Source organism: Chroicocephalus ridibundus, chromosome 1 (genome assembly GCF_963924245.1).
Source record: "Chroicocephalus ridibundus chromosome 1, bChrRid1.1, whole genome shotgun sequence".
NCBI classification, from domain to species: domain Eukaryota; kingdom Metazoa; phylum Chordata; class Aves; order Charadriiformes; family Laridae; genus Chroicocephalus; species Chroicocephalus ridibundus.
The window spans coordinates 11,347,963-11,418,401 of record NC_086284.1 but is presented as its reverse complement, the minus strand read 5'-3'; the positions used below and the strand labels follow the sequence as shown (position 1 = coordinate 11,418,401).

Here is a 70,439-nt window from a genome sequence, read left to right as displayed (position 1 = left end):
AACAACTCCATGGGGCCAAGCACCAGCAGCCCCCCAGGCTCAGGCAGGAGCACCCCCATGGATGCGGAAGGGAGGAGGGACAGGGCGCAGAGCCCCGTGAATGTGCTTCCGCCGCCCAGCAGCCCCCCAGCCAAGGCCACGGACGACAAGTTGCTCTACTTGGAGCTCTTGGACACTGTCAAGACCTTGGAGGAGGAGAGGCAGCAGCGCGGCGAGGTCGTGGACAGGGAGTGTGACCAGGCGTCCCCAGGGCTGTGCCCACGAGGATGGTGCCTGTGTCAGTGCTGCACCCGGCTCTGGCACCGCCTGAAGGACTGCTGGAGACGCTGCTGCCGGCCGCGCCGTGTCTGCTTCAGCAGTTTCCCCTAATGGGTGGGAAGTGTGGGGCCGGGAACCCCCTGGGGTGCCCCTCTTCTGAAACAATAAAAAAGTCAGTATTTTCTCTATCCCTGGTGCTGTGGTTCATCCACCCTTCCCGCAGCTGGGGGTGTTACCCCCTCAGTGCCCAACCCCAGTGCGACAGGCTGGCACCCACAAAACTCGGGGGGAGGTGGTGGCTGATACACCCCGACGGGTGTGTTGGCACCTGCCCCCTGTCCCAGTTGAAGTGGCTGCAGGTCCCCCTGGACAGAGGGAGATGGCCAGGAGAAGGACCCAGAGGGAGACAGCCGGGACAGGGACCCCGGCGCAGCTGGGGATGCTGAGGATCGGGCCCTGCTCCTGGCTTAAGGATGCGGAGGAGAAGTGATCCCCCCGTCAGGTGCTGCCCGTGGGTCCTGCTGGGGTCCAGGGTGCAGAGGGGTCTCTTCTCTCTCCTCCTCTGCAGGACGAGTGCGGAGGCATTGAGCAGGGACAGGGTGCAGAACCCTGTGTACATGAAGCGTTCACCCCAGAGCGCCCCACCCCACCCCACCGCCCCCCAGCCATGGCCTCGGACCAAGGGGAGCTGGTCGTGGGGCTCCTCGGCTCTTTCGAGTCCACCCAGGAGATGGCCAGGCGGTGCTATGAGATGCTGAAGGTGCTGCAGGCCCGTTGGCAAGGGGCACCGGGAGCCTGTGATCGGAACCTCCCCGGGGAGCCCTTCCATCCCCTGGGCAGGATGGAGGCGCAGCAGCAGCTGGGGGCCACAGTGAAGCCCCAGCACCTGGGAGCGGAGCGGCCGTGGGTGGAGCTCCACAGACCCCGATGGCTGCGGGTGTTTAGAGCATCGAGGGGTTGAGTCGTAGTCGGGTTTTCTGCTGCGTTCAGGCTGTTTCAGCCACTTACCAGCCCGATCTCCAGCCGAAACAGGGCTGGTTTTTGGTTTTGGTGCTGAGCTCTCGCTGACGGCCTCACGCAAGAGCATTAACTTGGGTTTGGCTGAGCATCTGCCTGCACCCAAGTGTGGTTCGCTCACACAGCAGGGCTGCACCCCTCACTGTCCCCTACCCGCGCAACAACCTGCACCCGCCCCTGAACGTGGCGGCTTCCCCTTGTGCGGCTCCAACGGCAGCTTCCCCTTCAAATTCCCCCACTCCAACCCGGCGAGAGCCCTGCAGCTGCTGCGGGACCCTGCCAGCCACCCGCGGCACCCAAGTGCTGCCCCACACCCGCCATGGGTGCTATGGTGGACCCCAGCACTGACCTGCCCTGCCCTGGATGGGCAGCAGCCCCAGAGCTCCACGAACCCCGCGCTCTGTCACCAAAGGCGTCGAGGGCCAGACCCCTCCGTCCCTCCTGGGCACCATCCTGGCCCCAGCCAGCACCCGGAGGGGACGGGGTGGGGGCTGCCCCACTCCCCTGTGACCCTCACCAGGGCTGCCGGACACTGGAGTGGCGTCTCGGGGGGCTGCAGCAGACCCGGCCCCTGGCCAGGCAGGGTGGCAGGCACCGGTGGGGACACAGGAGGAGCGGAAGGTGTCCATGTGACCAGAGGAGGCCCCGGAGATGCTGGGAGGGCTGGAGGCCCTCTGCTGTGAGGACAGGCTGGGAGAGTTGGGGGGTTCAGCCTGGAGAAGAGAAGGCTCCACGGAGACCTTGGAGCCCCTTCCAGTCCCTCAAGGGGCTCCAGGAAAGCTGGGGAGGGACTCTGGATGAGGGAGGGGAGCCATGAGACGAGGGGGAAGGGGTTTCCACTGCAAGAGGGGAGATTGAGCTGAGATCTCGGGCAGAAATTCTTGGCTGTGAGGGCGGTGAGCCCCTGGCCCAGGTTGCCCAGAGAAGCTGTGGCTGCCCCATCCCTGGAGGGGTTCAAGGCCAGGTTGGACGGGGCTTGGAGCAAGCTGGGCTGGTGGGAGGTGTCCCTGCCCAGGGCAGGGGGTGGCACTGGGTGGCCTTTAGAGGTCGCTTCCCGCCCAAACCATGCCCTGAACGGGTGGGGCCCTTCTCCTTTTCTCCTCCTTCTCCCTCCCTTCTTGTTATGGTTTGAGAAACCCACCACAATTTCTTGTCCTTTAGAGAACTACTCTCTCACCTGATGACCCCTCCCCACCAGGGAAGAGGAATTGGGGAAAAACAAGGAAACAGGAGGGTTGCAATAGAAATCGATTTACTAGGATAAAACTAAAGAATTAACATTAATAATGCTAAAGAAGCAATGTCAATCCCGATATCAATATAAAATATCCAAGGACTACACCCAGCCCATTCCATCAGCAGGAAGCCGTGCACTCCCAGCAGGGGACAGCCAATGGGGGACACTGCGAGCGCTGCGGCTATGGGAGGAAGGGAAGGGCTCAGGGCTCCGAGACTTCGGCAAGGAGTTCTCTGGACCACCGCCATCAAGGGAGAGTCGAACTACACAGCAGACTTTATAATTTATATTGAACGTGATGTTCATGCTATGAAATAGTCCTGTTGGCAGCTTGGGGAAAGTGCCCTCCTTCTCTTGCTCTGCCTCATCCCCTGCTGAGTGTCACCAAGGGGGGCTCTGACTGCCCCACGATGTCACAAAGCGGGCACGTAAACCCCTGCGACACTATACAAGGGGGACGCGGTCCCCACTGGAGCCGTCAGCGGATGCTGGGCACCGCAGTCTGGCATTGTCTGGGCAGACTGCAGCCTCGGCCTCTGACACCCCAGCAGTCTTGCGGGTCCCGTCACTGGGGACCCAGGAGGACACTGGGGAGCCGCATCGCGGTTCTGTGCTGGTGACTGGGAGCACCGCAGCCACACCGGAGTCGGTGCCATGGGGCGCTCTGACGCCGTGTCTCCCCTGGGCCCTCTCCTCCTGATTGTGATGGGGCTCAGCGTGTTCTCAGCTGTGCTGCAGAGCAAGCGGCTTCAGGTAGGTGACTGTTGCACCACACTGTGCTGCGGCGTGGGGTGGCGAGGGATGGCGTGGGGTGGTGTGGGGTGCTGTGGGGGGCTGTGGTGTGGGAGTGGGAGGTGCTCCCATCTCACCCAGCTCCTGGGGACCTTGCAGAAGTGGTGGAAGAAGAAGAGTAAGGAGAAGCGTCAGACAAGCAAGACAGGAGCCCGGCCAGAGAAGCAGAGCGGTGAGTGGCCCCAGCACTGAGCACCCTGCAAACGGCCGACACCCCACGGCAGCCCTGAGCCGGGGCTGTGCCGGGGGCGGCGGCCGCTCACTCTGTCTCCTCCCGCTGCAGCTTCTCGGGCAGTGGATGGAGGAGTGGAGAAATCCCATTCGAAGCAGGAGAAGCGGTGAGTGTGGGGGAGACCCCAGATGCTGCCCCAGACCCTCACCCCGTGCCCTGCCCCTGCCTGCGCTGGGCAGCCCTGCCCACCAGCCAAGGAGGGGTGCTGCCCGCGGGTCCCGCTGGGCTCCGGGGTGCAGCGGGGTCTCTTTCTCCTCCTCTGCAGGGCGAGTGCGGAGGCCTTGAACAGGAAGCCCCTCTCCCCATGGGCCCCACTGGCCACCATGAACCCAATGACAGACAGAGGCTGCTCTTCCTTCAGCTCCCTCTACTCCTTCCCAGAGCCCTGGCCTGGTGCAATGGCGGAGCTGGCAGCACTCGACCGCTCAGGACCCCGCTGTACCCCCAGGGCTGTCAAGGGGAGGGTGGAGGGTGGAGGAGCCAGGGCCAGCCCTCTGCCAGGAGTCCCCACAGGAAATGCCTACAAGGACCAAGCAAGAGCCGGTCCCCAGGGAAAGCAGGGACAGGGCGCAGAGCCCTGTGCACACACAGCCTTCACCCTGCAGCCCCCAAGCCATGGCCACGGACCAAGGGGAGCTGATCATGGGGCTCCTCCACCCTTTTGAGTCCACCCAGGAGATGGCCAGGCAGTGCTGTGAGATGCTGAAGGTGCTGCAGGCCCGTTGGCAAGGGGCAGCGGGAGCCTGTGACCAGAAATTCCCCGGGGAGCCCTTCCATCCCCTGGGCAGGATGGCGGCGCAGGAGCAGCTGGGGGCCACAGTGAAGCCCCAGCACCTGGGAGTGGAGTGGCCGTGAGTGGATGCAAACACGGATAAGGCTGAGGATGGGGACATGGAGAAGGAGAAGGACACGGGACCAGACACAAGTGTGAAGGAGAAGGAAAGGAGCAGCCCTGTGGAGCTCGGCAGGGGGAGCCTGGCAGAAGTGTAGAGAAACAGCAACGTGGGGCCAGGCGAGAACAACTCCATGGGGCCAAGCACCAGCAGCCCCCCAGGCTCAGGCAGGAGCACCCCCATGGATGCAGAAGGGAGGAGGGACAGGGCGCAGAGCCCCATGAATGTTCTTCCGCCGCCCAGCAGCCCCCTAGCCAAGACCACGGACGAGAGGGAGCTCTTCTTGGAGCTCTTGGACACTGTCAAGACCTTGGAGGAGGAGAGGCAGCAGCATGGCAAGCCTGTGAATAGGGAGTGTGACCAGGCGTCCCCAGGGCTGTGCCCGCTAGGACGGTGCCTGTGTCACTGCTGCACCCGGCTCTGGCACTGCCTGAAGGACTGGTGGAGACGCTGCTGCCGGCCGCGCCGTGTCTGCTTCAGAAATTTCCCCCAATGGCTGGGAAGTGTGGGGCCAGGAACCCCCTGGGGTGCCCCTCTTCTGAACCAATAAAAAAGTCAGTATTTTCTCTATCCCTGTGACTGTCAGCAGATCAGTTTTGTCCCTTGACAGGAGCAGAGAATCAGTTTTGGGTAACGACAACAGTAGATGCTACAGTAATGCCCACTCTCCCGTGGACATGGGGGGGCCCTTGAGCATTACACCCCACCCAGAGAGATAGACAACTTCTATTACCGTTAGAAGATGTCGTACCCTCAGCTCATGCCATGATCTTATTTGACATATTGGAAATTATCCCCGGTACGAGAGTAGATCCAAAGACAATTTCTAGAAAGCTTTGCAGATCCCGCCTGTTCCTTGGAAGCTCTGCAGCGCAACAGAACCTAAAGAGCGCTGTCAGCAACCATCAGGCCGTGTGCTTCCCTCAGGCGTGCAAAGACCTGATGCTCATTGACACGGGTCAAGGCTGTCGCACACCTTTGGTGGCACATCCTTCGTGATACCAAAGGACTGTGACATGGGCACCAGTTAATTTACATCCGCTCTAGATGTTTGTGTATTGCCAAAAGGGAGCAGAACCACGAGTGCAGGCTGACGCAGGCTACAGCTCTGCAAGCAAACAGGCCGCACGGACTCCTCTCCTCATAAGCACATTTCCCTGCAAAAGGGTGGGGTTCAGAAACATCGGAAAGGATAAGAAAGTTCCCAGTTACTAAACGCCTAAAAAAACCCCAACAAAACAACCAAAACCAGCCCAATGAGTGAAAAAGAATCACGGTACAAGCACAGGCCACATCCTTTAACTTTTTGGCCTTCGGTCTAGCTAAACAGTGAAATGGTCTCCGCTGCTGAAGTTCAAGTGCCCAGTCTGGGCAGGGCTGGGAGTGCTCAGCCTGGAGAAGAGGCGGCTCAGGGGGATCTCCTCCACGCACATCAATACCTGCAGGGAGGGTGCCAAGAGGACGGAGGCTGGAGCTGGTCATCACCACCGTGAGCAGTGGCAGCAGCTCGGGGCGCTGCTGAGTTCATGGGAGGTTTTGGGATGGTGTGAGACCCGTGAAGGGGTAATCCCAAGTCCTCCTGTCCCTTTGCTGAACATCTCCTTCTCTCCCTTTGGGGCGCACAGGCCTCAGACTTGTGCTCCCACACTTTTCTGTGGGCCCAGAAGGCAAATGTGTGGAGCCTCTGAAAGCATTTTGCCTGGAAGGGATCGACTCAAAGGTGTGTCTTCTCAGGGATGCCCGCACCTCCCCTTCTATCCCTTGCTGACCCTCCACCCCCTTCCCTTTCTGTCCGCAAGCCTTCCCTCTTGTGTCTGCTCTTCCCCAGGCTGCTCCTGCCTGCTCCTGTGTCCGCGTCCCTGTCCTTGTTCACGTCTGCATCTGCGTCCATGTCCCTGTCTGCCCCCAGCCCCAGTTGCTCCCTCCCAAGGCACTGGGGTGTCACGCTTTCGGCTGGGGTGGGGATGACTTCCTTGCGAGCAGGTGGTGTAGCGCTGTGTTTTGGATTTGGGATGAAAACAGTGTTGGTAGCGCACTGGTGGTTTTAGCTGTTGCTGAGCTCTCAAGGCCTTTTCTGCTCCTCACGCTGCCCGACCGACAGTGGCCTGGGGGGCACAGGGAGTTGGGAGGGGACAGAGCCAGGACAGCTGACCCCGACTGAGCAAAGGGACATTCCGTGCCATTTGACGTCACGCTCAGTATATAAAGCCGGGGAAAGAAGAAGGAAGGGCTGATGTTCAGAGTGATGGCGTTTGTCTTCCCAAGTCCCCCTCACGCTGCCGGAGCCCGGCTTTCCTGGAGACGGCTGAACCCCCGCCTGCAATGGGAAGCAGCCAACGGGTTCCTTGTTTGGCTTTGCTTGTGCGCGCGGCTTTTCTTTGCGTATTAAACTGCCTTTCTCTCACGCCACGACTTTCCTCCCTTTCCCACTTCCCATTCTGTGTGTCCAGAGAAGGGCAAGGGAGCTGCTGAGGGCTCTGGAGCACAGGCCACGGCGCCGGGCCCTCAGCCGCCCCACAGCCGGGCGCAGCCCCGCCCCAGGCCCCGGCCCCGGCCCCGACCCCGACCCGGCCCGGCCCGGCCCGGCCCACAGCGGCGGCCGATGGCGGCGCTCGGGGGTTCCCTCCCAGGAGGCGGCGGTGTTCCCCCCGCATATCCCTGCAACGTGATCAGGAACTAGTGCTGAAGGGCCGTCTGTGTCTTCTCGCGAATTCTCACTCGCCAAGGGACAGCTTCGGGGCAGGTACGTCCGCAAGGGAGCGGGGGTTGGTGGCGAAAAAAGGCAAAAAAGGGGCTATTCCGGAGCTGCCCGGGGCCGGGGAAAGGCCGGGAGGGCGCAGGCCGGCCGCGAGGGCCGGCAGCTGGCGGGGGGGCGCTGACGGGCCGGGCCGGGGCGAGCAGGAACGGCGCTCAATTTAAACGGGGTGTAACGGCCCCCACCGGTCGCTTCCCGAGGGACAGCTTCGGGGCAGGTACGTCCGCAAGGGAGCGGGGGTTGGTGGCGAAAAAAGGCAAAACAGGGGCTTTTCCGGAGCTGGGGAAAGGCCGGGAGAGCGCAGGCCGCCCAGCAGAGCCAGCAGCTCCCAGGGGGGCTGCTGACAAGATGGGGGACACAGCAGATTCCCCGCCCTCCCTCTGCCTAGCTGAAGAAGGTAACGAAGAGGACAGGGGGCTGTGGGAACATGTTCCTGCCCGGCGAAGCAGGCGTGTCTCCCCAGTAACTCCCTGGCCTTCCAGGTACCCTGAAAAACCAGGTACGAGGCTCTGCGAGGGGAACCTAATGCTGACGAGGAAGATAATGCAGTGTCCACAGAGGTGTTGCCAAGGTTAAGCCAAACCACACCTCGCATCAAAACGTCTTCAGTTAAGAAGAAAAGACGGGTCACTGTTGTAGGCGACTCCATCCTGAAGGGAGCGCAAGGCCCGATATGCAGACCAGACCCACTTCTCAGGGAAGGGGCCCGGGTTAAAGATACCAGAAGAAAACTTCTCTCCCTGGTAAGCCCCTCCGATTATTAACCGCTCCTCATTTTTCAGACAGGCAGAGATGATCTGTTACCGAGAATCCCAAGGGAGATCAAGAGAGACTTCTGGGCCTTGGGACGACTAGGAAAGGGCTCAGGAGCGCAAGTCGTGCTCTCCTCTGTCGTTGCAGGCACAGGGAAGGATGAGGAAAGCAACAGGAAGAGCCAGCAGATCAATACCTGGCTGCGAGCCTGGTGTCAGCGGCAGGACTTTGGGGTTTTTGATCACAGCATGGTTTGACAGGACAGCAGGCCTGTTGGAGACCGATGGGATACACCTGCCTCAAAAGGGGAAAAGGATCCTTGCACAGGAGTTGGCAGGGCTCCTCAAAGGGGCTTTCAAGTAGATTTGAAGGGGGAAAGGGATGAATCCGGCAGCAGAGACGCAAGGGTCGTTGATGGGTTAGAAGCTACGGCTGCGCCTGGGAATGGTCAGGTAGGAGTGAAGCCTTCTTCCAGCAAAAAGGTGTCAGGATCAGCAGGCCAGCTGAAGTGCTTCCACACTCATGCCTGCAGCATGGGCAAGAAAGAGGAGGAGCTGGAAGCCATTGTGCAGCAGGACAGCTATGACATAGTCGCCGTCACGGAAACGTGGTGGGCTGACTTGCACACCCTGCGGGAGCACAGCACTCGTTCCCTGTGCACCTTGAATATCCAGTGTCATATCCACGACCCTCATGGGCAAGTGGTCAGGGGAATGTCATGGGCCAACTTGGCCAAGAGAGCCCCAAAACTGCGCGTGAACCTCTTCTTTGAAAGAGTCACGAAGCACGATCACCTAGCCAGGATCCTGCTAGCGGAGATGCCAGTCAGCAGCATAAGAGTCTGCGGAGCTACAGTTTCAGAGACCCAGGCTGGAGAATGAGATGCACCCTCACCAACCTCCTCCCAGCCTCCTGGCGTGTTCTGCAGGTACGGGAACCCAGAGTGACATCTCACCGCGGTATCACAAAGCTAAGCAAAGTGATCCTCCAGGCCTTCTGCATAGCAGCGCTCAGCAGGAGGAATTCCTGACCACTTCAGTGTTATGGCCAGAGGGTCATTTTCATAAGCGAGCCACTGCGGTGTTCCACTCTAGCCTGGTTGAGGTCGTTGTCCTTGTCCAGTTGCGATGCCCGTTATGCCAGTCTTCACTGTCAGGCTGATGTCAGGTTGCCCTCATAAAAAGCTAAAACGCCCAAAATACTGGTGCTGGGATGTCAGCTGTGAGCAAAAAGAGCTTTTCAGGCAGGAAAACCTCAATTTTGTGAAAAAGCTTTAGGCTTGTTCTAGTAACTGACAACTTTCTTATCCTTTCTGATTTTTCTGAACCCCACCCTTTTGCAGGGCAATCTGCTCATGAGGAGAGGAGTCCGTGCGGCCTGTTTGCTTGCAGAGCTGTAGCCTGCGTCAGCCTGCACTCATGGTTCTGCTCCCTTTTGGCAAAACACAAACGTCTAGAGCAGATGTAAATTAAGTGGTGCCCATGTCAGAGCCCTTTGGTGTCACGGAGGATGTGTGTTCCTGGACCCACACTTCCCAGCCATTAGGGGAAATTGCTGAAGCAGACGCGGTGTGGCCGGCAGCAGTGTCTCCACCAGTCCTTCAGGCGGTGGCAGAGCCGGGTGCAGCAGTGACACAGGCACCGTCCTAGCGGGCACAGCCCTGGGGACGCCTGGTCACACTCCCTGTCCACGGGCTCGCTGTGGTGATGCCCCTCCTCCTCCAAGGTCTTGACAGTGTCCAAGAGCTCCAAGTAGAGCTCCCTCTCGTCTGTGGCCTTGGCTGGGGGGCTGCTGCATGTTCACGGGGCTCTGCGCCCTGTCCATCCTCCCTTCCACATCCATGGGGGTGCTCCTGCCTGAGCCTGGGGGGCTGCTGGTGCTTGGCCCCATGGAGTTGTTCTCGCCCGGCCCCATCTTGCTGTTTCTCTTCACTTCTACCAGGCTCCTCCTGCCGAGCTCCACGGGGCTGCTCCTTTCCTTCTCCTTCACACTTGTGTCTGGTCCCGTGTCCTTCTCCTTCTCCATGTCCCCATCCTCAGCCTTGTCCGTGTTTGCATCCACTCACGGCCACTCCACTCCCAGGTGCTGGGGCTTCACTGTGGCCCCCAGCTGCTCCTGCACCACCATCCTGCCCAGGGGATGGAAGGGCTCCCCGGGGAGGTTCCAATCACAGGCTCCCGCCCTTGCCAACGGGCCTGCAGCACCTTCAGCATCTCACAGCACTGCCTGGCCATCTCCTGGGTGGACTCAAAAGGGTGGAGGAGCTCCATGATCAGCTCCCCTTGGTCCGTGGCCATGGCTGGGGGGCTGCAGGGTGAAGGCTGCGTGTGCACAGGGCTCTGCGCCCTGTCCCTGCTTTCCCTGGGGACCGGCTCTTGCTTAGTCCTTGTTGGCAGTTCCACTGGGGACTCCTGGCAGAGGGCTGGCCCTGGCTCCTCCACCCTCCCCTTGACAGACCTGGGGGTACAGCAGGGTCTTGAGCGGTTGAGCGCTGCCAGGTCCACCATCACACCAGGCCAGGGCTCTGGGAAGGAGTAGAGGGAGCTGAAGGAAGAGGAGCCTCTGTCTGTCAGAGAGTCCATGGTGGCCAGCGGGGCCCATGGGGAGAGGGGCTTCCTGCTTGAGTCCTCCACACTCGCTCTGCAGAGGAGGAGAAAGAGACCCCGCTGCACCCCGGAGCCCAGCGGGACCCGCGGGCAGCACCCCTCCTTGGCCGGTGGGCAGGGCTGCCCAGCGCAGGCAGGGGCAGGGCACGGGGTGAGGGTCTGGGGCAGCATCTGGGGTCTCCCCCACACTCACCGCTTCTCCTGCTTGGGCCGGGATTTCCTAACTCCTCTATCCACTGGCTGAGAAGCTGCAGAGGGAGGAGACAGAGTGAGCGGCCAGCAGCTGCCAGCACAGCCCCGGCTCAGGGCTGCCGTGGGGTGTCGGCCGTTTGCAGGGTGCTCGATGCTGGGGCCACTCACCGCTCTGCTTCTCTGTCTGGGCTCTTGTCTTCCTTTTCCGACGCTTCTTCTTGTTCTTCTTCCACCACTTCTGCAAGGTCCCTAGGAGCTGGGTGAGACGGGATCACCTCCCAGTCCCACACCACAGCCCCCCACGGCACCCCACACCACCCCACGCCATCCCTCGCCACCCCACGCTGCAGCACAGTGTGGTGCAACAGTCACCTACCTGAAGCCGCTTGCTCTGCAGCACAGATGAGAATACGCTGAGCCCCATCACAATCAGGAGGAGAGGGCCTAGGGGAGACACGGCGTCGGAGCGCCCCATGGCACCGACTCCGGTGTGGCTGCGGTGCTCCGAGTCACCAGCACAGAACCGCGATGCGGCTCCCCAGTATCCTCCTAGGTCCCCAGTGACGGGACCCGCAAGACTGCTGGGGTGTCAGAGGCCGAGGCTGCAGTCTGCCCAGACAATGCCAGACTGCGGTGCCCAGCATCCGCTGACGGCTCCAGTGGGGACCGCGTCCCTCTTTTGTAGTGTGGCAGGGGGGCACATCCCCCTTTGTGACATCGTGGGGCAGTCAAAGCCCCCCTTGGTGACACTCAGCAGGGGATGAGGCAGATCAAGAGAAGGAGGGCACTTGCCCCAAGCTGCCAACAGGACTATGTCATAGCATGAACATCACGTTCAATATAAATTATAAGTCTGCTGTGTAGTTCGACTCTCCCGTGATGGCGGTGGTCCAGAGAACTCCTTGCCACAGTCTCGGAGCCCTGAGCCCTTCCCTTCCTCGTGAAGCTGCAGCGCTTGCAGTGCCCACCATTGGCTGTCCCCTGCTGGGAGTGCACGGCTTCCTGCTGATGGAATGGGCTGGGTGTAGTCCTTGGGTATTTTATATTGATATCGGGATCGACACTGCTTCTTTAGCATTATTAATGTTAATTCTTTAGTTTTATCCTATTAAATCGATTTCTATTGCAACCCTCTTGTTTCCTTGTTTTTCCCCAATTCCCCTTCCCGGGTGGGGAGGGGTCATCGGGTGAGAGAGTAATTGTCTAAAGGACAAGAAATTGTGGTGGGTTTCTCAAACCATAACAAGAAGGGAGGGAGAAGGAGGAGAAAAGGAGAAGGAGAAGGGCCCCACCCCTTCCGGGCATGGTTTGGGTAGGAACCGACCTTAAAGGCCACCCAGTGCCACCCCCTGCCCTGGGCAGGGACACCTCCCACCAGCCCAGCTTGCTCCAAGCCCTGTCCAACCTGGCCTTGATCCCCTCCAGGGATGGGGCAGCCACAGCTTCTCTGGGCAACCTGGGCCAGGGGCTCACCGCCCTCACAGCCAAGAATTTCTGCCCGAGATCTCAGCTCCATCTCCCCTCTTGCAGTGGAAACCCCTTCCCCCTCCTCCCATGGCTCCCCTCCCTCATCCAGAGTCCCTCCCCAGCTTTCCTGGAGCCCCCTGACGGACTGGAAGGGGCTGGAAGGTCTCCGCGGAGCCTTCTCTTCTCCAGGCTGAACTTTTATAGATATTATTCAGTATTCCTGCTAAAAAATGAGACCCTTGTCTGACCGTCTGGTTTCATTTCAGTCAGTATCTGGGAATGATTTCCCACAAAAGTGCTTTGACCATTCCTGGGGGATCAGCTTTCCTGGTAGGAAAAGCTTCTACTCCTCCTGAGGGTGGATCCATGATTACCAGCAGGTGCTTAACGCCTTCCACAGGAGGCATGTCAGCATAACCCATCTGCAGCCTTTGGAATGTGTTTCTTTCCCATCTACAAGAAGGGTCGGAAGGAGGATCTGGGAAACTACAGGCCTGTGAGCCTGACGTCGGTACCAGAGAAGATCGTGGAGAGGATCATCTTGAGTGAGCTCTCACGGCAAGTGCAGGGCAGCCACGGAATCAGGGCCAGCCAGCATGGGTTTAGGAAAGGGAGGTCCTGCTTAACCAACCTGATCTCTTTCTGTGACCATGTGAGCCGCCTGCTGGATGCGGGGAAGGCTGTGGACGTTGTCTCTCTGGACTTTGGTAAGGCCTTTGACACCGTCCCCCACAGCATTGTCCTGGAGAAGCTGGCGAATCATGGCATAGACAAGTGCACTCTTTGCTGGGTTAAAAACTGACTGGATGGCCGTGCCCAGAGAGTTGCGATTAGTGGGGTGAAATCCTCTTGGTGGCCGGTCACCAGTGGTGTCCCTCAGGGCTCAGTTTTGGGGCCAGTTTTGTTTAAAATCTTTATCAATGATCTGGATGAGGGGATTGAGTGCACCCTCGGTAGGTTTGCAGATGACACCAAACTAGGTGGGAGTGTTGATCTGCTTGAGGGAAGGAAGGCTCTACAGAGGGCCCTGGACAGGCTGGAGGGATGGGCCAAGGCCAATTGGATGAGGTTTAATAAGGCCAAGGGCCGGGTCCTGCATTTCGGTCACAACAACCCCAAGCAACGCTAGGGGCTTGGGGAAGAGTGGCTGGAAAGCTGCCCCGCAGAAAAGGACCTGGGGGTGCTGGTGGCCGGCCAGCTTAACATGAGCCAGCAGTGTGCCCAGGTGGCCAAGAAGGCCAACAGCATTCTGGCTTGTATGAGGAATAGCGTGGCCAGCAGGAGTAGGGAAGTGACCGTGCCTCTGTACTCGGCACTGGTGAGGCCTCACCTCGAGTGCTGTGTTCAGTTTTGGGCCCCTCTGTACAAGAGGGACCTTGAAGTGCTGGAGCGTGTCCAGAGGAGAGCTACCAGGCTGGTGAGGGGTCTGGAGACCAAGTCCTATGAGGAGAGGCTGAGGGAGCTGGGCATGTTTAGTTTGGAGAAGAGGAGGCTGAGGGGAGACCTCATTGCCCTCCACAAGTCCCTGAAAGGAGGCTGGAGAGAGGTGGGTGTTGGCCTCTTCTCCCAGGTGAATAATGACAGGACCAGAGGAAAGGGTCTGAAGCTGCGGCAGGGGAGGTTTAGATTAGATAGTAGGAAGAATTACTTCACTGAAAGAGTGGTCAGGCACTGGAATGACCTGCCCGGGGAGGTGGTTGAGTCACCATCCCTAGAGGTGTTTAAGAAACGCCTAGATTTGGCACTTCAGGGCATGCTCTAGTGACAGAGATTGTAGGGGGTTTTTGTGTGTGTGTATGGTTGGACTCGATGATCTCAAAGGTCCTTTCCAGCCATGAAGAGTCTCTGATTCTATGATTCCCAGTTAGGCTTACTTCCGCCTCCAGTACAGTCAACTCTTGGGATCCCCCTGTGACCCCAGAAATACAAATGGGTTCTGACCCTCTATAGCTTGACGGTATTAGAGCGCACTGTGCACCTGTGTCCGCTAGAGCCTTATACTCCTGAGGGTCTGATGTGCCAGGCCATCGAGCCCACACCGTCCAATAAACCCGGTTGTCCCTTTCTTCCACCTGGCCGGAGGCAGGGCCCCTCTAATACCAGTCATAGTATCCGTTACTCACTCACTTCTTGCAGAAATGACTTGGAAGTTCCTTCAAGAGGATCAGAAGCAAGATCAGGCCTTCTGCTCTGTCTGGGGAACTGCCCGCTGGAAAGTGGGGCGGCACTTTTCCTGGAGGGATCCCCTTTTGTGGTTGTCCTTCCTTGCAACTCCTGTACCCGTGTCCGCAGGATCCAAGTAGGTTGTCCATCCCACTTCCTCATGTCCTCCCCGTGGTCACGCAGGTAGAAGAACCACAGGGTGCCTCGTGGTGTGTACCTGAGATGCTGGCCCGTACAGGTGGGGAGTAGGACATATTCTCTTCAAGTTGCTGGACCTTTCGGGACAGTTTCTCCACAGCTGGGACAAGGCGGGAAGAGAGACTTTCTTCATATCGCTGGAGCCGGCCAGCCACCTCATCCACCGTTGGTCCCTCTTCGCCTTTCCATTCCGTTACTGCCAGTGAGTTGGCATATGACGACGGTGCGCTTCGTACAAACTTCCGCCACATGGGCCTTGTGCATTGCACCTCATCAGGGTCTGTGGGTAAGTCTGCATTGTCCGAGTCATAATAAATCATCTCCCGCACGGCTAATTCTCTCAGGTACTGGATACCTCTTTCCATGGTAGTCCACTTGCTTGGTTGACATACAACATCTTCACTGAAGGGGTACCTCTCCCTCACGCCTGACAGGAGTCGTTGCCAGAGGCTGAGGGCTTGGGTCTTCTTTCCAATTGCCTTGTCAATGCCGCCTTCCCTAGACAGGGATCCCAGCTGCCTGGCTTCCCTACCCTCTAATTCCAGGCTACTGGCCCCGTTATCCCAACACCGAAGCAGCCAGGTGACAATGTGCTCGCCTGAAAGTGGGCTAAAATCTTCTCGCATATCCCACGGCTCACTCAAGGATAGGGATCGGGTAATTATCTCTGGTTCTGCCCCTTCCTCCTCTTCTCATGATGGCCCTGGTTCATCATCATCTCTTACTAAGCGAACTGATTTCTTCGTGTACTTCTTCTGTATGGGGGCAACTGATACTGGCACGGGTTGGTTCCCTGGTTCAGCGGCAGTGTCTGCCACAGGGCTTGCAGTAGCCACAGTGTCTGCCACAGGGCTTGCAGTAGCCGCAGTGTCTGTCACGGAATCACGGAATCTTCAGAGTTGGAAGGGACCTCTAGAGATCATCTAGTCCAACTCCCCTGCTAGAGCAGGATTGCCTAAAGCACATCCCTCAGGGCTGCATCCAGGCGGGTCTTGAAAATCGCCAGAGAAGGGGACTCCACAACCTCCCTGGGCAGCCTGTTCCAGTGCTCTCTCACCCTCACCGTAAAGAAGTTTTTCCGTGTATTTGAACGGAACTTCCTATGTTCTAGCTTGTGCCCATTGCCCCTTGTCCTGTCACTGGGAACCATTGAAAAGAGCCTGGCTCCGTCCTCCTTAAACCCACCCTTTAGGTACTTGTAAACATTAATCAGGTCCCCCCTCAACCTTCTCTTCTCCAGGCTAAAGAGTGCCAGCTCTTTCAGCCTTTCCTCATAAGGGAGATGCTCCAGTCCCATAATCATCTTGGTTGCCCTACGCTGGACTCGCTCCGGTAGTTCCCTGTCCCTCTTGAACTGGGGAGCCCAAAACTGGACACAATACTCCAGTTGTGGCCTCCCCAGTGCAGAGTAGAGGGGGAGAATGACCTCCCTCGACCTACTGGCCACAGTCTTCAATATGCAGCCCAGGATGCCATTGGCCTTCTTGGCGACAAGGGCACACTGCTGGCTCATGGATAGTTTGCTGTCTACTAGGACCCCCAGGTCCTTCTCCTCAGAGCTGCTTCCCAGCATGTCCGCCCCTAACCTATACTGGTGCTGTCGGTCTGGTCTCCATCTCTTTCCCCTGAGGGTGCTGCATAACACTGAGCAGTGCCTGGTAGATAGTGGCCAGGGCCCCGCACAGTGCGGTGAGTTGTGCCTCTCTAGAAGAGCCCCGGTATTTCCCCTGCAGATATTCTACTCCTCTCTCAGGGTCCTGTAATTGTTCAGGGGTGAAGTCCCAGAGCATTGGAGGCGAGAAGTTCTCTAGGTACCTGCCCCTGTTCTCCCACATGCCATGCCACCCCTGCCTGTCCAGCCTCAGAGCTGGGGAGGGACTCTGGATGAGGGAGGGGAGCCATGGGACGAGGGGGAAGGGGTTTCCACTGCAAGAGGGGAGACTGAGCTGAGATCTTGGGCAGAAATTCTTGGCTGTGAGGGCGGTGAGCCCCTGGCCCAGGTTGCCCAGAGAAGCTGTGGCTGCCCCATCCCTGGAGGGGTTCAAGGCCAGGTTGGACGGGGCTTGGAGCAAGCTGGGCTGGTGGGAGGTGTCCCTGCCCAGGGCAGGGGGGTGGAATGAGATGATCTTTAAGGTCCCTTCCCACCCAAACCATTCTGTGATTCTATATCTATATGTCACCACCGAGACAACTGCTCGGGGGGCCGTGACCCCTCAACCCTGCAGCTGGGGCAGCCCCGGCCGAGTCAGGTTCCCGCTCTCAGGCTCCTCTTCCTTGGCGCTGGTGGATCTTCCACCCTGCAGGTCCATGAAGGGCCAAGGGGGGCTCAGGACGAGCCACCCTCATGGGGCACCGGTGGCCACCACTGTCCCTAGGGGCAGTGAGTCCACAGGGCCATCATGCAGCATTGCCCAGGACCAGCACACTCATGAGGAAGACCATGAGGAAGAAGACCCACATGAAGAAGCGGTCCATCACCTTGGCCACCTTCTTCCACTCGCCGGTCCGGCGCTGGGAGGCTTGGTGATGCCGGAAGCAGCCGGCGACATAGCCCACGTTCCTCAGCAGGCCATCGTGGTGGCACAGGCAGTGGTCCCGGGGACAGCCCCCTGCCTCGGCACCCACCTCTCTCTCCGTGGGGCTCTCCCCCGGCCCCCCAGCGTCCTCCCTGCCCGCCCGCCTGCCCAGCACCCGCTGGGGGCTCTTGCAGCTCTCGCCCACCTCGTAGACACAGCAGAGCCGGGCCATGTGGTGGAGGATGAGCCACCTGGCCCAGGGGGGCACGGGCCGGGGCCCCGGGCCACAGTGGTGGACGTTCATGATGAAGATGGTCAGCGCGGTGGAGGCCGTGATCATGGTCATGGTGGCGATGTAGTACTTCCCTGCGTGGGTAATGGGTGGTGACGCCGCGGCGGGGTGGGGAGAGACCCCTGCCCACCTCCCCGCATCGAAACCTCCCCTGGCATGGAATCCATCGGGTCCCCGGTGTGCAGCCGGTTGTGGAGGTCGATCTGGTTCCCGTTGTAGCTCCAGGAGCCGAAGGTGAGGCGGCACCGCTGCCCGTCGAAGGGCAAGTAGGAGACATCCACCTTGCAGGAGCTCTTGGTGATGGCGGGCGAGTCCCACGTGATGTGCCCGTCGGAGCGCAGCACCACGTTGGTCTCCACCGAGCCGCCAAAGCCGTCGTCGGCGCTGGGGGAGGGATCGCTGTGGGGCCAGGATGGCCCCGAGCCCCACGTGGGGCAAGGGTCTGCGGGGCCGGGGCCGAGCACTGGTCCCCAACCCCGTGTCCCCTCCCCATGTCACCCCCAGGAAGAGGGGGCTCGCTGCCCCTGGTCACCCCCGGGGTGGCACATCCCAGCTGCCAGGTGGGTGGCACACCAGGCTGATGCCAGCACCTCCTGCCGCCGCCTTCTCACCCAGTCGAGGTGACCATCTCCCCACATCCCCCACACCAGGACCCCCCTGCTCCCCGTTGGCAACACCCCCAGCCCCAGCCTCAGCCCCCCCAGCTCCGGGAGCAGCCGGGGGGTGGGGGAGGGCGAGCAGCACCCACTCGTTGTAGAGGATGATGATGGCCGGCCGCCAGACGTAGCTGCTGGGGATGCGGATGCTGTCGATGCCGCCGTAAGCGTCCTTGTCCCAGGCGAGGTGGGCGTCCAGCCAGGCCTGACGGACCCACAGGTAGGAGGTGAGGACCTGGTTCACCTTGTCCTGCCGAGGGCAGAGGGTGGGGGACGGGGACAGGGACAGACCTCGCTGCCCCCCTGTGGAATAAATACTACATTGGCTAAAAACACAAAAGTACAGCATTGTTCACACAGGAAGGAAAAGTAGAAAATCAAGAGGCTTCTGAGGGAGAAAACAGCTGCAGCTGGCATGAAGGATACAACACCTGTGGTTCCCTGATAAACTACATGAGGTACGGGACGGGATGCAATTATTCCGCGGCTTTACCTTAGGATGTATAGCGGATACGGGAATGGGATGATACCAGGAAACAGATAAGCTGCCAATTAGCTGCCCGCTCCATACTCGGAGCCAACATTTTGCCAAATTTTCATGAAATGCTGTCCTTTGTGTGAACTTTGCTCGTTAGAATGTCATTATAATACCAAAACACACCTCCACCCCGAAGGCTACCCGCCTCCAAGGTGCGACCGCTCCTTCTTGAGCCTGCGCCCTGAGCTTCTCGTAAACTAGACCTTTAACTGTGAAGCGAGAAAAGTTTACACCACTCATGGTAAAAGTATGTACGACTAAAGTCACTCAAACTCCACCTCGAAGATAATAAATACAAAAACAGCCCGAGAGAGGGGGGATACCCAGGGAAGACACCATCGCAAAGAATTCCATCACTGGCTTCTGGGAGCAGGCGACGGGCTGAGCCTCCCTTCCCCCCCATAGGGACACCTTTGGGTAAGACCTAGATTATACCGAGGGCTCCCTCGGGAAACTCAGAAATTTCTCTAGAGACTCTCTTTTCTACATGTATAGCCAGGCTGTATCGTTAGAACTTTGTCCCGCGTTTTGTAGATGTAACAATACTTTCATTTGCACGTGCTTTGCAGACAGTGTATTTATCACCGGCTGCCCTAAGAACCTATCTATCTGTTGCTTAAATAAACTGCACTTTTTGAAGTAGCTCGTCCTTTTGGTTTCTCACCGAACGCGACCAAAGTGGCCGTGCTAGTTCATGAGCACGACTAGACGGAAGGTGCAGTCCACTATTACTGTGCCCAAATCGTAACACTTTAATACCTATTAAACGCCATTGGGCTGATAGTGCTGAATTGGGCATCCCTCAGGATTTAAACCCGGCCACACCTGGCCTCCCACCTCGGTGAGGAGTGTTAGAACACAAGGGGGTTCCTTTTCTGCCAAAACCGCTTTGCCCCTTTTCACGCGACACCCCCGACCCGCCCCCTGGGCCCCAGCCTGGCGGCCTCTGCAAGGGTCCCGAGGGCTGGGCTGCCTTTGCGGGGTTGCGCTGGTCTGGGGGGGCTGGGCAGGGTTGAGCTGGACGCCAGCGGTCCCAGCTCATTTTGGGGAGGGCTGTGCTGCTTTGGGGGGGGTTGGAGAGAGCTGAGCCGGTTTCCAGTGATCCCAGCTCATCTGGGGGAGGACTGGCTCATGTTAAGCTGGCCGGCCACCAGCACCCCCGGGTCCTTTTCTGCGGGGCAGCTTTCCAGCCACTCTTCCCCAAGCCCCTGGCGTTGCTTGGGGTTGTTGTGACCGAAATGCAGGACCCGGCCCTTGGCCTTATTAAACCTCATCCAATTGGCCTTGGCCCATCCCTCCAGCCTGTCCAGGGCCCTCTGTAGAGCCTTCCTTCCCTCAAGCAGATAGACACTCCCTCCTAGCTTGGTGTCATCTGCAAACTCACTGAGGGTGCATTATTGTTACACATAATAACAGATGATCTGAGATAAAGATAGTAAACACAATAATAGACGTTGTCTCTCTCTTCGGGTGGGGTGTAATGCACAAGGGGCAAGGGCCCCCCCATCTCCACAGGAGAGTCGGCATTACTGTAGCACATACTGCTGTCATTACACAAAACTGATTCTCTGCTCCTGTCAAGGGACAAAACTGATCTGCTGACAGTCACAGGGATAGAGAAAATATTGACTTTTTTATTGGATCAGAAGTGGGGCACCCCAGGGGGTTCCCGGCCCCACACCTCCCAGCCATTAGGGGAAATTTCTGAAGCAGATGTAGCGCGGCCGGCAGCCGGCTCTCGCCATGGGCTGTCTGGCCATGGCAGTCTGGCCATGGGCTCGCCGCGCTGCTGCCTCTCCCCCCACGCCTTGAAAATGTGCAAGAGGTCAAGTAGACCTCTTGCGTGGTCCTTGTTGGCAGTTCCTGTGGGGGCTCCTCGCAGAGGGCTGGCCCTGGCTCCTGCACCCTCCCCTTCACAGCCCTGGGGGGATGGCGGGGTCCTGAGCAGTTGAGTGCTGCCAGTTCCGCCATCCCACCAGGACAGGCCTCCGGGAAGGGTAAAGGAAGCTGAGGAAGAGGAGCCTCTGTCTGTCATGGAGTCCATGGTGGCCAGCGGGGCCCGTGGGGAGAGGGGCTTCCGGCTCAAGGCCTCCGCACTCGCCCTGCAGAGGAGGAGAAAGAGACCCCGCTGCACCCCAGACCCCAGCGGGACCCGCAGGCAGCACCCCCCTTGGCTGGCCGTCAGGGCTGCCCAGCGCAGGCAGGGGCAGGGCATGGGGTGAGGGTCTGGGGAGCATCTGGGGTCTCCCCCACACTCACCGCTTCTCCTGCTTGGGCCAGGATTTCTCCACTTCTCCATCCACTGGCTGAGAAGCTGCAGAGGGAGGAGACAGAGTGAGCGGCCAGCAGCTGCCGGCACAGCCCCGGCTCAGGGCTGCCATGGGGTGTAGGCCGTTTGTAGGGTGGTCGGTGCTGGGGCCACCCACCGCTCTGCTTCTCCGGCTGGGCTCTTGTCTTGCTTGCCTGACGCTTCTTCTTCTCCTTCACTTCTGCAAGGTCCCCAGGAGCTGGGTGAGACGGGAGCCCCACCCAGTCCCACACCACAGCCACCCACACCACTCCACGCCATCCCTCGCCCCCCCATGCCACAGCACAGTGTGCCGCAACAGTCAAGTCACCTACCTGAAGCAGCTTCCTCCACAGCACAGATGAGAATACCCTGAGCCCCATCACAATCAGGAGGAGAGGGCCCAGGGGAGACAAGGCATCAGAGCGCCCATGGCACGGACTCCAGTGTGGCTGCAGTGCTCCAAGTCACCATCACAGAACCGCAATGTAGCTCCCCAGTGTCCTCCTGGGTCCTTGTTTTTCCCCCAGTTCCCCTTCCCGGTTGGGGAGGGGTCATCGGTTGAGAGAGTAGTTCTCTAAAGGACAAGAAATTGTGGTGGGTTTCTCAAACCATAAGGAGAAGGAGAAAAGGAGGGGGAGAAAAGGAGGGGGAGAAAAGGAGGGGGACAAAAGGAGGGGGACAAAAGGAGGGGGACAAAAGGAGGGGGACAAAAGGAGGGGGACAAAAGGAGGGGGACAAAAGGAGGGGGACAAAAGGAGGGGGACAAAAGGAGGGGGACAAAAGGAGGGGGACAAAAGGAGGGGGACAAAAGGAGGGGGACAAAAGGAGGGGGACAAAAGGAGGGGGACAAAAGGAGGGGGACAAAAGGAGGGGGACAAAAGGAGGGGGACAAAAGGAGGGGGACAAAAGGAGGGGGACAAAAGGAGGGGGACAAAAGGAGGGGGACAAAAGGAGGGGGACAAAAGGAGGGGGACAAAAGGAGGGGGACAAAAGGAGGGGGACAAAAGGAGGGGGACAAAAGGAGGGGGACAAAAGGAGGGGGACAAAAGGAGGGGGACAAAAGGAGGGGGACAAAAGGAGGGGGACAAAAGGAGGGGGACAAAAGGAGGGGGACAAAAGGAGGGGGAGAAGGGCCCCACCCCTTCAGGGAATGGTTTGGGTAGGAACGGACCTTAAAGGCCACCCAGTGCCACCCCCTGCCCTGGGCAGGGACACCTCCCACCAGCCCAGCTTGCTCCAAGCCCCGGCCAACCTGGCCTTGAACCCCTCCAGGGATGGGGCAGACACAGCTTCTCTGGGCAACCTGGGCCAGGGGCTCACCGCCCTCACAGCCAAGAATTTCTGCCCGAGATCTCAGCTCAGTCTCCCCTCTTGCAGTGGAAACCCCTTCCCCCTCGTCCCATGGCTCCCCTCCCTCATCCAGAGTCCCTCCACAGCTTTCCTGGAGCCCCTTGAGGGGCTGGAAGGGGCTCCAAGGTCTCCGCGGAGCCTTCTCTTCTCTTCTCCAGGCTGAACGTTTCATCGAATCACAGAATTTCAGAGTTGGAAGGGACCTCTAGAGATCATCTATCCAACTCCCCTGCTAAAGCAGCATTGCCCACAGCACATTACTCAAGACTGCAGCCAGGCACGTCTTGAAAGTCTCCAGAGAAGGAGACTCCACAACCTCCCTGGGCAGCCTCTTCCAGTGCGCTCTCACCCTCACCGTGAAGAAGTTTTTCCTCAGGTTTGATCGGAACTTCCTATGTTCCACCTTGTGCCCGTTACCCCTCGTCCTCTTACTGGCAGCCACTGAAAAGAGTCTGGCTCCATCCTCCTTCAGCCCACCCTTCAGATACTTGTAAACATTAAGAAGGTCTCCCCGCAGCCTTCTCTTCTCCAGGCTGAACAACCCCAACTCTCTGCTGCTCTGCCCTCTCCCTGACGCTCCGCAGCCTTTCTGCTCCCTCTCTGACCTCTGCCGCCAGGCCGAGCGCATCAGCCGCCTGCTCGCACCTCACGCACCCGGCATCCCTTCTACCCTCCGCTACCCGGGAGAGGTGAAGGCGCTCCCTGCAGACACAGCCCGGGGGGGCTGCAGGCGTCCAGGGGGGCTCTGTCTGCGTGGCCGCGTCTCCTCTGGAAAGTGCGCAACACGCGGGAGGCTGCGCCTTTCGGGCACAGGCCATGGCTGAGCTCCCCCGCCTCGCCCTGCCTCGGCGTCCCGCGCGAGCTCAACTCCCGCGCGAAATCCCGCGCGAGCTCAACTCTCGCGTGACCTCCCGCGCCCTGGCTGCTCGCCCCGCTCCCGCTCCCGCTCGCCGCCCTCCCCGGGGCCGCCTTTGACGGGGGTGGGGTCTGGCCGCGGCGGCTGCAGGCCCCGCCCCCGCCTCGCCCCCCGCCCTCGCGCCAGCTGCGGCCGAGCTGCGGGTGCCCGCGGGCGAGCTGCGCTTCCCCGCCGCTGCCCGGGCTTGTGCCGGCCTCAGCACAAGCCGCCTGGGTGATGCTGCCTCTGAGGGAGCCGGGAGAGACCTGGGAGCCGCCCCCCCCCGGCACTGCCTGGTGGCCCCCGCAGCCCCCGCCCTCTCTCCCCAGCTGTGGCTGAGCCCGTCCCCGCCGGACCGGGGCTGAGATGGGGCTGGGGACCCCCCTGCCGCTGCCGGGACCTGGCTGTGCCTGGGGGCCCTGCTGGGACCCCCCTGTGAGAAATAAGTTCTGGTCCGAGTGAAATAGGCTCAGGCAGAATCCTCTGGGAGGCACATTTTTATTCACGCTCTTGCAAGAGCGGGTGACCTAGCAAGTAGGCACACTTTCCGTTCTTGAAACACCACACCTTTTTATTTCCTAATCCCGGCCCAATTTTTCCCTCCCCTCTTTCCCGTTGGTTGGGTACTCCAGGGTTCACGGTCTGTGTGAGGCGCCTAAAATTCTTCCCGCATGTCCTGCCGCTGTTTGCTTCTCTTTATGCTACACCTAAAGAGATTATCTGACTAGTTTATTTCCTTCCTTTTTGGTAACAAAAAAATTGCTCAATGTCATTAGCCCTGGTTAAATGTATGACTACCCTTCCAGACGCTAATGCAGTAGGAATCAGTTTGTCCTTTTGTCTGTGTGATAAGAGATGTTCTACAAGCCTTTGCTGGAGCCTCTTTGTCTCAGTCATTCCCTTATCGTGTCACCTCTGATGGAAACGGCTTTTCTCCTCTGCAAAAGCAACACCTGCCTTTCTTACAATTTCCCCCTTTCCTTTCTCATAATCTTATTGTCTTTTGCATTCCCAGGGCATGGTTCCATATGAGGCCTCTGGAGCCGACAGCGTGATGTTACATTCTTCTTCTTCTCGACAGTTTTTATTGTCTTCTAGATGAAGCATTTTCCCAGGGTATGGGGGAGGGTCTACTTCCATTCGTTTCGTTAGGGCAGTTTCAATTAATCGTTGAACTAATCCTCGCACACAGGGAATGATACAGCGTCCGACAGCCGCTAACATTCCCGCTACCATTATAAGAGAAGTCAATATTGATACCACCATACCTTTCCGTTTCCCAAACCGGGAATCCAGCCAACTTGTCAGTGAGGTGTCTATTCCAGAGTTCTCAGCTAACTCATCAGCTAGACTGGTGAGCCCTCGAAGGGCTTTAGTTATAGCACCATCTGGAGCTGTATTGTTGGGGATGAAGGTGCAGCACCGGTTCCCTAACATTACACACACACCTCCCTTCTCTGCTAAGATCACGTCCGGGGCAATCCTATTTTCCCATGCCATCCGCTGGTTGCATCCAATCGTTCAGCTATTCCTTTCAATGCATCTCTGGTATAATTAATAAACCTCTGTTGGTTATAGTACATATAATTTATCCAATCTACATTTTTGCTTATAGTTATCCACCAGAAAAAGACAGACTCGAATCCTGCTCCTGTCTGATTCCTTGCTTTGTGTTCATCTGGGACTCCTCTAGGGACTCCAATGGGATCTATATATATCCGTTCATCAAAGGATACACCCACACTTCTTTTTACGCTACTGCCTGAGCTCAGGGTTCCTGTTCCTTTTTCAAATGCTAGGGTGAATGGTATTGCCAATTGTACCATTCCACATGTACCTTTCCAGTTAGCCGGCAACACAGATCGCAAGGTCTTCCCTCCACAATACCACCAGAGATCCACCCAAGGCACTCGTATCGCTGAGTAGTTTCCTTTTACATCCTTGGTCCCATTCAGAGTTTCAGTGCACAGGGTAAATCCCCCCCCAGGTTTGGTAGCATTCACACCCTGCCGTGAGAGGCACGCTGGATGGTTACCAATTGCTGTGGAAAATGCTGGTGGCACTTTAACATCTCTAGATTCCAAGGCAGGAAACAGTAAGGAAAGTGAATGACAAGCCTCGTTTCCCCAGGCCGTCCTTTCTTGGTATAATGCTATCATACACCACATCCCTAGGGAATCTTTCGTCCACCCTAAGGGAAAAGGGACAATCTGTGCTGTGGGCCTTCCTGAGGCACAAGCAGAGCAATTGCTTTGGTTCAAACTATTAACAGTATATTTTACCCATTCTACCCAAGCATTCGTCTCACCGTACCCTGTCTCAATCTCAAATGTTTGTCTAAGATCTGTAATCTCAGCAACCGTTACCAAAGCTGGGTCATTCAGTGGTTCCCACTGTTGTATTACTGGGAGTTTTAGTAGTCATAGCTGTCCCTTCTGCTTAACTGCTATTTTCCAGTAGGTCTATTCTAAATCTTCCCCTTGGCTCTCTTCCAGACACATCTGCTCCTATTCCATACCTCAGGTTAGCTGTATCGTCCCTCTGGGTTATAGTTATCAACCGAGGAGTCCATTCAAAAAGGCCACACTCTGGGGAAGGTGATCCTTTGTAAAAATGTATTTTCTTTTTGAGAGGGTAATAATAAGAAGACTTGAACCACTTGTCATCAATGGCCCACCCTCCAATTTGGGTGGTCCACCACGCTTCACTCCATCGGTCACAAGGTGCAGCCTCCTGATATCCCTCTGCGACCCTCCAAATTTCTGGGAACAGGTACCTGTTTTCACCACTCAACCGTCTTTGGGCCTCTAGCTTCCCACACTTCAGTACTTGACAGGCATCAAAGCGTACAGTCTGTGGGGTATCTCCTTTAGTGATATTTATGATAAGCCTAACCGGGTAATCTGGGTGTGCACTTCGTAGGTGATCTAGGTGTACACTCCAGCTTCCTAGGGGGAAGCTCAACACCGCCCCTATGACCAGTATCATCGCAAAACGCTTCTTAAAATTCATGGCATGCACAGATTTATGTCTCCCAACTGGATCATCCCGCCCCAACCCACGGCTTATTGTCTCTTTAGGGTTACTCGCAGTGGGCTGTCAGTAGAATGTACAGTCCACCGTTCTACCGGATCTGTTGGCGGGGGTTCAACTGCTCCTTTTTGCTGAGCGTAGTGAGCCCATCCTTTTTCTGCTGTCCTTACTGCGGTTTCAGTAGTGAGGAGGACTTGGAATGGTCCTTCCCACTCCGGTTGTAGCTTACTCTCCGTCCAGGATTTGACTAGTACCCAGTCCCCTGGTTTATACGGATGGACGACAAATTCCAACGGCGGAGTTTGAGCAAGAAATCCTTTATTTCTGAGGCGAGAGAAAGAAGACGACAACCCCAGTGTACGGTTCTTAAGAAACATATCTTTAGTTTCAAAAGTGGGCAAGTCTTCTCTGTTACCCATATAAGGTAGTCCAAAAAGCGTCTCACAGGGCGAGAGACCTGTATCTTTTCTAGAAGTCTGGATCCTCAACAATGCTATGGGTAAACATTTAGTCCGTGGTAATTTCGACAATTGTCTCTTACTGAATTGTCTCTTAATGGTCTGGTTCATCCTCAACTTTTCCTGATGACGGGGGATGCTAGGGGATATGAAATTCCCACACCGTCCCTAAACTTTCCAGAATTCCTTGAAGGATTTTAGATAAAATGACTGCCCCGATCTGAGTTTCTATTCTCCACTAACCCGTATCTGGGAATAATCTGTTCGAGTATTATCTTAATTACCCCTGCTGCAGTAGCTGACACCAAGGGGTAGGCTTCCACCCATCCAGTCAGACGGTCCACTAGGACTAAAAGATCTTTTCGCCTGCCTGTTGGTGGTAGTTCACTGAAGTCTACCTGTATACTTTGGAATGGTCTCAAGCCGGGCTCTCCTCCTCCCGAAGATTGCTTTCTCAAGGCTTTCTTGTTTACTTTCTTACAAATAGCACATCCCTCACAAATTTGTTTGGCTATTGTGTATATGCCAAAGCACCTGTACTTCCACAAAACTATTCGCACGTTGCATGCGTTCCCCAATGGCTTCCCTGTTGTAACACTGTCACTGTTTCTCTCATTGTTTGTTGACCATTTCCCTTCCGTCAGGCAGAATCCATTTACCACCTTTCTCCACTGCCCCTGCTTCTGTCATTGCTTCTCCTGCCCCAAGGCTGCCTCTTTTGCCACCTTGTCCGCTAATCTGTTTCCCCTTGCGGTGATTGAATTGTCTCTCTGGTGACCTTTAACATGTAAAGCTGCTATTTCACTTGGTATTAATATATTAGCTAACACCTGCTGTGTAAGTTCTTTGTGTAAAAGTTCTTTCCCTTTGCTGTTTATTAGTCCTCGTTCTTCCCAAATTTTACCAAAGGTATGCACTACCCCAAAGGCATAGCGAGAGTCTGTGTATATTGTTCCTTCTCCTTTCTCCAGTTAATTTAAGTGCCTGCTTTAAGGTATACATCTCACATATTTGAGCGGACCATGCACTAGGGAATTTTTCAGATGCTTTTACTTGTTGGTGTATTTGTCTGTCAGAGTCCCGGACTTTCACTGATTTACTATCAGAGTCCCACCACAGGACTTTCACTGAATCAGATTCACAAATAATCGAAATTAGTTGTTTTATTGAGAGCGACAGAACAGGCTTGAGATTGCCGTTGATAAATTCACTGACTACAATAGCGCTAATTACTTCAGGTTAACATTGCTAGCAAAAATAATGATAGTACAGCAACCCGGGGTAACATTCACCAGAGGGTGAAAGGCACAGCGCTTACCCAGAAAGGCGTCCCTGCCTGGGGCGGAGGGAGAGAACACAGCCCGTCGACTGGTCCGTCACGTATCAAGTTTCTTCTCTCCCAATGTAACAGTCATTTTCTCCATCCTTTTATCCCCAGACTTACAAGGTTTCCCTCCCCTAGGTGACGTGTAGTATGATTGGGGTGGAGAGACGAGTGCTGTAGTCATATATGTTTAGCATGATCTCTAAAAGCTTCATTAGCATATACAGGGGCGTCAACTTTAATATGCATTTCACAGGTAAGGAGGCAAAGGTCAATTGCCAGACATGGCAGCCTCTCAAGGAAACAAAGAGCTACACGAGGTCTCTGTTGTCTTGATTTTACTGTCTCTGCTGATGAAAAGCAGGGCTGTCCTGGCTCCCCAAGACTACCCCGTCATTTATGTAGCCTGTGATAGCCAGACAAGCCTTCACTCCCCTGGGTTGCACAAGAGAGAGCAAAGCCAGTCTTAATTGCTCTTTGAGCACAGACACTTCACCTCATTATCCACATTCCACAGTTGACTCACTCCATGCACCACCGCATAGCCATTACACCTCTTTCCTTCTATCCCTCTTGAAGGACCGTCTACGAACAAATGAAGACCCCCAGATAGGGGTTCCTCCCTTAAGTCAGATCGTGTCCTAGTCTGGTACTCAATTCCATCTATGCATTCGTGTGTAAGTTCTTCATCCTTTGCCTCTATTTTTTTCACAAAAAGCTCACTGGGTTAAGGCAAGGGCGGGTAGTTAAAATCAAATCATCCTTTTCAATTAAAATTCCTTCATACTTCAGTATTCTTGAATTGGTTAGCCGTTTTCCCGTGGTTTGGGCTAAAATGATTTTTACTTGGTGAGGGGTGCTAACTTCTATCATTCCCCTGGCCACCCTCAGGAGACCAGATCTAAGAGTTTAGATGAACAGGCCACTGGCTGCCGCTTATCCCCCCCCACTCTTGAGTTCCTAACGCAGCCCCTTTGTCTACAGTTACAAAGAGTTGAAAAGATTTCTTCAAAGAAGATAAGGCTAAAACTGGAGCTCTGATTAGGCTCTGTTTTCAATCTTACACTAAATCCTCCTCTTCTTCTGTCCAAACCAATACATTCGGATCTTCAGCTAACAGTTTGGAATATAGTCCTTTAGTCTTTTGAGCATACTCCTCTATCCACAGTCTACAGTACCCAGTCAGCCCCCAAAATTTTCTCAGTTCCCTCTTGGTCTTTGGCAGAGGTAAGTCTACTATTCCTTTGATCCTCTCAGGATTTATAGGATTTATTTTTTCGACTCCCTTCACTGACTACATGTCCCAAGTACTTCACTTCTGTTTCCACCTATTGCAATTTTTTTTATTTTTTTTTTTTGAGACCCTCAAACCTTACTGTCCCAAAAAGTTCAGTAACTCATTCGTGGCTTCTTTTACCCTGCCTTCTTCCTCCCCAGATACCAATAATCATCCACATACTGAAGCAGGGCTACTCCCGATGGAGGGCTGGATTGTTCAAGCACTTGTTCTAACACTCGCCAAGCGAATTAGGGGATGCTGTAAATCCCACAATGATAACACCCTACCGGTGAACCTCGAGCTGCTGGTAGGAGCGGTCGGGGCAGTCCTCGTCCCCTGTTATTCACCCCTCTCCCTCGCCCCCAAGTAACAGCCTAAGGGGTCCCACTTCGGGGATTCAATTTCTTTGTCGATTGAAACATCACCGACGGTCTTGTTATAGTTGAATTTAAAATAAATCGAGTCCAACTTAGATTCAATAAATATTTATTGAGGTAGGAAGGCAAAAGCAGCGCTGGGCGGCCGGGGAGTCGCAGCTCCACCAAAGGCTCGCAAATTCAAGCAAGCTGAGCAGCTCTTTTTATCTTCACGGAGGTCGGTTTCGACATCTTCGGTACGCCCCTCTGTAGCTTCTTGCTTGAGGTAGTTTAGATAAAATGTTGGTCACAGAATCAGCTTAAAACAATATATTCTGATAACATTGTGGTTAAGCTTTTTGTCAAACAGGAGTTCCCATGTTGATGTAGCAAGATAACGTGGACATGTCTCTTCTGGTTAAACAGGGAGTTCTCAAGACTGCCACAATGGGTTCGTTCCTCTTGCTTAACTTGTTCGATCAGCATATCACCTTTAGTTACTTATTACAATCCCCCCCTTCTTTTATTTATAAGCGATTTGCTGATCAAACCTAGACAATACCTCACAAGCTGCATCTAATTCAGGATTTTCGTTCGGTATAATTTTCATTTCCAGTTCTGATTGCTTCATCACCATTAGCTGCACTTTTTCTAACCTGCTTTCAACAAAGGTTACAAATTTATTAATGACACAGGGTCCAAAAGTCAGAGCCAATAGCAACATCATGAGGGGTCCCGCCAAAGTAGAAATTAAGGTAGTCAGCCATGGTGACTGATTAAACTAAGATTCATTTTCTAAAGTCATGGTAATCAATACCATTAATAGGATGCCAGCTTTCATTTCCCCACTGTTTAGTACCTCTCTGCCTTCCTCGTCTACTCCTTTGCAGAGAGCAACGGGATATCAAGATCTTCTCGGCAGCAGCAGATAGTCTTCAGGGGAATTTTACTGTTATCCTGTCAATAATTTCCAAGGTCTAAAGAGTTAGTTATCTCTCAAATCTATTTCCACCTATGTGGTTGTTGTGCCCGTTTCCAGGTGAATCTTATAGCACACTGTCTTAAAACTCTATACCAGTCTGTTTCATGTACTTCCCAAAGTTCAGGTACTGACAGTTCCCACCCACAAAATAATTTACGAATTTCCACTGGATCCTCTGGTCCCCTGGCACGTATCAAATCATTGCGACATTTCATACAGTAGGGTTGTCTCTTAAATGAAACACAGGACCAATCTCTATTACAATTTAGACATCGGCAAACAACCCAACATAAATGTCCGGAAGTAGGGTGTTTTAAGCAGGGTATTCCCCACAGATCTCCTATTCTGGGCGATTCGGGTATCTCCGTCTCTGTTTCGCAACAAAATGGAAAAACCTGGGGAGTTCCTGTTAGTTTGTATAATCCACACCCCCCCCCCGTTTGGTCCGGTATCCTTTCTTCACTCCAAGGTGCAAAATATACCTTTCGTAGAGTATTTCCTGGTGGTATTTGGAACCATCGATATAAACTATCTCTTACTTCCCTTCTGGAGTGGTTCATTTACCGGTCTCGCTTTTCCTTATCTTTATTCGAAGACCTCCTGGTTCCGACGTCACAGTCCACTTCTCTGGGAAGATAGGTCCCTTAATTCTACTAGCGTGAGTCCATCCTTTTTCTGCTGTCCGTACAGCTGTATCTGTGGTAAGTAAAACAACAAAGGGTCCTTCCCAACGGGGTGTTAGGGAGGTTTCTTTCCAGGTTTTGATTAGTACCTGGTCTCCGGGCTGGATTCGATGTATGGAAATGTCCAAGGGAGGTCTTTGTACTACCAAGCCCTTCTTTCTTAGTTCCTGTCTTCTTTTTGTAAGTTCTAAAATATATTGTGTTAAAAGTTTATCCTCGACTTTTGGGTGTTCCACTAATAACCCAAAGTCATAAGGCATTCCATACAACATTTCAAAGGGGGATATACCAGTATCTGTTCTTGGCTGAGTTCTAATGTAAAGCAAAGCCAATGGGAAACATTTAACCCAATTCATTTTTGTTTCCACCATAAGTTTGGTTAGGTGTTTCTTTATCTCCCCATTCATTCTTTCTACTTTCCCAGAATTCTGTGGGTGCCAGGGAGTATGGTATTCCCATTTTGTACCAAACAATTCAGTTGTCTCTTTAATTACTTTGGATGTGAAATGTGGACCTCGGTCTGAGTCAATTACCATAACAGTCCCATATCTTGGAATAATTTCTTCCAAGAGAATCTTAATAACTGTCTTTGCAGTAGCTCTTACCACTGGAAAGGCTTCTACAAAGTGCGTAAGGTGATCAACCAAGACCAATAAATACTGATATCTCCCCACCTTTGGCAATTCGGTAAAATCCACCTGTATTTTCTCAAAGGGTCTTTTAGCCAATTCACGACCTCCTTGAACCTTTTCCCTAAGTTGTCGTTTATTCACTTTGTGACAGGTGAAACATCCCTCTAAAATCCTTTTAGCTAGATCGTATATTCCGACACAGGCATAGTTTGTCTCAAACCGATCCACTAAAGCTTGAATTCCCCAATGAGTTTTATGGTGTAATTTATTCAGTATTCCCCGAGCTAATCCTTTTGGAAGAATTTCCCTGCCGTCTGGTAGCAGCCATTTATCACCATCTCTTTTTGCTCCAATTTGTTTTACCTTCTCCAATTCTTGGAGAGTGAAAGTTTTATCTAATTTTAGCCTTTCAGGTTCCTCTCTCAAGGTCTGAACCATTAATAATGCAGCCCATTTTGCCTCCGCGTCGGCTAGATTGTTTCCTCTTACAGTATGGGTTAGTCCCTTCTGATGTCCTTTTACATGGACTATGGCTATCTTTAGTGGACCTCTTAATGCCTTTAAAACTTCTAAGATTAGCTTTTCATGGACTAATCCTTTTCCCTGGGTGTTAATTAAGCCTCTCTCTTCCCAAATTTTTCCAAAAGTATGTACCACCCCAAAGGTATACTTTGAATCTGTATAAATAGTTCCAACTTTATTTTCTAAGAGCTTTAATGCCCTTAGCATAGCATATAACTCACACGCTTGTGCGGACCAGGCTTTACTTAATGGTCCCGATTCTTTTATCTTAAAAGTATACCCATCCACAATAGCATAACCTGATTTCCGTTGTCCTTCAACCACTCGTGAGGAGCCGTCCACAAATAATTTTTCTCCTTCGTCTAATTCATCGTTTTCTAAGTCCTCCCTTATTTTAGTCTGCAAATTTATTAGTTGGAGGCAGTCATGTGTCAAATCTTCTTTAGGTTCTCCGTATAAAAATTGGGCAGGATTCTGAATAGAAGTGGTTTCCATTTCTAGTCGAGGGGAGTTAATTAAAATTCCCTCATATTTTAGCAGTCGACTATCTGTAAGCCACTTATCAGCCCGTTGTTGCAATACTCCTCGAATGTTATGGGGGGTGTATACTTTTAGTTCACCTCCTAAGGTGACTTTTCCAACTTCTTCTTCTACTAATGCAGTGGCCACTATTGCTTGCAAGCAGGTGGGCCACCCGCGGCTTACAGGATCCAGTATTTTAGAATAATATCCTACAGGCTTTCTCTGCCCTGCCCATCCTTGGGTCAGAACCCCATAAGCTGTCCCATTATCTACATTGATAAAGAGTTGAAAGGGTTTACGGATATCGGGTAAACTGAGGACAGGTGCTTCTACCAGATCTCTTTTTATATTTTCCCAACGATTCTCATCTTCAGGGGACCATTTTACCAACCCGTTTTTAGTTAATTTTTCGTACAAGAATTTTACTTTACTGCTGTAATTTTCTATCCACTGTCGACAAAACCCTAACAATCCCAATAACTGTCTTATCTGTCTTTTATTAGTGGGCGCTGTTAGAGACAAAATTCCTTTTACTCTTTCGGGATCTAATTTCTTGTGTCCCTTTATGAGCCAATGCCCCAAATATTTTACCTCTTCTTCAGTAAACTGTAATTTGGACTTAGAAACCTTTAATCCCTTGAGGCCTAAAAAGTTCAATAATTTGATGCTTTCATTTCTGACTCCTTCTTGAGTTCTTCCAGCGATCAATAAATCATCCACGTATTGTATTAGAATTAGTCCCTGACTTAATTCATAAGATTCCAGTAACTGTTCCAGAGCTTGTCCAAACAAGTTCGGAGACTCTGTAAATCCCTGGGGCAAAACGGTCCACCGTAATTGTTGTTTTCTATGGGTCTTGGGGTTCTCCCACTCGAAAGCAAAATAGTCCCTACATTTTCCTTCTAAGGAACAAGCCCAAAAAGCATCTTTTAAATCTATAACACTATACCATTTATAATCTGGACTTAACTGATTAAGTATAGTGTGCGGGTTAGCCACCACAGGGAACCGGGTAATGGTTCGTTCATTTACGGCTCTCAGATCTTGTACTAAACGATAGGACCCATCCAGCTTCTTTACGGGCAATATGGGAGTATTGTGGGGAGACGTACAGGGTTCCAAAAGCCCTTGGGCCAAAAGTCTCTCAATTACTGGCTGCAACCCTTCTCTCCCCTCTCTAGAGATGGGATACTGTTTTATCCTAATTGGCTGGTCTGGGTCTCTTATGGAGACTGTGATCGGTTTGATATTTAATTTTCCCACCGACCCTGGGCTATACCAAGTTTCTGGATTAATCTTGGCTTCATCTTCTGCAGTTAATAAGCATAATCTTACTTTTAATTTCTCTTGCTCTACTTCCAAATTGATTCCTAATTCCACCATCAGGTCTCGTCCCAAGAGGTTATACTCAGCTTCTGGGACCAATAAAAATGTTCCCACTCCATATTTATTTGGGGCTTCTATTGTTACATTCCTTATCAGGGGCACCTTAAAAGGTTCCCCCTTTGCACCAATTACTTGGAGTTTATCCTTTGATTCAACACATCCAGATGGTAACTTTTGGACTGTTGATCTTTTGGCACCCGAGTCCACAAGGAACTCGAATACTTCATGCTGAGGACCCAATTTCAATTTTATCAAGGGCTCGGTAACCTTAGGGGTCCCCAGCAAATAGAGCCCCTGACCCCCCTAATCTTCCTTAAAAATCTCATCCTGCATTCTTTTCCGACAATTTCTCTGTAGATGTCCCTTCTTGCGACAATAAAAACATTCTATGTCCTGCGAACTAAATCTTCTTCTTCTCGGTTCTACTGGGCCCTCCCGGGGACTTTCTCCTCTCCTGCCCTGATTTTGTCCTTCCCTTACAGCTGCCATCAGGATTCTGGCTTGTTTCTTCTGATTTTCTTCTTCCCTTCTCACATACACCTTCTGAGCTTCTCGTAATAATTCATCTAACCCCCTTCCCTGCCAGTCTTCTACTTTCTCTAACTTTTCCCTTGTATCTGTCCAAGATTTTAGCTACAAATTGAGTTTTCATCAGGGCTTGACCCACTTGGCTATCGGGGTCTAACCCAGAATATAGCTGTAAACTTTTTCTCAATCTTTCCAGCCATTCGGTGGGGGTTTCATCTTTCTTTTGTTGTTCATTAAAGGCCTTATTAATATTTTGCCCTCTGGGTACAGAATCTCTAATCCCCTGAATTATCATATCCCGGAGATCAATCATGTTATTTCTATGTGCGGGGTCTTGATTGTCCCAATTAGGCCACTGTAAGGGCCATTTTACATCTCCGGCGGGACCATGCTGATGCCTCTGATCCCAATGCCTCATGCCTGCCGTTCTGATCATTCCTCGTTCTTCGTTTGTGAACAAGATCTTTAAAATAGACTCCATCTCGTCCCAAGTATAAATGTTAGGCCTGAGGAATTGATCAAAACGTTCTGCTACCCCTGATGGGTCCTCTAACAAGTGTCCCATTTCTTTCTTAAATTCCCTCACATCCCCGGAGCTGAGGGGTACAGATACAAATCCAACTCCGGGTTGTGGTCCCCCCATAGCAGTCTCCCTTAAGGGATACAACAAGTTTTCCTCCCTCCTTTCTCTAGTTTGACTTCTAGTTATTCTTCGATTAGGACCTTGCTCAGGACCTTGCGGAGGGGGGACATAGGGTGGGGGAGACGCTGGAGGTTCGTCTACATCCCACCTTTTCTTTCTATCATTTTTCTTTTCTTTTAATGGAAACAAATTAGCAGCCTGAGCCGTGCCCAGGATCCATAAAAAGGCGTATTCACTCTCCTCCTTATTAAATGATCGTTTGTTGTTAACATATATGTTTAATTGTTGGCATATCCAAACCTCTAAGGATCCATGAATTGGCCAATATAAATCTTTTCTTATCTGTTTTCTTCCCCATACCTCCATACAATAATAGACCAATTTCTCCTTGGACTTCCCTTTTCGAGAAGGGGAACTATCCCAATATCTAATCATTAGGCCTAACGGGCTATCTTGGGGTATATCGGGGAGCCCACCCCCACCCCGTATCTCCTGCATGGAACCAGAAGTCCTACTTTTCTTCTGTCCCATCTTCCGAAAGTGCCTTCTTTCACTCAAAATTCACTCACTTCCCTCCGTTCGTGGCCCACGCCCTCGCGGACAATGGGAACCGCACTATTAGGAGGTCCACACTCACTTTGTCCGGTGGGCTACTAAGCCCAGTGGACGTCTCAGTCACTCGCACCCGGGTACCCAATCCCCGACCGAACGGAACCGCAATATACTTACTCACTCCCGAGTCTTCGTCCGGATCTTCGTGCACAAAAATTACGGGGAACTGCAGTATCTCCTTTCTCTTTTCTTTTTGCTTTCCTATCTCAGTTCGGAAAATCCAGGTGAGCTAAGTCGGAATCTCCTCTGGGACCATCCGAAGATGGGGCGCCCTCCCAGAGTTGAATTCCGAGTCAGCTGTCTGGATCCGAGTCACGGCACCAAATTTGTTATAGTTGAATTTAAAATAAATCGAGTCCAACTTAGATTCAATAAATATTTATTGAGGTAGGAAGGCAAAAGCAGCGCTGGGCGGCCGGGGAGTCGCAGCTCCACCAAAGGCTCGCAAATTCAAGCAAGCTGAGCAGCTCTTTTTATCTTCACGGAGGTCGGTTTCGACATCTTCGGTACGCCCCTCTGTAGCTTCTTGCTTGAGGTAGTTTAGGTAAAATGTTGGTCACAGAATCAGCTTAAAACAATACATTCTGATAACATTGTGGTTAAGCTTTTTGTCAAACAGGAGTTCCCATGTTGATGTAGCAAGATAACGTGGACATGTCTCTTCTGGTTAAACAGGGAGTTCTCAAGACTGCCACAATGGGTTTGTTCCTCTTGCTTAACTTGTTCGATCAGCAAATCACCTTTAGTTACTTATTACAGTCTGGGCTGCGAACATATAAAATGGATTTGGGCGTTCCTGAATCTATTCATCTTGACCCAGCAAAAAGCATATTCACCTTCTTCGACTTCCTCATTAGTCCTTATTATTCACATACATGTTTAAAGTCTGACAGACCCAGTCTTCATCAGATCCAAATCTGGGCCAAAATACACTAGGAGGTCTTATGGGTTCTTTGGTCCAAACAAATTCAAATGCAAATGCAAACGTGTCCCACCTGGGACACCTCTGGGATCCTCTAAGACAGACACAGGAGCCCTAGGACACCCCTGAGACCCTTCCCAGGATGTCCACGGCCCCCCCGGCCGCCCCCGGCCCCTCCGGGATGCGGTCCGAACAAAACAAATCATTTTCTTTTTATCTTTATCCCTTGTACAAGAAGAATCATTCCGAAACCTCAGCATTCTCCCCTAAAGGACTGTCTGGGGGAATGTTCCCGGGGTCTTTCTTAGTATCCCCTTCTTCATCCCTAGGCCTAGAATCCTTATTTCCCATTCTGAACAGAGACTTTTCTTACACCCCTTCCTTTCGCTTCGTCCTTCTCCGGCTGCGCCCCTCGCGGGACTACAGAACCGCGGATCCCGACTCCACACTCGCTTCGTACCGCAGTACGTCTCAGTCACTCACACACAAGTCCCTTAGAATGTCCCGACCACCAAGGCAATACTTTAACGGTCCGATTTTTCTTACCTTGGTCCGTGCACGGAGTTGCCTGGTCGTACTCTCTGTGCCGACTGCACCTATCCCTTTTCCCCCTGTGGTTCACAGAGTCTGCTGCACAACTGGGTCTCGAGATCTTAGTCGATTCCTCCCGGAATCCCTGCCGACGATCCACGAGACCGTTGAAAACAACAGGACGCGTCTTCCCATCCTTCGGCAACACGGACTCCCAAAAAGATGACTTCTGCTCCCGGACGAGCCCCCAAATTGTGAGAAATAAGTTCTGGTCCGAATGAAATAGGCTCAGGCAGAATCCTCTGGGAGGCACATTTTTATTCACGCTCTTGCAAGAGCGGGTGACCTAGCAAGTAGGCACACTTTCCGTTCTTGAAACACCACACCTTTTTATTTCCTAATCCCGGCCCAATTTTTCCCTCCCCTCTTTCCCGTTGGTTGGGTACTCCAGGGTTCACGGTCTGTGTGAGGCGCCTAAAATTCTTCCCGCATGTCCTGCCGCTGTTTGCTTCTCTTTATGCTACACCTAAAGAGATTATCTGACTAGTTTATTTCCTTCCTTTTTGGTAACAAAAAAATTGCTCAATGTCATTAGCCCTGGTTAAATGTATGACTACCCTTCCAGACGCTAATGCAGTAGGAATCAGTTTGTCCTTTTGTCTGTGTGATAAGAGATGTTCTACAAGCCTTTGCTGGAGCCTCTTTGTCTCAGTCATTCCCTTATCGTGTCACCTCTGATGGAAACGGCTTTTCTCCTCTGCAAAAGCAACACCTGCCTTTCTTACACCCCTGAGCGGAGTCGGCGCAGGGCTGGGGTCTCGGTGGGACCCCCGTCCGCGCTGCCCTGCGCTTTCCATGCTGCCTGGCCCCTTTGCCTTCCTCCTCGGCCCCTGGGGCTGCCCTGGCCGGGCTCCCTCCTCGCCGCGGGGCTCCCCGCGGGGTCAGCGGCTCCTTCCCCTCGCCATGTGCCCCCAGCCGGGTCCCTGCACTCAGCCGGGGGCGGTGCTGCTGGCCCCCCGCGCTCCCCTCGCTACGGCCATCCCTGCTGCCAGCGTCTGTGCGCCATCCCAGCCAGCCCGAGGGCACTCCGTGTCCCCCGCACCTTGTTCCGGCTGCCCCAGCGCCTCCGGCTCTCATCCCCCAGTTCCCCCATCACCCACGGGTGTCCCCCCGGGTTTGGCCACCGTCCCCCTCCCCACCAGCTGATCAGTCCCCTCCACCGGTGACAAGATGGCATGAGCCCCGAGGCCTCCGACAGCCACTCTATGAGGTGTGGGGCAGGGATGGGGACGAGGGGCCCAGCCCCCCCAGCACAGGCTGTCGGGCAGGGTGAGCGCGGACCAGCCGCCGTCGCTGTCGCAGGAGAAGAGCCAGAGGTCACTCAGCCAGAGCTGATGGAGTCGTTATTTTATTGAGGACGGATCAGTAAATGCAGGGGGGTGAGATATTCCGTAAGGCCAGATGTATCGGCAGGAAATGCTCCGCTATTTACCGCACGCGGGGTTTGGGTGGGATACAAAGGTCATGACGTCGGTTTCCCGTATGTATCTTAAATGTCACAGGTATGCAAAGGTACGGTGTCTCTCAGCCTCGAGGGGTCCCCTTGTCTCCTGGCTTTATGTTATGCATGGCTACATCCAAGGGGGGTCTCTGTACTACTAAGCCCTTATTCCGCAGCTTTACTCTCCTAGCCATGAGTTGAATTATATAAGGTCTAATTTGTGAATTTTCAAGTTGGGGGTGGTCCTGCGGAATTTCTAAATCGTATGGCATCCCATATAACATTTCAAAGGGGGAAATTCCTACATCAGTTTGGGGCTGTGTTCTTATATTCAATAGTGCTAAGGGGAGGCACTTTACCCATGACATCTTAGTTTCTAACATCAATTTTGTGAGCTGTTTCTTTATTTCCCCATTTACTCTTTCTACCTTTCCCGAGCTTTGTGGATGCCAGGGAGTATGATATTCCCATTTTGTCCCCAAAGAGGAGAGAGCTTCCCTTGCTATTTTTGAAACAAAATGGGAGCCCCTATCAGAGTCTATTACCTCAATGGATCCATACCTAGGGATTATATTTTCCAGCAAAGTCTTCACTACGGTTTGAGCGGTGGCTCTAGCTGTCGGGAAAGCTTCCACAAAATGGGTTAGGTGGTCTATGATTACTAATAAGTATTTATGTCGTCCCACCTTTGGAAGTTCAGTGAAGTCTAGCTGGATTTTAGCAAATGGTCTGTGAGCCAGTTCCCTTCCCCCCAGGGCTTTTTCCCCGTAACTGATGTTTATTGACCCTTTTGCATGTCATACATTCGCTAACTATTCTCTTTGCTATATTGTATATACCAATGCACACATACTTTGTGGCAAACTGACCCACTAACGCCTGAGTTCCCCAATGGGTGTTCTCATGGAATTTTTGCATGATTTTCAAAGCCAGAGGTTTGGGGAGAACTTCCCGGCCATCCGGGAGTTTCCACTTTCCTTTTTCTGTCTCCCTGATTCCCATCTGAGTCAGCTTATCTTTTTCCTGCACTGTAAAACTCAGGATTGAGTGAATTTTTCCATGTAGATGGCAATGGCTATACTTGGGGTTGTCACACTCATCATAAATTAGACATCTGCAAGGGACTGCATCGATTCCAAAATCCTTCCAACACTCATAACATGGGAATTCGTCTGATTCCTTTCCACAAGTTATACAGTCCTCCCGAGTTCTTTTAGTCTGGATCACCATTAATGCCGCTCTTTTTGCTTCTTGATCAGCAAGATTGTTTCCTCTGACTAATGGGCTTAATCCTTTTTGGTGTCCTTTTAAATGTACTACGGCTATTCCCGCTGGTCCTCGTAATGCTTGTAAGACCTGGATTATTAATTCCTGGTGTATTAATCCTTTTCCTTGAGAATTTATTAAACCCCTTTCTTCCCAAATTTTTCCAAAAGTATGCACTACGCCAAAGGCATATTTTGAATCCGTATATGTGGTTCCAATTTTACCTTTTAAAAGTTGCAAGGCTCTTAATACAGCACATAGTTCACAAGCCTGTGCAGACCAACTAGGACTTAGAGGTCCTGATTCTATTACACTAAATGTTTTCCCATCAATGATTGCAAATCCTGATTTTCTCTTTCCTTCAACTACCCGGGATGATCCATCTACAAATAGCTTTTCTCCTTCTCCAAGTTCTTCCTCATCTAAATCTGGTCTGATTTTTGTTTGCTCCTCAATGTTGTAAAGACAATCATGACTTATTTTGTCACTCGGCTCCCCATACAAAAACTGTGCTGGATTCTGCACGCTTGTTACCTGGAGTTCCAGTTTGGGAGAGGAAATTAGGATGCCTTTATATTTTAGGAGCCGGGGCATCTGTTATCCATTTGTCAGCTTTTTGTTGCAAAATTCCCCTGATGTTGTGAGGTGAGAATACCCTCAATTCTCCTCCAAAGGTAATTTTATGGGCTTCCTCTACCAAAAGGGCTGCGGCTACTACCACTTGAAGGCAGGTAGGCCAACCCCTACTTACAGGGTCCAGGAGTTTAGATAAGTATCCCACAGGTTTCTTTCTTCCTGCCCATTCTTGTGCTAATACCCCAAATGCGGTCCCTTCATCAACATTGATAAATAGATAAAATGGTTTCTTTACATCTGGCAGGCTCAAGACTGGGGCATTTACTAAATCAGTTTTTAGTGTTTCTAATTGTTTATCATCATCCTCCGACCATTTCAATAATCCATCCTTAGTTAATTTGGTATAGAGGAACTTCACCTTTTTGCTATAGTTCTCAATCCATTGCCTGCAATAGCCAAAGAGACCTAATAATTGCCTAACCTGTCTTTTAGTTCTAGGAGCCGGTAATGACAATATGCCATTCACCCTTTCGGGGTCTAATTTCTTAGTTCCCTTGCTTAGTCTGTGTCCCAGATATTTTACTTCTTTCTCAACAAATTGTAGTTTTGATTTTGATACCTTCAATCCTTGTAAACTCAAAAAATTTAGTAACTTAATACTTTCCTGCCTCACTTTTTCTTCGCTATCACCAGCTAGGAGCAAATCATCCACATATTGGACCAGTGTGACTCCTTCACTTAACTCATACCCCTTCAGGATTTGTTCTAAGGCTTGTCCGAACAAGTTCGGAGATTCGGTAAAGCCTTGGGGCAATACCGTCCGCCGTAATTGTTTCCGATGGTTATCTGGGTCTTCCCATTCAAAAGCAAAGTAATCTCGGCAATCTTCTTTGAGAGGGCATGCCCAGAATGCATCCTTCAGATCTATTACACTATACCATTGATTATCGGGCCCTGTTTGACTCAGGAGGGTGTGTGGATTCGCCACCACCGGGAATCTAGCTATTGTTCTCTGGTTAATTTCTCATAAGTCATGTACTAACCTATATTTTCCATTTGTTTGGGTTTTTTTGGTTTTTTTTTTTACAGGCAGGATGGGAGTATTAAAAGGAGACATACAGGGTTCTAGCAACCCCTTTTCAAGTAATCTTTGGATCTCAGGTTTCAAACCTAGCCTCCCTTCTCTAGGAAGGGGGTATTGTTTTATTCTGACTGGTATTTCTGGGTTCCTTATTGTTACTGGAAAGGGTTCAATATCTAACTTACCTACTGTTTCCGGGGTGTACCAGACTTCAGGATTTATTTTCTCTTCATCTATTACTCGTAAGGGACACAGTTTAATTTTTTTTAGTGTTTCATTTTTTACTTCTAAGCCAATTCCTAATTCAATCATCAAATCTCGGCCCAATAAATTATAGTCTGCTTCAGGCATGAGTAGCAGGGACCCCACCCCTACCTTAGAATGGGTTTCAAAAAACACATCCTTTATTACGGGTATTCCAAAAGGTTCTCCTTTTGCTCCAATAACCTGTATAGTCGCCGAGGATATTTTACATCCTTGGGGCAATTTTTGAACGGTAGATCTTTCTGCTCCCGAGTCCACTAGGAACTCAATTTCTTGTTGCTGGGGACCCACTTTTAGTTTTATCAAGGGCTCTCGTGTTGTTTTTTTTTTGTTTTTTTTTTCCTCGGGTTCCCAGCAAATAGAGCCCCTGACACCCCTAGTCTTTGAACATTTTCTCATCCATCATTCTCTTTCTGCAGTCCTTTTTAACATGCCCTTTTCCTCCACAATAGAAACAAACCACAGTTTCCCATTCTCTCCCTCTTAAAGGTTTTTGGGTCTCCTGTCTTATCTGGCGAGCTTCAAACCCTTTTCCAGGGGTTGACGTCCTTTGCCCTTCTCTGACTGCAGCTACCAACATTCTGGCTTGTTTCTTATGTATTTCCTCCTCCCTGCGGACATACACTTTCTGGGCTTCCCTTAACAATTCATCCAAACCCCTATCCTGCCAATCCTCCACTTTCTCCAGCTTCTTTCTAATGTCCGTCCATGATTTAGCTACAAATTGGGTTTTTTCCTACCCCCCTGTTTCTTCTCTCTCAAGTGATATAGATTTACTCTAGTCTCTGACCTTATCCACAAGTGTGCATATTCACTCTCCTCCAGGCTAAAGGGTTCCTTAGAATTAACATAAATATGTGAAGCCTGGCATATCCAATCTTCAAAGGACCCAAAAACGGGCCAATACAGGTGGTCACTTCTAATTTGTTTCCCACCCCAAACTTCCATACAATAACGTATCATTTTTGCTTTATCCTTACCCTGCCTAGAAGGGTAATCATCCCAATATTTAATCATTAATCCTAACGAACTGTCTGGCGGTATCTGGGGTAACCTAACCTTAGGCACCGACCCACCCATGGGATCAGAAGGCTTGCTTTTCTTCTGTCCCATCTTCCGGAGTGCCTTCACACACACACACAATCTTTTCCCCCTGTTCCTGGCCCAGTCCCTCGCGGGAGATGGGAACCGCACTACTAAGGGGTCCGCACTTGCTTCGTCCTCAAGTGGACGTCTCACACAGGCACACTCCAGGATACCCAACCCCAACCGAACGGATCACCGGCCTATACTTACTCACTCCTGAGTCTTCGTTCGGGTCTTCGTGCACAAAGTTTACGGGGTTGCCGGCTTTTATTTGCTTGCTGCCGAATTTCGAGTTCGTCGGTAGAGGTTTTGGGTGTAAAAACCCCCAACAGGGGCCGTTTACTCAGCGGGGCACCCCCCCTGTGAGGTTTACAGCCAAATTGCCTCTATCCGAGTCACGGCACCAAATTTGTTATAGATTGTGGCCCAATAATTGACAGGAACCAGTCCAATTAATCAAATTAGTTTATTAAGCAAGCGGCAGCAAGCAAAACAGCGCTGGGCGGCCGGGGAGTCTTTGCTCCGCCAACGGCGCACACCCACTTCCCGAAAGTAGTTGATTATATACTCTTCTGGTTCCCGTATATGTGTCAATCCTGGTATATTCTGTGTCTGAGCGACGTGTTGCTAGGGGGTCGGTCTTGTCCCGCCTCCTGATGGTGGTGGGGCTGAAGGCTCCTCATCTTTATCAGTGTCCTTGGGGAGACTCTTTTCAGCTTATCTCACAACTTAGCTCTTCCCTTTGAAGTGTTAAAACACACCAGATGCCTCTGATTTAGGCCTTGAGGTATCAAAGTGCCCCAGACAGCACACCGGATGCCTGTGATTTAGGCCTTGAGGTATCAAAGTGCACCAGACAGCAGGCTGGATGCCTGCGATTTAAGTATGTGAAGAGTCGAAACAGTGTAAGTTTTCACCAGCCTTTAAGAAAGCCTGATTTGATTAACAAACATGATTCTATTTATTACAGCCAGCATGCCCAGCGCCTCCCACTCCACGTTCTCCACGAAGTCCGTCAGGTCCCCGGTGTCCAGCCGGTTGTGGAGGTCGATCTGGTTCCCGTTGTAGCTCCAGGAGCCGAAGGTGAGGCGGCACCGCTGCCCGTCGAAGGGCAAGTAGGAGACATCCACCTTGCAGGAGCTCTTGGTGATGGCGGGCGAGTCCCACGTGATGTGCCCGTCGGAGCGCAGCACCACGTTGGTCTCCACCGAGCCGCCAAAGCCGTCGTTGGCGCTGGGGGAGGGATCGCTGTGGGGCCAAGATGGCCCCGAGCCCCACGTGGGGCAAGGGTCTGCGGGGCCGGGGCCGAGCACTGGTCCCCAACCCCGTGTCCCCTCCCCACGTCACCCCCAGGAAGAGGGGGCTCGCTGCCCCTGGTCACCCCCGTGGTGGCACATCCCAGCTGCCAGGTGGGTGGCACACCAGGCTGATGCCAGCACCTCCTGCCGCCGCCTTCTCACCCAGTCGAGGTGACCGTCTCCCCACATCCCCCACACCAGGACCCCCCTGCTCCCCGTTGGCAACACCCCCAGCCGCAGCCTCAGCCCCCCCAGCTCCGGGAGCAGCCGGGGGGTGGGGGAGGGCGAGCAGCACCCACTCGTTGTAGAGGATGATGATGGCCGGCCGCCAGACGTAGCTGCTGGGGATGCGGATGCTGTCGATGCCGCCGTAAGCGTCCTTGTCCCAGGCGAGGTGGGCGTCCAGCCAGGCCTGACGGACCCACAGGTAGGAGGTGAGGACCTGGTTCCTCTCCTCCTGCCGAGGGCAGAGGGTGGGGGACGGGGACAGGGACAGACCTCGCTGCCCCCCTGTGGAATAAATACTACATTGGCTAAAAACACAAAAGTACAGCATTGTTCACACAGGAAGGAAAAGTAGAAAATCAAGAGGCTTCTGAGGGAGAAAACAGCTGCAGCTGGCATGAAGAATACAACACCTGTGGTTCCCTGATAAGCTACATGAGGTACGGGACGGGATGCAATTATTCCGCGGCTTTACCTTAGGATGTATAGCGGATACGGGAATGGGATGATACCAGGAAACAGATAAGCTGCCAATTAGCTGCCCGCTCCATACTCGGAGCCAACATTTTGCCAAATTTTGATGAAATGCTGTCCTTTGTGCGAACTTTGCTCGTTAGAATGTCATTATAATACCAAAACACACCTCCACCCCGAAGGCTACCCGCCTCCAAGGTGCCACTGCTCCTTCTTGAGCCTGCGCCCTGAGCTTCTCGTAAACTAGACCTTTAATTGTGAAGCGAGAAAAGTTTACACCACTCATGATAAAAGTATGTACGACTAAAGTCACTCAAACTCCACCTCGAAGATAACAAATAGTAGAAAAATAGCCCGAGAGAGGGGGGATACCCAGGGAAGACACCATCGCAAAGAATTCCATCACTGGCTTCTGGGAGCAGGCGACGGGCTGAGCCTCTCTTCCCCCCCATAGGGACGCCTTTGGGTAAGACCTAGATTATACCGAGGGCTCCCTCGGGAAACTCAGAAATTTCTCTAGAGACTCTCTTTTCTACATGTATAGCCAGGCTGTATCGTTAGAACTTTGTCCCGCGTTTTGTAGATGTAACAATACTTTCATTTGCACGTGCTTTGCAGACAGTGTATTTATCACCGGCTGCCCTAAGAACCTATCTATCTGTTGCTTAAATAAACTGCACTTTTTGAAGTAGCTCGTCCTTTTGGTTTCTCACCGAACGCGACCAAAGACTCGAGAGTGGCCGTGCTAGTTCATGAGCACGACTGGACTGAAGGTGCAGTCCAGTAGTAGTGTATCCATCCATCCAGCCAGCCAGCCTGTCCAGGGCCCTCTGTAGAGCCTTCCTTCCCTCAAGCAGATCAGCACTCACACCTAGCTTGGTGTCGTCTGCGAACTTACTGAAGGTGCACACAATCCGCTCATCCAGATCATTAATAAAGGTATTAAACAAAACTGGCCCCAAAACTGAGCCCTGAGGGACACCACTGGTGACCGGCCGCCAAGAGGATTTCACCCCACTAATCACAACTCTCTGGGTACGGCCATCCAGCCAGTTTTTAACCCAGCAAAGAGTGCACTTGTCTATGCCACGATTCGCCAGCTTCTCCAGGAGAATGCTGTGGGGGACGGTGTCAAAGGCCTTACCAAAGTCCAGAGAGACAACGTCCACAGCCTTCCCCGCATCCAGCAGGCGGCTCACATGGTCATAGAGAGAGATCAGGTTGTTAAGCAGGACCTCCCTTTCCTAAACCCATGCTGGCTGGCCCTGATTCCGTGGCTGCCCTGCACTTGCCGTGAGAGCTCACTCAAGATGATCCTCTCCACGATCTTCCCTGGTACCGACATCAGGCTCACAGGCCCGTAGTTCCCCGGATCCTCCTTCCGACCCTTCTTGTAGATGGGCGTCACATTAGCCACCCTCCAGTCATCTGGTACCTGCCCTGTTGACCAGGATTGTTGATAAATGATGGAGAGAGGCGTGGTGAGCTCTCTCGCCAGCTCCCTGAGTACTCTTGGGTGAATCAGTCGGGACGGACAAACGACAAGACTCTCCTTGAAGAGTTAAGTTAAGCTCTCTCTTTATTACAAACTTGGCTTTCTTATATATCTAATCTTTTGTTCATGTGTTCTTTCTACGCATTAGCGTAGCTTCCTCAAATAATGTCTGCCCTAGGTTCGTCCATTGCGTTACACTAAATGCCGTAACCGACGTTACTTCTACTCCCTCTTCCTTTCCCCACAATAGCATTTTTCGCAAGGTCACTTCAGGGAGGATTACGCCCTGCCGCTTTAACAGCAGCGTCCATGTGGAGAGTACAGTCTGCTCTTCCTTAGTTAACTTCTCTCCCATGTCCCCAGTGGCTCACCTACTACAGGTGTCTTCTGAAATATGATCCGGATCCGTCAACAGCTCTGCCCGCTGTCTTCAGCTTCACTGGGCTCCGTCCCCACGACTATTTCCAGTCGTCTTCTTCCTCAGTATCACGTCGGGGTCACCAATTGTCGTTTCAGTCGGGACGGACAAACGACAAGACTCTCCTTGAAAAGTTAAGTTAAGCTCTCTCTTTATTACAAACTTGGCTTTCTTATATATCTAATCTTTTGTTCACGCTCCGTTCACGTGTTCTTTCTACGCTTTCAATTGGTTAGGTTACATAGCACACGCGCTCGTAGCTACAATACGATTGGTTATTGAAATCCTGTTCGCATTGCTCAAAATCTGGCTTCCTCACAGCCTAACTCTCCTTGTTCTCTGAAGCGATTTTCTTCTTTCTCCTTTTTGTTACTTTGCCCTTATATGACGCAACTCGCGGCCTTCTTACGGCTACACTGCAATCTCTATCTCTTCTGTCAAAGGGTCTACGGGCCCGCCGCATCCCCCAACATGTATGTTATTGCATGCCTTAGTAGATTGCTCTGTGTTATGCCCTGTGAGACTAAAATGAACCCAGCAGAAGCGGTCTCTTGAGCAAGGGGGTGGAATATGGGAAAGCAACGGCAGATCGGCGAGGAGGATTGTAAATACACTCAAGGGACTCGCACCTGGGTGCTGGAAAACACATATATCACACCAATCGTTATTCAGTCTCGGGTGCTGGCAAGAAAAACGTTTGGATGACATAAGCCTGTGATGGACTCACAGACACCTCATCTAGCTGCTTGAGGATCTTGGCCTGTTGTGGAAGAAGATCAAAGCACAGTACCAGCAAGAACAGGGAGTCCGCATGCGCTCTTGCTAACGAGGACTCTTTTGCTGCCAAGGATTCGTGATAACAAGGACTCTCTTGCTGCCAAGGATAAGTTTAACAATGCTACTAGTACCGCTATTTCTGAGTTGTTGCTGGATGTAGATAGTATTCGATATGCGATGTTGCAAAACAGAACTGCTACTGATTTTTTGCTTTCAGCTCACAGACACGGTTGTCAAGATTTTAAAGGACTGTATTGTATGAATCTAAGTGACCACTCCAAATCCATCCATGCCCAGTTGCAGGAACTGCACCGACCGAACCAGCAACTTGTGGAGACCACTGGGTGAAATCTCTTTGCTGGATGGACTTGGGGGTGGGGTTGGTTGAAGCAAATTATACTCATTGCCTGTGTGGAAGGAATTTGTCTGTTATGTTTAGTATGCTGTTTGCCGTGTTTAATAAGCATCATACGATCAGTTGTAAATGCCGCTTTGCATCGTACCCTCGTACGAGTTGTAGAATATGTTGCTCTAAAAACTATGTGTGTATCCATGAGAACCCGACCTTCACAGAAGAAGCTAAGACGGGATTACAACAATGGAGTCACGTATCAGACAGCCGCTGTTAGCAAAGCTGGATCATGAGTTTGGTGAGACTCGCTGCATACGCTGGCCACGCGGGCAGCGACTCTGGCCTGTACTTTTCTACTCAGTCCAGTGCAGGAGAGTCTGGTGGGACTTGCTGCGTGCACTGGCCACGCGTGCAGCGGCTCGAGCCTGTACTTCTCCACTCAATCCAGTGCAGGATATAAGGGGGCTGTCTCGGGTCAGAGACGGGGAGAGAGACATGAGCGAGGGGGAGAGAGACATGAGCGCACTTTGAAGATACAGGGGATGCCCTGAAGCACTGTGTCTGCCCCCGCCCCCCCCCCATAAGTTCTATGTTCATTAACCCCAACAGCTCCGAAGGCATTACAGCATGTTGCAAGATAAGATATAGTCTACTACTGCTGCAAGACGCATTGAACACCTTCCTACAAGAATTTCAACTTTATGCCCTGATAGGACAGTGGGATGATGCACTCGCAAAGAGCCTGACTGCACTAGAGTGGGTATTTTTGCCACATACCTTTTCAAAACCAGTAACTACGATGATTGAAATGTTACCGCGATTGTTTTTCCAGGGTCGTCTGTGCTGTCAGCAGCTTTCTGGAATGGATCCAAGCCACATACATGTCCCCACCAGAAAGGATGACCTTGACCCTTGGTTATCACAAAGTCTTAACCTCCTTAGTACATTATATTGGGCAAATAAATTATTCTTTCCCCTGGCACAGACTATTACAGTCACTTTCACAAATTCCTTTACAGCCGCGCATCCTGCTAGCACCAAAGCCTCTTGATGGCACCTGTTCGGTGTTTGCAGATGGTTCAGGGACACAGTAAAGGCTTTGGACTTATTTCAACAGGAACTGCTAAATGTAGGCAGAATCTCAATGTGTTACTGGTATTGTTCAAAGACTTGAAGGAGCATTTATAAAACAAGTAGAGAACCAATGGTTATTTAGTCTCTTACTGCAATTACTGTTGCTTTTATGAAAAAGACAGTTTCCTTATTTTATTGTCCACATACGCTCTCATAGCTGTTTACTTGGCCCGTTAACTGAGGGAAACACAGTTGCGGATTATCACACTGTTGGTAACAACTCCCAACATTATGCAGCAAGCTAAAATGTCGCATGATTTTTTTTCATCAAAATGCGAAGGCATTGAGGAAGCAATTTTCTTTGACACAACAAGAAGCACGTGATACTGTGTGAACGTGTGCCGGTTGTCAGCAGCTGGCTCCTCTGCCATCCTTTGCGGGGGTTAACCCGCGAGGGCTTACACCTGATGAACTTTGGCAATCCGATGTTACGCGCATTATGGAATTTGGACATGTTTCAGTTGATTTGTTTTCACACTTTGTTGTAGCTACTGCTCATACAGGAGAGAAGGCTTGTGATGTTATTCGACATTGGTTGCAATGCATCGCAGTCGTGGGAGTACCGAAAACTATAAAAACTGATAATGAACCAGCTTATGTGTCCGCTAAAGTACAGGTCTTTTTTTTTTTACAGATACGAGGTATTAAACATGTCACCAGTATTCCTCATTCCCCGACTGGGCAAGCAATTGTGGAGCGTATGCATCATACTTTAAAAACCATGCTTGCTAAACAAAAAAGGGGGAATCCCGTAGGTATGACACCTCAAGAGTGAGTGTATAAAGCAACTCATGTTTTAAGTTTTCTAAACATGTCTTCTTTGTCATCCACAGCAGTAGAGCGACATTTTGTAAGAAGTGTTGAATGGCCTGAACAACCGAAGGTGTATTATAAGCACCCTAAATCGGGGTGCATGCTAACCACAGATAATACTGCAACAAATAGAAGTTGTGAGCAAGACAATTCTGTAATGATTTGTACTTCTCATCCGTCTGTTTGCTTCGGCTCAAAATGCAAGTATACAAGAATGTAATCAATCTTGTTGTGTAAAGTTAACGCTAGTAAGGTATAAAACAGCAGTAATATGGACAGGGAATCGGCAAAACGCATTAAAAACACGTCTTTCTCTGTATTGTGATTGGGAGTACAACTCTCGAAGACTTTGTGTTACATCTCTCCCCTGGAATACGTTGCTACATGGCTGAGAAATGGTTAAACACCATCTTCAAGGTGCTTTTGACATGTCGTTGCAAGACAATATTCGTCCTTTACATGACCAGCTAAAAGCTCAAATACTAAACATTCAAGACTTAATGAACCGCAATGTATTTGAAATATTACAAAAGGATTTCTCGTGGGTAAATCCAAAGAAATTGGCTTTCTGGGCTAAATTTAGGAATCTGGGTATTTATTGCCTTAGCAGGGTTCTTCTTGATTCTGTTTTTAATTGTGTTTAGTATGATATATAACCTGCTAAGAGCGTCACAACGAGTAGAAGCACAAGTCATGGCCACCTTGTTAATAAATGGTCTGGTGTTAAACAAAAAAGGGGGAGATGGGGCAGATCTACGAGCAGAGGCCTGCGTACGGCCAAAGACACAGTGAGCAGAGCACACAGTAAACACAGAGCCAAGAGAACAGTTCGTACCTTCACTCCATCCTGTGACGACCATATAACGTTCCCGAATCTCGGACAAAGAATAGGGCTAAGTATTCTTCCTTCGCTGGGAACAGCCATGGCATTGAATATGTTGAATAAGATAGGGTGTTGGGCAAGTAAACAGATAAACCTTGCAACTGAGATCATATCTAGCTTGCTCACTGATGTTGATAGCATTCAGCATGCTACGTTGCAAAATCGAGCGGCTATTGATTTTTTGCTGTTAGCTCAGGGTCATGGATGTGAAGATTTTGAAGGTATGTGTTGCATGAACCTTTCCAACCACTCATCATCCATTCATAAGCAGTTGCGGGATCTGAAGGATAACATGTCCAAATTAAAAGTGGTCAAAAAGGTTTCGATGATTGGTTAAGCTCATGGGGTATAACGGGATGGTTATCAGATTTACTAAAGCAAGGGCTCATGCTATTGTTGGTTATATTACTATTGGTTATGGTAGCCTCGTGTGTTCTCCGCAAAGTGACTGACATGATAGAAAATGCCATGCATAAGGTCTGGCTGGCTCAAGAAGAAAAAGGGGGGATTGTAGGAATGTGTCTGAGAGAAAATGGTCATGTGAGCCAGCCTCCCTACTATGAGAGATTAGAGTAAGAGCAAAACAGGTGGTAGAAGATGGAATTAGTACATGGCAAAAACGGGAACTGAGAAGGCAGAAAACATGTTGTGCTAATGACTAAGCAATTTACTATGCGAATTCTTGTAACCAATCTGCTGTGTGAACGAACTGCATGGACAGCGCGTGGACAGCGTAACTAGCTAATCAGAAATAAGCGAGTCGCGTGTACGGCGACAACACAGGGTATAAAAGGTGATGATCTGTGCTTAATAAACGGCTTCTGTTGGTTCACATTGGACCATCTGGAGGCCAGTTATTTCTCCTCACCTAGCCAGCCTCGGAGCAGATCTCTGGGCGGTAGTCTTAAATAGTCGTTTAGCCCTAAAAAAGACCTGCAACGTATTCAGGAGACATAACACTAGGAACATGCTGGTTTGAGCATCCCAAGGATATTCAAAATTCTCAAAAGCTGTCACGCCTGACCCAAAGGAGAAAAGCCGTTTCCATCAGAGGTGACATGATAAGGGAATGACTGAGACAAAGGGGCTCCAGCAAAGGCTTGTAGAACATCTCTTATCACACAGACAAAAGGACAAACTGATTCCTACTGCATTAGTGTCTGGAAGGGTGGTCAAACATTTAACCAGGGCTAATGACATTGAGCAATTTTTTTACCAAAAAAGGAAAGAAATCAACCAGTCAGATAATCCCTTTAGGTGTAGCATAAAGAGAAGCAAACAGCGGCAGGACATGCGGGAAGAATTTTAGGCGCCTCGCACAGACCGTGAACCCTGGAGTACCCAACCAACGGGAAAGAGGGGAGGGAAAAATTGGGCCGGGATTAGGAAACAAAAAGGTGTGGTGTTTCAAGAACGGAAAGTGTGCCTACTTGCTAGGTCACCCGCTCTTGCAAGAGCGTGAATAAAAATGTGCTTCCCAGAGGATTCTGCCTGAGCCTATTTCATTCGGACCGGAACTTATTTCTCCCACCATTCTCTGTGTCCAGAGAAGGGCAAGGGAGCTGGTGAGGGCTCTGGAGCACAGGCCACGGCGCCGGGCCCTCAGCCGCCCCACAGCCAGGCACAGCCCCGCCGCAGGCCCCGGCCCCGGCCCCGACCCCGGCCCACAGCGGCGGCCGATGGCGGCGCTCGGGGGTTCCCTCACAGGACGCGGCGGTGTTCCCCCCCCTCCGATTATTAACCGCTCCTCATTTTTCAGACAGGCAGAGATGATCTGTTACCGAGAATCCCAAGGGAGATCAAGAGAGACTTCTGGGCCTTGGGATGACTAGGAAAGGGCTCAGGAGCGCAAGTCGTGCTCTCCTCTGTCGTTGCAGGCACAGGGAAGGATGAGGAAAGCAACAGGAAGAGCCCGCAGATCAATACCTGGCTGCGAGCCTGGTGTCAGCGGCAGGACTTTGGGGTTTTTGATCACAGCATGGTTTGACAGGACAGCAGGCCTGTTGGAGACAGATGGGATACACCTGCCTCAAAAGGGGAAAAGGATCCTTGCACAGGAGTTGGCAGGGCTCATCAAAGGGGCTTTCAAGTAGATTTGAAGGGGGAAAGGGATGAATCCGGCAGCAGAGACACAAGGGTCGTTGATGGGTTAGAAGCTACGGCTGCGCCTGGGAATGGTCAGGTAGGAGTGAAGCCTTCTTCCAGCAAAAAGGTGTCAGGATCAGCAGGCCAGCTGAAGTGCTTCCACACTCATGCCTGCAGCATGGGCAAGAAAGAGGAGGAGCTGGAAGCCATTGTGCAGCAGGACAGCTATGACGTAGTCGCTGTACGGAAACATGGTGGGCTGACTCGCACGACTGGAGTGCTGCATTAGATGGCTACAAACCCTTCAGAAGGGACAGGCAAGGAAGGAGAGGAGGTGGGGTGGCCCTGTATGTTGGGGAGTGTTGTGAACATTGAGACCTTAATGATGGTAAACACTGGGGTTGAGTGTTTCTGGGTAAGAATGAGGGGGAGGGCCAAGAAGGCTGATATGACGGTCTGTTATAGACTGCCCAACCAGGACGGAGAGGCAGGTGAAATATTCTGTAAGCAGGTGGGAGAAATCTCACGATCACTGGCCCTTGCCCTGCTGGGAGACTTCAACCTACCAGGTATCAGCTGGGAACACAATAGAGCTGAGAGGGAAGAGTCTTGGAGGTTTCTGGGGTGTGTGGGGATAAATTCCTGACACAGCTGGTGAGGGAACGCACTAGGGAAGGAGCCCTGCTGGACCTGCTGTGTGTGAACAGAGAAGGACTTGTGGGGGATGTGATGTTGGAGGCCGTCTTGGGCACAGTGACCATGAAATGACAGAGTTTTTGATTCTTAGAGAAGCAAGGAAGGGCGTCAGCAGAACTGCCACCATGGACTTCCGGAGGGCAGGCTTTGGTCTTTTCAGGAGCCTGCTGGGGAGAGTCTTCCTCTAGGTTTGGCTCAACACCCAGAAGAGAAGTGAAAAACTGTCTTCTCAATGGAAGACGACAGCGAAGCTGAGCAGAATCACTGGGCTCACCTACCTGATGTCTGTCTGAGACGTGTCTTCCATCGGTCAGACGACAGGGACAGATGTAACGCTGCCTTGCTCTGTAAAAATGGAATGGGGCCCTGCACTCGGGATCCCTCCCTCCTCCACGAAAGATGAAACTGGAATTTGGACACATGGAGGGATGACAATTTTTAATCAGATTGAGAAAATGTGGACAGCCCCCGGAAGACATGTGGCAGTAAAGGGGATTGTGAGTTCTTGGCCCACATGTTGGAAGTTTTCCGGTGCAAAACCCAAGCAGGAGGCTGGAGGGCAACCATGGTCATACTTCCCATTCCAAAGGCTGCAGATGGGTTAGGCTGACGTGCCTCCTGTGGAAGGCGTTAAGCACCTGCTGGTAATCATGGATCAACCCTCAGGAGGAGTAGAAGCTTTTCCTACCAGGAAAGCTGATCCCCCAGGAATGGTCAAAGCACTTTTGTGGGAAATCATTCCCAGATACTGACTGAAATGAAATCAGAGGATCAGACAGGGGTTCTCATTTTTCAGCAGGAATACTAAATAATATCTATAAAAGTTCAGCCTGGAGAAGAGAAGGCTCCGCGGAGACCTTCCAGCCCCTTCCAGTCCGTCAGGGGGCTCCAGGAAAGCTGGGGAGGGACTCTGGATGAGGGAGGGGAGCCATGGGACGAGGGGGAAGGGGTTTCCACTGCAAGAGGGGAGATTGAGCTGAGATCTTGGGCAGAAATTCTTGGCTGTGAGGGCGGTGAGCCCCTGGCCCAGGTTGCCCAGAGAAGCTGTGGCTGCCCCATCCCTGGAGGGGTTCAAGGCCAGGTTGGCCGGGGCTTGGAGCAAGCTGGGCTGGTGGGAGGTGTCCCTGCCCAGGGCAGGGGGTGGCACTGGGTGGCCTTTAAGGTCCCTTCCCACCCAAACCATTCCCTGAAGGGGTGGGGCCCTTCTCCTTCTCCCTCCCTTCTTGTTATGATTTGAGAAACCCACCACAATTTCTTGTCCTTTAGACAACTACTCTGTCGCCCGATGACCCCTCCTCACCGGGGAAGAGGAATTGGGGAAAAACAAGGAAACATGAGGGTTGCAATAGAAATAGATTTGCTAGGATAAAATTAAAGAATTTACACTAATAATGCTAAAGAAGCAGCGTCAATCCCGATATCAATATAAAATACCCAAGGACTACACCCAGCCCATTCCATCAGCAGGAAGCCGTGCACTCCCAGCAGGGGACAGCCAATGGGGGACACTGCGAGCGCTGCGGCTATGGGAGGAAGGGAAGGGCTCAGGGCTCCGAGACTTCGGCAAGGAGTTCTCTGGACCACCGCCATCAAGGGAGAGTCGAACTACACAGCAGACTTTATAATTTGTACTGAATGTGATGTTCGTGCTATGAAATAGTCCTGTTGGCAGCCTGGGGCAAGTGCCCTCCTTGTCTTGCTCTTCCTCATCCCCTGCTGCATGTCACCAAGGGGGGCTCTGACTGCCTGTGATGTCACAAAGGGGGGCTCTGACTGCCCCATGATGTCACAAAGGGGGGACGTGCCCCCCTGCCACACTATAAAAGAGGGACGTGGTCCCCACTGGAGCCGTCAGCGGATGCTGGGCACCGCAGTCTGGCATTGTCTGGGCAGACTGCAGCCTCGGCCTCTGACACCCCAGCAGTCTTGCGGGTCCCGTCACTGGGGACCCAGGAGGACACTGGGGAGCCGCATCGCAGTTCTGTGCTGGTGACTCGGAGCACCGCAGCCACACCGGAGTCGGTGCCATGGGGCGCTCTGACGCCGTGTCTCCCCTGGGCCCTCTCCTCCTGATTGTGATGGGGCTCAGCGTGTTCTCAGCTGTGCTGCAGAGCAAGCGGCTTCAGGTAGGTGACTGTTGCACCACACTGTGCTGCAGCGTGGGGCGGCGAGGGATGGCATGGGGTGCTGTGGGGTGCCGTGGGGGGCTGTGGTGTGGGACTGGGAAGTGCTCCCGTCTCACCCAGCTCCTGGGGACCTTGCAGAAGTGGTGGAAGAAGAAGAGTAAGGAGAAGCGTCAGACAAGCAAGACAGGAGCCCGGTCAGAGAAGCAGAGCGGTGAGTGGCCCCAGCATGGAGCACCCTGCAATCGGCTGACACCCCACGGCAGCCCTGAGCCGGGGCTGTGCCGGGGGCTGCCAGCCGCTCAATCTGTCTCCTCCCGCTGCAGCTTCTCGGGCAGTGGATGGAGAAGTGGAGAAATCCCGGCCCAAGCAGGAGAAGCAGTGAGTGTGGGGGAGACCCCAGATGCTGCCCCAGACCCTCACCCCTTGCCCTGCCCCTGCCTGCGCTGGGCAGCCCTGAGGGCCAGCCAAGGGGGGTGCTACCCGTGGGTCCCGCTGGGGTCTGGGGTGCAGCGGGGTCTCTTTCTCCTCCTCTGCAGGGCGAGTGCGGAGGCCTTGAAGAGGAAGCATCGCTCCCCACGGGCCCCGCTGGCCACCATGGACTCTGTGACTCACAGAGGCTCCTCTTCCCTCAACTCCCTCTACTCCTTCCCGGAGCCCCGGCCTGGTGCGATGGTGGAGCTGGCAGCACTCGACCGCTCAGGACTCCGCCATCCCCCAAGGGCTGTCAACGGGAGGGTGCAGGAGCCAGGGCCAGCCCTCTGCCAGGAGTCCCCACAGGAACTGCCTACAAGGACCAAGCAAGAGCCGGTCCCCAGGGAAAGCAGGGACAGGGCGCAGAGCCCTGTGCACACGCAGCCTTCACCCTGCAGCCCCCCAGCCATGGCCTCGGACCAAGGGGAGCTCGTCATGGAGCTCCTCCGCTGTTTCGAGTGCACCCAGGAGATGGCCAGGCAGTGCTGTGAGATGCTGAAGGTGCTGCAGGCCCGTTGGCAAGGGGCAGCGGGAGCCTGTGACCAGAACCTCCCCGGGGAGCCCTTCCATCCCCTGGGCAGGATGGAGGCGCAGCAGCAGCTGGGGGCCACAGTGAAGCCCCGGCACCTGGGAGCGGAGTGGCCATGGGTGGATGCAGACACGGATGAGGCTGAGGATGGGGACATGGACAAGGAGGAGGACACAGGACCAGAGAGAAATGTAAAGGAGAAGGAAAGGAGCAGCCCTGTGGAGCTCGGCAGGGGGAGCCTGGCGGAAGTGAAGAGAAACAGCAAGACGGGGCCGGGTGAGAACAACTCCATGGGGCCAAGCACCAGCAGCCCCCCAGGCTCAGGCAGGAGCACCCCCATGGATGCGGAAGGGAGGAGGGACAGGGCGCAGAGCCCCGTGAATGTGCTTCCGCCGCCCAGCAGCCCCCCAGCCAAGGCCACGGACGACAAGTTGCTCTACTTGGAGCTCTTGGACACTGTCAAGATCTTGGAGGAGGAGAGGCAGCAGCGCGACGAGGTCGTGGACAGGGAGTGTGACCAGGCGTCCCCAGGGCTGTGCCCGCTAGGACGGTGCCTGTGTCAGTGCTGCACCCGGCTCTGGCACCGCCTGAAGGACTGGTGGAGACGCTGCTGCCGGACGCGTCGCGTTGCTTCAGCAATTTCCCGCAATGGGTGGGAAGGGTGGGGCCGGGAACCCCCTAGAATGCCCCTCTTCTGAACCAATAAAAAAGTCAATATTTTCTCTATCCCTGTGACTGTCAGCAGATCAGTTTTGTCCCTTGACAGGAGCAGAGAATCAGTTTTGTGTAAGGACAACAGTATATGCTACAGTAATCCCAACTCTCCCATGGAGATCATAGAATCGTAGAATCTTCATGGTTGGAAACGACATTTGAGATCATGGAGTCCAATCATTGTGCAGCAGGACACCTATGACGTAGTTGCCGTCACGGAAACTTGGTGGGCTGACTCGCACTCCCTGCGGGAGCACAGCGCTCGTTCCCTGTGCACCTTGAATATCCAATGTCATATCCATGACCCTCATGGGCAAGTGGTCAGGGGAATGTCATGGGCCAACTTGGCCAAGAGAGCCCCAGAACTGTGCGTGAACCTCTTCTTTGAAAGAGTCACGAAGCACGATCACCTAGCCAGGATCCTGCTAGCGGAGATGCCAGTCAGCAGCATAAGAGTCTGCGGAGCTACAGTTTCAGAGACCCAGGCTGGAGAATGAGACGCACCCTCACCAACCTCCTCCCAGCCTCCTGGCGTGTTCTGCAGGTACGGGAACCCAGAGTGACATCTCACCGCGGTATCACAAAGCTAAGCAAAGTGATCCTCCAGGCCTTCTGCATAGCAGCGCTCAGCAGGAGGAATTCCTGACCACTTCAGTGTTATGGCCAGAGGGTCATTTTCATAAGCGAGCCACTGCGGTGTTCCACTCTAGCCTGGTTGAGGTTGTTGTCCTTGTCCAGTTGCGATGCCCGTTATGCCAGTCTTCACTGTCAGGCTGATGTCAGGTTGCCCTCATAAAAAGCTAAAACACCCAAAATACTGGTGCTGGGATGTCAGCTGTGAGCAAAAAGAGTTTTTCAGTCCGGAAAACCTCAGTTTGGTGAAACCGCTTTAGGCTTCTTCTAGTTAGACATGTTCACGTTTAGTAACTGGTAACTTGCTTATCCTTTCCGATGTTTCTGAACCCCACCCTTTTGCAGGGAAATCTGCGTATGAGGAGAAGAGTCTGTACACCCTGTTTGCTTGCGGCGCTGTAGCCTGCATCGGCCTGCACTCGTGGTTCTGCTCCCTTTTGGCAACACACAAACGTCTAGAGCGGATGTAAATTAACTGGTGGCCATGTCAGAGCCCTGTGGTGTCACGCAGGATGTGCCACCAAAGGTGTGCGACAGCCTTGACCCGCGTCAAGGAGCATCAGGTCTTTGCACGCCTGAGGGAAGCACACGGCCTGATGGTTGCTGACAGCGCTCTTGAGGTTCTGTTGCGCTGCAGAGCTTCCAATGAACAGGCGGGATCTGCAAAGCTTTCTAGAAATTGTCTTTGGATCTACTCTCGTACCGGGGATAATTTCCAATATGTCAAATAAGATCATGGCATGAGCTGAGGGTGCAGCATCTTCTAACGGTAACAGAAGTTGTCTATCTCTTAGGGTGGGGTGCAATGCTCAAGGGCCCCCCCATCTCCACGGGAGAGTTGGGATTACCGTAGCGTCTACCGTTGTCGTTACCCAAAACTGATTCTCTGCTCCTGTCAAGGGACAAAATTGATCTGCTGCCAGTCCCTTCTGTTGGTAGTATTGGGAAACTTGTTTATTGAATTCTAGTTACTGCGCTCACCAGTTCTGTTGAGCAGCACTAACAACATTTGTTCTTTTTTGAAGGAATTAACACTTCAGTGGAACAATGACCGTGAGCTGCTGGACGATGAGCTGCTACAGCTCACCTTGTCATGCCACAGGCTGTTCTTTCTGGAAGTGTGGGCCTTTCTAAGTGTCACCCCCGTGGAGGGGCTGCTCCAAAACCGGGCAGAAAGGAAATGCAGTTTGGCTACTCTAAAGGTAAGACTTTGTGCTTCAAAACTCCCATTCCCTTCCTCTCTCCAATAGCCAGAGAAAGGTGAGGTCCCCAGGGCCAGAGAAAGGGCGCTTACGGAAATGCTAACATAACTACCTTCCCTAGATTACGTTTTAGCATTGTAACGAGCCTGAGAACCACTCGCAGAAACGGGGCTTTCCGACCTCCTCAGCCAGGTACAGAATGCTGCAGAGGCTGAACAAGCAGCCCCAGCAGTTCCACGAGTCCTTCCTAGGCTGGGGGTCCCTCTGTCTCCTCTAGTCCAAGCTGGGGATTCTGAGTCACCTGCCAGCCCCGGCGCTTACGTCTACGCTTAAGTCGAGGCCGGGGGGTTGAATCCCACTAAACTGCAAAAAGATGGAAGCACATCTCACTCTTTAGGGATGCTGTGTTGAACTGGGCCAGACCACGACTGTGGCTGGTGTACACCATGCTGTCATGCTGCTTTGCATGCCAGATGCTGAATTCAGTGGATCCTCCCCGATGTGTGCAGCTCCCAGGGGTGCCTCGCTTCTGGGGGTAAAAGGAACCTGGCTCTCCCCAGAGATTCTTCAGCAGGAGACGGTGTTTTCCGTCAGTTTGGAGTGAAAACAGTCACACCTCAAGATTTTACTCCAAGCCAAGGCATTTGGCTTCTCTGGGTTCCTCATTAGTCACAGAGGCTTCTTGTTGTCATGAAATTTAATGGGCTGAGCGTGCTCCGTGTATCTGAGAGACACGACCCTCATTCATTCGTACAGGTCGGGATTTACACAGCCTGATAAGAGCCTAGTGAAGAGGCCCACAGAATCACAGAATGGTAGGGTTGGAAGGGACCTCTGGAGACCCTCCAGTCCAACCCCCTGCCAGAGCAGGGTCACCCGGAGCAGGTTGCACGGGAACGCGTCCAGGTGGGTTTGGAATGTCTCCAGAGACGGAGACTCCACCACCTCTCTGGGCAGCCTGTGCCAGGGCTCTGCCACCCTCACAGGAAAGAAGTTCCTCCTCATGTTTAGGTGGAACTTCCTATGGTCAAGTTTGTGCCCGTTACCTCTTGTCCTGTTGCTGGGCACCATTGAAAAGAGCCCGGCCCCATCCTCCTGACACCCCCCCTTTCAGTATTTCTAAGCGTTGATAAGATCCCCCCTCAGTCGTCTTTTTTCCAGACCAAAGAGACACAAGTCCCTCAGCCTTTCTTCATCAGAGAGGTGTTCCAGTCCCCTCATCATCCTGGTAGCCCTTTGCTGTCCCCTCTCCAGCAGTTCCCTGTCCTTCTGGAACTGGGGAGCCCAGAACTGGACCCAGTGCTCCAGACGCAGCCTCCCCAGGGCCGAGCAGAGGGGGAGGATGACCTCCCTCCACCTGCTGGCCACACTCTTCTTGATGCCCCCCAAGATGCCATTGGCCTTCTTGGCCACAAGGGCACATTGCTGGCTCATGGTCATCCTGTTGCCCACCAGGACTCCCAGGTCTCTTTCCACAGAGTTGCTCTCCAGCAGGTCAGCCCCCAACCTGGACTGGTGCAGGGGGTTATTCCTCCCCAGGTGCCGCACCCTACGCTTGCCCTTATTGAATTTCATAAGGTTCCTCTCTGCCCAACTCTCCAACCTGTCCGGGTCTCTCTGTATGGCGGCACAGCCTTCTGGTGTGTCAGCCACCCGCCCCCCCAGCTTTGTGTCATCAGCAAACTTGCTGAGGGTGCACTCTATCCCTTCGTCCAGGTCATTGATGAATATATTGAAGAGGACTGGACCCAGTACTGACCCCTGGGGAACACCACTCGTCACTGACCTCCAACTAGACTCTTTGCCCCTAATCACGACCCTCTGAGCTCTGTCTTTTAACCAGTTATCTGTCCACCTTATCTATGTCCATTTATCTAACCCACACCTCCTAAGCTTCCCTATGAGGATGCTGTGGGAGACCGTGTCGAACGCCTTGCTCAGCTCTTGCACGCTAGTTAGAGGAGGTTCAAATACCTGATTGACTCAGAGATTAATCATTTTGCTGTCGTCTACCCAATGGTATAAGCCAGAGGAAGCGAGAAGAACACCCAGTGCCATCTGCACGCAATGAATGCATCCTTTGGAGGGCTCTAGGAAGGGATTTGAATCTCGACAGCAGTGCCTCTGAACGAGAGAGACCTTTACAGCAAGACAGAGGCAAGGGACAAGGTTGCACTCCACGCGTTAAAATGTTGGACTTGGGAACGGGCCTCCTACATCTCCAGCATCATTTCTTCTTACCCTTGCTTTGTTTTTCCTCGCCAGAACCAAAGGAAGCAGCGAGCCCTTTTCCACCCTTACGGGCATCTCTAGGAAAAATAAGGCCCCCTCTTTCTTCAGCACCTCTCATTGTAGAGCTTCAAACACCTTACCAATGAAGCCCAGCGCGCTGTTTCCAATTTACAAAGAGGGAAACTGAGACGTGGGGTGATGTCCTGGTTTAACTTCAGCCACCAACAAAGAAACAGGCGGCCGCTCACTTGCTTCCCCCCTGCCACGGGAGAGGGGTAGAATGGGAAGAAAAAGGCAAAACTTGTGGGTTGAGATCAAGGCAGTTTAACAGAACAGCGAAGGAAAGCAGAAAACCACAACAATAACGCTGTTAGAGGAATGTACAAAACACCATGAATGTACCACTGCTCACCGACCGGACCCGGGAAGTACCGCTGTCCCGTGACAGCTCCTTGGGAAAAATGACCCTATTGCTGGCAGAACCGGGTGTTTTCCACCCTTTGTTCTATACTTTCAACGTCATGCCCAGATCTTACACTTTCCAATGAATTACCACCGCTTTTCCCTGTCTTTGATATATACACACATCTATAGACATACAGCTATCATAGAACGGTCGAGGTTGGAAGGGACCTTTCAGATCATCAAGTCCAACCATCAACCCAACACTGACAAAAACCACCGCTAACCCACGTCCCTCAGCACCACGTCTGCCCGGCTTGTAAATCCCTCCCGGGACGGTGACTCCACCACTGCCCTGGGCAGCCTCTTCCAATGACAACCCTGTTGGTGAAAACATTTTTCCTAATATCCATTCTAAAACTCCCCTGGTGCAACTTGAGGCCGTTTCCTCTTGTCCTGTCGCCTGTTCCTTGAGAGAAGAGACCGACCCTTAGTCTCTGGGCCATCCCTCGACAATGTCCGTTGAGGTTGAGTTCATTTAACCCATGGCTTTGGGCTCCCTCTGTCAGAGCCGTCTCTCGGGGCAGGGGAGATGGTGTGTGGTGCTGGACTCCTGCATGCTGTATCCAGAGCTCGCCGCTGGTGTAGCTGGTGCGGACCCTGCCCAGGTTCCGCAGGTTGAAGATGTCAATCTTCAGGAAGTTGCTGGGCGCCAGTTGCTGAGGTCAGGTGTGATCCCATCACCGCTGCGCTTTACTCACGTTCATCAAAGTCCATCTGCCATTGTTTTGGGTGATTCTTACTGGAGTCCCATTGGTATGGCATCTAGCAATTCTAATAATGATGACACAGAGTGGCAGGGCTATATAGCAATTAACATCACACAAATGGATTCATTGGCTTGTCTCACCCACAGTCAGATCACCATGACCATGTGAGCCGCCTTCTGGATGCGGGGAAGGCTGTGGACGTTGTCTCTCTGGACTTTGGTAAGGCCTTTGACACCGTCCCCCAGAGCGTTCTCCTGGAGAAGCTGGCGAATCGCGGCATAGACAAGTGTACTCTTTGCTGGGTAAAAAACCGGCTACATGGCCGTGCCCAGAGAGTTGTGATTAGTGGGGTGAAATCCTCTTGGCGGCCGGTCACCAGTGGTGTCCCTCAGGGCTCAGTTTTGGGGCCAGTTTTGTTTAAAATCTTTTATCAATGATCTGGATGAGGGGACTGAGTGCACCCTCAGTGAGTTTGCAGATGACACCAAACTAGGTGGGAGTGTTGATCGGCTTGAGGGAAGGAAGGCTCTACAGAGGGCCCTGGACAGGCTGGAGGGATGGGCCAAGGCCAATTGGATGAGGTTTAATAAGGCCAAGGGCCGGGTCCTGCATTTCGGTCACAACAACCCCAAGCAACGCCAGGGGCTTGGGGAAGAGTGGCTGGAAAGCTGCCCCGCAGAAAAGGACCTGGGGGTGCTGGTGGCCGGCCAGCTTAACATGAGCCAGTCCTCCCCCAGATGAGCTGGGATCACTGGAAACCGGCTCAGCTCTCTCCAACCCCCCCCAAAGCAGCACAGCCCTCCCCAAAATGAGCTGGGACCGCTGGCGTCCAGCTCAACCCTGCCCAGCCCCCCCAGACCAGCGCAACCCCCCAAAGGCAGCCCAGCCCTCGGGACCCTTGCAGAGGCCGCCAGGCTGGGGCCCAGGGGGCGGGTCGGGGGTGTCGCGTGAAAAGGGGCAAAGCGGTTTTGGCAGAAAAGGAACCCCCTTGTGTTCTAACACTCCTCACCGAGGTGGGAGGCCAGGTGCGGCTGGGTGTAAATCCTGAGGGATGCCCAATTCAGCACTATCAGCCCAATGGCGTTTAATGTGTATTAAAGTGTTACGATTTGGGCACAGTAATAGTGGACTGCACCTTCCGTCTAGTCGTGCTCATGAACTAGCACGGCCACTCTCGAGTCTTTGGTCGCGTTCGGTGAGAAACCAAAAGGACGAGCTACTTCAAAAAGTGCAGTTTATTTAAGCAACAGATAGATAGGTTCTTAGGGCAGCCGGTGATAAATACACTGTCTGCAAAGCACGTGCAAATGAAAGTATTGTTACATCTACAAAACGCGGGACAAAGTTCTAACGATACAGCCTGGCTATACATGTAGAAAAGAGAGTCTCTAGAGAAATTTCTGAGTTTCCCGAGGAAGCCCTCGGTATAATCTAGGTCTTACCCAAAGGTGTCCCTATGGGGGGAAGAGAGGCTCAGCCCGTTGCCTGCTCCCAGAAGCCAGTGATGGAATTCTTTGCGATGGTGTCTTCCCTGGGTATCCCCCCTCTCTCGGGCTGTTTTTCTACTATTTGTTATCTTCGAGGTGGAGTTTGAGTGACTTTAGTCGTACATACTTTTACCATGAGTGGTGTAAATTTTTCTCGCTTCACAATTAAAGGTCTAGTTTACGAGAAGCTCAGGGCGCAGGCTCAAGAAGGAGCGGTCGCACCTTGGAGGCGGGTAGCCTTCGGGGTGGAGGTGTGTTTTGGTATTATAATGACATTCTAATGAGCAAAGTTCGCACAAAGGACAGCGTTTCATCAAAATTTGACAAAATGTTGGCTCTGAGCATCGAGCGGGCAGCTAATTGGCAGCTTACCTGTTTCCTGGTATCATCCCATTCCCGTATCTGCTATACATCCTAAGGTAAAGCCGCGGAATAATTGCATCCCGTCCCGTACCTCATGTAGCTTATCAGGGAACCACAGGTGTTGTATCCTTCATGCCAGCTGCGGCTGTTTTCTCCCTCAGAAGCCTCTTGATTTTCTACTTTTCCTTCATGTGTGAACAATGCTGTACTTTTGTGTTTTTAGCCAATTTAGTATTTATTCCACACCCTGCAATCAAGCGAGTCAGGTGGTGAAAGCCTCGGTGGTATGGAGGCCGATGGCTGAAATATCAATATGGGGAGGCCTGGCAGATTGACGATACCACACTGCCACAAACCCACCAAGGTAAGGACCATGTGCTCACAGTGGTGGAAGCAAGCACTGGATGGCTGGAAACGTACCCTGTGCCCCGTGCCGCTGTGGGACCTTAAAACAATGGGATACACAGTTAGCAAAGGGCACCTGGCTAGTTAACACCAGGGGATCTAATAATTGAGCTGGTCCTGCCCAATCAGAACTTCCACGTACCGTAGAAGGGGATAAAGTCTCAAACTGAAGGAGGGTAGATTTAGATTGGCTCTCAGGAAGAAATTCTTGACTGTGAGGGTGGTGAGGCACTGGCACAGGTTGCCCAGGGAAGTTGTCAGTGGCCCATCCCTGGAGGTGTTCGAGGCCAGGCTGGGTGAGGCTTTGGGCGGCCTGGTCTAGTGGGAGGTGTCCCTGCCCAGGGCAGGGGGGTTGGAACTGGATGATCTTTAAGGTCCCTTCCAACCCGAACCATTCTGCAGTTCTGTGATGTCGTCTACCTTGACTTGAGCAAGGCTTTTGACACTGTCTCTCATAACATCGTCCTTAGGAGACTGAGGAAGTGTGGACTAGACGAGGGGACAGTGAGGTGGATGGAGAGCTGGCTGCGTGACAGGACTCAGAGGGTCGTCATTAATGGAGCAGGGTCGAGTTGGAGGCCTCTAACCAGTGGTGTCCCGCAGGGGTCAATACTTGGACCAGTATTGTTTAAAGTATTCATCAACAGCCTGGACGAGGGGAGAGAGTGTATGCTCAGCAAGGTCGCTGCTGATACCAAACTGGGGGGGGTGGCTGAGACCCCAGAGGGCCGTGCTGCCATCCAGCGTGAGCCAGACAGGCTGGGGAGCTGGGCAGAGAAGAACCTAATGAGGTTCAACAAGGACAAGGGCAGGGTCCTGCAGCTGGGGAGGAAGAGTGTCAGGCAGCAGTATGGGTTGGGGGTGGACCTGCTGGAAAGCAGCTCTGAAGAAAAGGATCTGGGGGTCTTGGTAGACAGTAAATTATCCATGAGCAAGCCATGTGCCCTTGTCGCCAAGAAGGCCAGCAGAATTCTGGGCTGCACAGGGAAGAGCGTGGCCAGCAGGTCAAGGCAGGTCATTCTCCCCCTCTGCTCTGCACTGGTGAGGCCACAACTGGAGTACTGTGTCCAGCTCTGGGCTCCCCGGATCAAGAGAGACGGGGAAGTTCTGGAGAGAGTCGAGCATCGGGCAACAAAGATGATTGAGGGATTAGAGCATCTCCCTTATGAGGAAAGGCTGAGAGAGCTGGGACTCTTTAGCCCGGAGAAGAGAAGGCTGAGGGGGGACCTTCTTAATGTTTACAAGTATCTGAAGGGTGGGCTGAAGGAGGATGGAGCCAGGCTCTTTTCAGTGGTTGCCAGTAAGAGGACGAGGGGTAACGGGCACAAGGTGGAACATAGGAAGTTCCAATCAAACATGAGGAAAAACTTCTTCACGGTGAGGGTGAGAGCGCACTGGAAGAGGCTGCCCAGGGAGGTTGTGGAGTCTCCTTCTCTGGAGACTTTCAAGACGTGCCTGGATGCAGTCGTGAGTAATGTGCTGTGGGCAATGCTGCTTTAGCAGGGGAGTTGGATAGATGATCTCTAGAGGTCCCTTCCAACTCTGAAATTCTGTGAGTCCATGAAAAGTTCAGCCTGGGGAAGAGAAAGCTCCACGGAGACCTTGGAGCCCCTTCCAGTCCCTCAAGGGGCTCCAGGAAAGCTGGGGAGGGACTCTGGATGAGGGAGGGGAGCCATGGGACGAGGGGGAAGGGGTTTCCACTGCAAGAGGGGAGACTGAGCTGAGATCTCGGGCAGAAATTCTTGGCTGTGAGGGCGGTGAGCCCCTGGCCCAGGTTGCCCAGAGAAGCTGTGGCTGCCCCATCCCTGGAGGGGTTCAAGGCCAGGTTGGCCGGGGCTTGGAGCAAGCTGGGCTGGTGGGAGGTGTCCCTGCCCAGGGCAGGGGGTGGCACTGGGTGGGCTTTAAGGTCCCTTCCCACCCAAACCATGCCCGGAAGGGGTGGGGCCCTTCTCCTTCTCCTTTTCTCCTTCTCCTTCTCCCTCCCTTCTTGTTATGATTTGAGAAACCCACCACAATTTCTTGTCCTTTAGACAAGTACTCTCTCACCTGATGACCCCTCCCCACCCGGGAAGGGGAATGGGGGAAAAACAAGAAAACAGGAGGGTTGAAAGAGAAATAGATTTACTAGGATGAAACTAAAGAATTTACACTAATAATGCTAAAGAAGCAGTGTCAATCCCGATAACGATATAAAATACCCAAGGACTACACCCAGCCCATTCCATCAGCAGGAAGCCGTGCACTCCCAGCAGGGGACAGCCAATGGGGGACACCGTGAGCGCTGTGGCTTTGCGAGGAAGGGAAGGGCTCAGGGTTCCGGCACTGCAGCAAGGAGTTCTCTGCACCGCCGCCATCAAGGGAGAGTTGAACTACACAGCAAACTTTATAATTTGTACTGAATGTGATGTTCGTGCTATGAAATAGTCCTGTTGTCAGCCTGGGGCAAGTGCCCTCCTTGTCTTGCTCTTCCTCATCCCCTGCTGCATGTCACCAAGGGGGGCCCTGACTGCCCTGTGATGTCACAAAGGGGGGCTCTGACTGCCCCATGATGTCACAAAGCGGGGACGTGCCCCCCTGCCACACTATAAAAGGGGGACGCGGTCCCCACTGGAGCCGTCAGCGGATGCTGGGCACTGCAGTCTGGCATTGTCTGGGCAGACTGTAGCCTCGGCCTCTGACACCCCAGCAGTCTTGCGGGTCCCGTCACTGGGGACCCAGGAGGACACTGGGGAGCCGCATCGCGGTTCTGTGCTGGTGACTCGGAGCACCGCAGCCACACCGGAGTCGGTGCCATGGGGCGCTCCGACGCCGTGTCTCCCCTGGGCCCTCTCATCCTGATCGTGATGGGGCTCAGCGTATTCTCATCTGTGCTGCAGAGCAAGCGGCTTCAGGTAGGTGACTGTTGCACCACACTGTGCTGCAGCGTGGGGTGGCGAGGGATGGCATGGGGTGCTGTGGGGTGCTGTGGGGGGCTGTGGTGTGGGACTGGGAGGTGCTCCCGTCTCACCCAGCTCCTGGGGACCTTGCAGAAGTGGTGGAAGAAGAATAAGAAGAAGCGTCAGACAAGCAAGACAGGAGCCCGGCCAGAGAAGCAGAGCGGTGAGTGGCCCCAGCACCGAGCACCCTGCAAACGGCCGACACCCCACGGCAGCCCTGAGCCGGGGCTGTGCCGGGGGCTGCCGGCCGCTCAATCTGTCTCCTCCCACTGCAGCTTCTCGGGCAGTGTATGGAGAAGTGGAGAAATCCCATTCGAAGCAGGAGAAGCGGTGAGTGTGGGGGAGACCCCAGATGCTGCCCCAGACCCTCACCCCGTGCCCTGCCCCTGCCTGCGCTGGGCAGCCCTGACCGCCAGCCAAGGGGGGTGCTGCCCGCGGGTCCCGCTGGACTCTGGGGTGCAGCGGGGTCTCTTTCTCCTCCTCTGCAGGGCGAGTGCGGAGGCCTTGAGCCGGAAGCCCCTCTCCCCACGGGTCCCGCTGGCCACCATGGACTCCATGACAGATGGAGGCTCCTCTTCCTTCAGCTCCCTCTACTCCTTCCCGGAGCCCTGGCCTGGTGCGATGGCGGAGCTGGCAGCACTCGACCGCTCAGGACCCCGCCATCCCCCCAGGGCTGTCAAGGGGAGGGTGGAGGAGCCAGGGCCAGCCCTCTGCCAGGAGCCCCCACAGGAACTGCCTACAAGGACCAAGCAAGAGCCGGTCCCCAGGGAAAGCAGGGACAGGGCGCAGAGCCCTGTGCACACGCAGCCTTCACCCTGCAGCCCCCCAGCCATGGCCACGGACCAAGGGGAGCTGGTCATGGAGCTCCTCCACTGTTTTGAGTGCACCCAGGAGATGGCCAGGCAGTGCTGTGAGATGCTGAAGGTGCTGCAGGCCCGTTGGCAAGGGGCAGCGGGAGCCTGTGACCAGAACCTCCCCGGGGAGCCCTTCCATCCCCTGGGCAGGATGGAGGCGCAGGAGCAGCTGGGGGCCACAGTGAAGCCCCAGCACCTGGGAGCGGAGTGGCCATGGGTGGATGCAGACACGGATGAGGCTGAGGATGGGGACATGGACAAGGAGGGGGACACAGGACCAGACAGAAGTGTGAAGGAGAAGGAAAGGAGCAGCCCTGTGGAGCTCGGCAGGGGGAGCCTGGCAGAAGTGTAGAGAAACAGCAACGTGGGGCCAGGCGAGAACAACTCCATGGGGCCAAGCACCAGCAGCCCCCCAGGCTCAGGCAGGAGCACCCCCATGGATGCAGAAGGGAGGAGGGACAGGGCGCAGAGCCCCATGAATGTTCTTCCGCCGCCCAGCAGCCCCCTAGCCAAGGCCACGGACGAGAGGGAGCTCTTCTTGGAGCTCTTGGACACTGTCAAGACCTTGGAGGAGGAGAGGCAGCAGCATGGCAAGCCTGTGAATAGGGAGTGTGACCAGGCGTCCCCAGGGCTGTGCCCGCTAGGACGGTGCCTGTGTCACTGCTGCACCCGGCTCTGGCACCGCCTGAAGGACTGGTGGAGACGCTGCTGCCGGCCGCGCCGTGTCTGCTTCAGAAATTTCCCCCAGTGGGTGGGAAGTGTGGGGCCAGGAACCCCCTGGGGTGCCCCTCTTCTGAACCAATAAAAAAGTCAGTATTTTCTCTATCCCTGTGACTGTCAGCAGATCAGTTTTGTCCCTTGACAGGAGCAGAGAATCAGTTTTGGGTAACGACAACAGTAGATGCTACAGTAATGCCCACTCTCCCGTGGACATGGGGGGGCCCTTGAGCATTACACCCCACCCAGAGAGATAGACAACTTCTATTACCGTTAGAAGATGTCGTACCCTCAGCTCATGCCATGATCTTATTTGACATATTGGAAATTATCCCCGGTACGAGAGTAGATCCAAAGACAATTTCTAGAAAGCTTTGCAGATCCCGCCTGTTCCTTGGAAGCTCTGCAGCGCAACAGAACCTAAAGAGCGCTGTCAGCAACCATCAGGCCGTGTGCTTCCCTCAGGCGTGCAAAGACCTGATGCTCATTGACACGGGTCAAGGCTGTCGCACACCTTTGGTGGCACATCCTTCGTGATACCAAAGGACTGTGACATGGGCACCAGTTAATTTACATCCGCTCTAGATGTTTGTGTATTGCCAAAAGGGAGCAGAACCACGAGTGCAGGCTGACGCAGGCTACAGCTCTGCAAGCAAACAGG

The 70,439-nt window shown here is 53.0% G+C and overlaps 1 protein-coding gene and 1 long non-coding RNA gene across 2 annotated transcripts; both read right to left on the bottom strand.

Moving 5' to 3' along the window:
* Positions 1–20,321: 20,321 nt before the first annotated feature.
* On the bottom strand, positions 20,322–21,498 carry LOC134515472 (uncharacterized). The gene is made up of 4 exons (XR_010071022.1): positions 21,188–21,498; positions 20,992–21,054; positions 20,825–20,879; positions 20,322–20,667 (listed from the first exon to the last, which is right to left on the bottom strand). It is a non-coding gene; the product is annotated as an uncharacterized LOC134515472 (long non-coding RNA).
* A 20,123-nt stretch (positions 21,499–41,621) lies between these two features.
* Positions 41,622–62,367, bottom strand: LOC134511236 (neuronal acetylcholine receptor subunit alpha-10-like). The gene is made up of 4 exons (XM_063324884.1): positions 62,356–62,367; positions 44,885–45,036; positions 44,256–44,520; positions 41,622–41,744 (listed from the first exon to the last, which is right to left on the bottom strand). The coding sequence occupies exons 1-4, from the start codon at positions 62,365–62,367 to the stop codon at positions 41,622–41,624; spliced, it is 552 nt and encodes a 183-aa protein (XP_063180954.1).
* Between the last annotated feature and the right edge of the window lie 8,072 nt (positions 62,368–70,439).

Bases quoted from the DNA above. Each gene is read 5' to 3' on its own strand.
- LOC134511236 (XM_063324884.1), bottom strand. The intron at 44,521-44,884 runs GTGGGTGCTGCT...TCCCTCCCCCAG, and splicing joins ATCATCATCCTCTACAACGA to CGCCAACGACGGCTTTGGCG. The intron at 41,745-44,255 runs GTAATAAATAGA...GCCCTCTCAAAG, and splicing joins AGGCGCTGGGCATGCTGGCT to AAGATTGCCGAGATTACTTT.